General features: G+C 48.3%; 3 protein-coding genes across 3 annotated transcripts; all 3 read left to right on the top strand.

Annotated features, from left to right (window-relative positions):
* The first annotated feature begins 26655 nt into the window (after positions 1-26655).
* On the top strand, positions 26656-29449 carry LOC136996630 (olfactory receptor 14C36-like). Its single transcript, XM_067317518.1, has 2 exons — positions 26656-27197; positions 29134-29449. The coding sequence occupies exons 1-2, from the start codon at positions 26656-26658 to the stop codon at positions 29447-29449; spliced, it is 858 nt and encodes a 285-aa protein (XP_067173619.1).
* An 8347-nt stretch (positions 29450-37796) lies between these two features.
* On the top strand, positions 37797-38720 carry LOC136996652 (olfactory receptor 12D1-like; the record flags this gene model as incomplete). Its single annotated transcript, XM_067317541.1, has 1 exon — positions 37797-38720. A coding segment is annotated over exon 1 (924 nt), but the record flags the coding sequence as incomplete, so codon positions are not given.
* A 12829-nt stretch (positions 38721-51549) lies between these two features.
* LOC136996642 (olfactory receptor 4E1-like) lies at positions 51550-52485 on the top strand. The gene has a single exon (XM_067317530.1). The coding sequence runs from the start codon at positions 51550-51552 to the stop codon at positions 52483-52485; it is 936 nt and encodes a 311-aa protein (XP_067173631.1).
* Positions 52486-71598: the final 19113 nt, after the last annotated feature.

Genomic DNA, 71598 nt, shown 5'->3' with positions numbered 1-71598 from the left:
GCCAGCCTCTGCCTTGCAATGGGTTTCTCTGCAGGCAGGATGAAGGAAGATGTGTTAAAATCCCCATGTGCTATCCCACAGTTATTTGCGTGGACGTAACGGATGAACCTTTCTATCGAAAACACCATTCGTCTCTGTTAGGAAGCTCTGGTGTGAGCAGTGTTGGGGCACTCGTGTGGAGCTGCCTCATGACAGGCCTTGTGCATTGGGGACCTCTGCAAGAGAAATCTTTGCTTGAGGTTTTTTCAAGTCAATGCTTAGTGGAAAGTGGCCAAGCTCTGGAGTGCAACCACCTGGGCACAGAGACAGAGCAGCCAATGCAGCCAGAGCTCCTCTCACATCGCCCCATGTGTCAACCTCTGTGAGATGCTGTCAACCTCTGTGCAACGCCATCAACCCCTGTGAGATGTCCCCCATTGGAAAGGCTAAGGGAAGCCCTGTCCTGCAGGCCTGAGCTCAAGGTGGGTCTTGTACCCTCTTGCTGGAGCATCTGGGACTTTTTAAACTGAATCCAGCAGGATTTGCACAAAACCTGCTGAGCTTTCAGGGGCAGTCCTGGGACTATCACTCTGGTAGTGCACCTTGCCCAAAGCTCCTCATAGCCTGGCTACGCTCACAGCCTGCATCTAGCAGGCTAGATCTTCTCTCACTCTCATTCTCCTGTCCTCTTTTCTGAACACCTTTTATTACTGGCCCACCAGTGTCTCTTCTTCCAGTGCCTCCAGTCAATGCAATAGTAAGGGTCCGGCAGGGGAAACGCCTGGACTCCCGGCAGGAACAGATACACAAACACAAGGCACGCTAACGTCAATGCTGAGTGTTTATTACCTCTGTGTCTGAGCGGGGGTTCCCCAGTGATTTCCCGATCGAGGCAATAAAGGAGTGGGAGAGTCCCTGGCACTGCTGAGCATCGGTCCATGGCGAGGAACACCGGGGGGGCACTATACATGGTTTTTGTGTACTACACACATGTGCAGTGGGCACATTGAGCTCATCGCTAATCTCGAGTCAAAGCCCAGGTGCACACCACACTGGCATAGGCCCAGCTACATGGCTATGGGTCAACATGTCCTGTTGATGCTCCTGCCTGCAGCAAATCAGTCCACATCTGCCGCCTCGTTACCTTTCCACTCAATTTAGTAGTCCCTGCCAATTTTCTTCCTTTGGAATTCGGAACTGCTCTCGCTTGCTTAGTATCTGGTTCACCAATAAGTGTCAAATCCCTTATATTGTGTATTAAAGCCCCCACTGTTCCAGTTGCAGGCATTACTATGCTAAATAGTAAGGGCTTTAAGGCACTTGGAGCCCCCCTTAATAACTGGGTCTTCATCTGCCACGTTATTTCCACACTGTCCGGTCCTTCTCCATCTGCTAATCCGATTGCTACCCCTAGCTGCCGCAACACGTTGATCCCTTCCTCCAAAGTACGCCACGCTCCCACTGTGGCGGCTAACTCATCGGTGGACGGATAAGCACCTACCACAGCAGCACATAACCATTGATATAATGTTGGAGCTACGATAATATTTCCTGCCCCGTCCCGTGGAGCAGTTAATTGGGTAAGATAATACTGAACTTGAGCATCGGTTGATAAGGGGCTCATTAAATTCAGCTCCTCTCTTACGAGACTAAGCGATCCGGCACCTGCATCCCATGCTCTCACTACCCAGGCTAACAAAGACTCCCCATGCTGCTGCTGGAAAGCAGTTAAAAACTCACGCAATTCCTTTGGGGTATACGTCCTAGATTGCTCCACTCTATTGCCGTCTACTTGCCTCTCCCCCTTCAGTTGCACAAGAGGTCGGACCTGGGGAGTAGCCGATTCTCCTTCTAATCCAAATTCAATCTCTGAGTCAGATGAAGTACTCCAAATATTACCATCCCACTCCTCCGGGTCCCAGGAAGGTCTAGTTGTTATTGCTCTCACCTGTGCAACTGTAGCTGGGGCTTTACCATAGCGCACACGGTGCTTGTTAGCCATTCGTAAAGCTAATCGCTCTACCCTATGGGTTAATTCCTGACTCTTTTCAGCAATCGCAAGATCAATTTGCGTTTACATGGAATAATAAGCAATATACGTTTCAAGTCCTTCCTCAGGGCTATAAACATAGCCCCACTATTTGCCACCAGATGATCTCAGCTGATCTTCCCCCCCCCCCCCACTTACAGAGTGTACCATCCATCATTATATCGATGATATTTTGATAATGGGACCTTCTGAAGAACAAGTCCGTGAGCAGTTATCATTGCTGGTACAGACCCTACAGGAGCGGGGGTGGACTGTAAACCCTAAGAAGGTACAGGGGCCGGACATCAGTGTGCAATTCTTAGGGATAGCCTGGAGGGGGCAGACAAAAGCTATCCCTGAGAAAGTGCGCAATACCATTCAACAGTACCCTGTCCCCACTACTGTGAGACAACTACAAGCTTTTTGGGGCCTTCTGGGGTTCTGGAGGACCTTTATACCCCACTTAGCATATTTAATGCGGCTGCTACAGTGTTTGACCAAAAAAAGTAGCCAGTGGCAATGGACCAAAGAACAGCAGCAAGCCTTCGACCTGTGCAAGGAGGCGGTGGTCCAACATTGCGAACTATTCACTCCATATGAGGGACGACCTTTCGAGCTGGAGGTAACGGTCGTGGGGGATACGGTGTCTTGGGGGTTGTGGCAGCAATGTGCCCACGCAAGGCGGGAACCTATAGGTTTCTGGTCCCGTTCCCTGCAAGGGGCCAGAGCAAATTATACACCTCTAGAAAAACAGCTCTTGGCTGTGGTGTGGGCTTTGCAGGATACCGAACGAGTTACAGGACGTGACCCGGTGACCATACACACCCCCATCCCCATTCAGGCATGGGTGACAGATGATACCATTAGGGCCCATGTGGGGGTGGCCCAAGCTGCAACTCAGTGGAAATGGAAACACTATTTACAAGCCCGGTTTAAGGCAGGGAGAAAGGACATGAGCACCCCGCATGCAACCTTGTTAGGGGAGGTACGTTTTGAGCACATGCCTCTATTGTCAGAGCCAGAGGGGCTGCCCCCCCTTGCTCCCCCAATGGAGCCATCGCCTGTCCAAGAGGCCCCTCCTTTTGAGACGTTATCTCCTGAGCAACGAGAGTGGGCCTGGTTTTCTGATGGCAGTGCAGTGTATTCCTGGGCAGGAGAGCGAGTGTGGCACTCTGTAGCATATAATCCTGCCACGGATACTATCTGTTTTGCCTCAGGAACGGGATACTCAAGTCAGTGGGCTGAATTAAAGGCTGCAGCTATGGCTCTCAATGAGGGAGATGCACGCTACCTCTATACGGATAGCTGGGTAGTATACAAGGGTCTGCGAACCTGGTTACCAACATGGGCCGCTGCACAGTGGAAGATACATGATAAGGAACTCTGGGGGAGCCCCTTGTGGGAAAGGATTTGGGACATTGTGCAAACTAAAGCTGTGTCTGTGCGACATGTCGATGCCCATCAGAAGCAGGAGACCCTCGAAACTCAGCATAGTACAGCAGTCGACCAGATGGCAACTCCCTCAGAGTTAAAGCAAGCTTGGCAAGCGCATGAACGATCAGGGCATCGTGACCCCATCACAGCTCAGGCTTGGGATCTATCACGAGGCCATCCCATGTTAGCCCTACACTGGTATAAGACAGCCCGTGCTAACTGCCCCGTTTGTATGAAGATAACAAAAGTGCCTTTCACCAGCACATATGGTTTCATCAAGCGAGGCGAACAACCCTTTGCGACCTGGCAGGTAGATTATGTAGGCCCGTTACCCCCCTCACAGGGGCGAAAGTATATACTGACTGCTGCAGACACTTACACAGGCCTTATGTATGCATATCCTACCTCCCACGTGAATCAATCCTCTACTGTACGGGGCTTAGAGCAGCTCATGTATACTTATGGTGTACCAAAAGAAATACAGAGTGACCAAGGTACCCACTTTGCAGGCCATGTAGTACAAGAATGGGCAAAGGACTTGGGGATCACCTGGGTCTTGCATATACCATACCACCCTCAAGCTAGTGGATTAATAGAGAGAATGAATGGCCTGCTAAAAGAACAAATTCGAAAGCTTACCACCACGCAAACCTTAAGGGGGTGGATGAGCATGCTCCCACAAGCGCTGTTTATGCTTAACAACAGGCGTGTTGGAATGCTTACTCCCTATGAGCGAGTACAAGCCAAACCGACTCTAGCAACTCCTGCTCGGATATCTGTAATGGAAGGGGGAATTGCCCCCTGCATACTCGCCTCCGGGGAGGTGGAATTCTATACACCGGAGCAACTCACGATTACTGAACAAAGGGTTATAAGCTTACATTTAAGACTTGACTGCCCTTCACAGTGTGTATGGCTGTTTACACCTTTGATACCTGTCCAAATAGCCCCGCTTTTATTGACCTCTTCTCAAGATTTATCTTTCCAGGTATCCGTATCCACGCCAGTGAATATTGCACAGGGAGCACCAATACTGCGAGGAATTCTGATCCACAGTGACGGAGTGCCTCAAGTTCAGCAAACACCCTCAACACACTCTTTAGCCAGTGTGTGGATACTAACTCCTCAAAAGGAAAAGCAGCCTGGCACTGTTCTAGCAGATGGTCCAGGAGCCACTGCTCTAGTTCTTCCTGATGGTGATACTATGCCTTTCTATCTTCCCATCAACAGGTTATCACGCCGGCATCTGTAAGCTACTGTTGAGATGTTACCTCTTGTTGACCACGACAGATGCCGTTAATCTACAAGACCATCCAGCTTCCCATGTAAATACATGGATTTGACTCACACAAAGATCAGCTAACCTCTCTGCTTTCTGTATTGCAGGAGGACGATCAGTGGATGATGTCTTAACTACGTGTTACATAGGTGTACCAGCTCCACTCGTGGTACTACAGAGTTACATTAAAAAAAAAAAAAAAAGAGTATTTCTGTTACTCCCATGAATTTATACAATTTGGGTATTGTTTCCCAAAAGATGACACCTTGGGCTTACTCTTTTTGTATAGCTAACATATCTAAAGCATATATTTGCTTTCGCTTTGTAAATGCTACCTCTGTTCTGCGGTATGTAACCAATACACAGTTAATTTGTAATGACACTATAAATATTGCTTATGCATCTGCTCACATTATACTACCCTTAGGTTGGTTCCTTCTGTGTGTCACTACAGCATATATATATGTGCCAGCCAACGCCACAGGTGGCCCATGCACTGTAGACTGTGTTACTTTAAGCATCCTTCCCTTTATGATGGAGCGGCGAAGGACCCCGTGACGTATCCTAGATGCCATTTGTAACCCCCATGTAAGTTTATTTCCTTGTGCAGAAGCCCTAGGCCTATTGCTAAGCCTAGTTGGGATCCCGGGGGTGGTGGCGCATGATTGTAAACGGTTAGAGCATGTTGTCTGTGCTTTAGCTCAAGGCTTAAATTGGACATCTAGAGCCATTGCCTCTTTTAATAAAGAGTTGGTAGCAGTATGGCAAGAAACACTGCAAAACCATCTAGTGATCGACTGTCTCCTACTGTGATACAGCCATGGATGTCCTGACTTTGCCGGGATGTGCTGCTTTACCATCACTGAAGAATCAGCATCTACTGAGACTGATATCAGCCACTTACAGAACATTATCCAACATACCTGGCAGAATGGCGGAGATGCCTGGCTGGCTAATTGGTTTGGCTCCCTAAGGGGATGGCCAGGCCACCTCCTACAAGGAGAACTCTTGTTTATCTTTCACATTATATTAGGTTATGTTTTGATTTCATTACTTTGTAAATTCCCTTGCCCTCATACCCCACGCCCTTCTGAAGACTGGAATGGCCTGTAACTAGCCTTCCGTCGCGGGGGTGGATGTATGGGAAAGTGCGGAAGAATGTCGAGGAGATAGGCGATGGAAGCTAGCCAGACCGTTCCGTGGGAAAAGGAGCATCAACAGGACATGTTGACCCATAGCCATGTAGCTGGGCCTATGCCAGTGTGGTGTGCACCTGGGCTTTGACTCGAGATTAGCGATGAGCTCAGTGTGCCCACTGCGCATGTGTGTAGTACACAAAAACCATGTATAGTGCTCCCCGGCGTTCCTCGCCATGGACCGACGCTCAGCGGTGCCAGGGACTCTCCCGCTCCTTTATTGCCTCAATCGGGAAATCGCTGGGGAACCCCCGCTCAGACGCAGAGGTAATAAATGCTCAGCATTGACCTCAGTGTGCCTTGTGTTTGTGTATCTGTTCCTGCCGGGAGTCCAGGCGTTTCCCCCGCCGGACCCTTACAGAAGCAAAGGAGATGTATTATTACACTTTTTTTTCTTTTTCTTTTTGTGTTCTTATCCTCCTCCTTTTGTTCTCTTTTAATACATTGGACTTGGGGGTGGGGGGTGGGCTGTGATGTTTTTGTTTGCAAAGGAAGACAATTTTCAAAATTACGGTGGGTTTCAGTTACAGAAACACAGGCATCTTGGTGCCACTACAAACACCCTGTTGCCCTCTGCCAGCCTCCAGCATCAGCTCCAGAGGGGCTCTCGTCTCCCCCAGGTCCTGCATGATAGCTGTCAGTCCCAGGGAAACACCTCAGAAACACTGGCGCCTCTAAAATTGGCACTAGATGCTTCATGTTTAGGAAACTGAGCTCTGCCTGGAAAGTCGGAGAATATTCTTCAATGGTTAAAAAAAAAAAAAAAAAAAAAGGTACATTTCACCACCTGAAATCATTGAATCATTTTAATAAAAAGTTAATGTTTTCCTATAGTGCCAAACTGGAAATTTCCAGGAAGCGCATTAACCTTAGGAAAAGAAATATTCATCTTCCCCAGTACTTGCATTACTACTGCTCTGTCTATTATACAGTGTTTTTATTCTAACTAATCTTTCATGTATTTCTGCACGTCCTTATTAAGTCGACCATTTCTAAAGTCATCTGTTCAGAAGACTACCTGGACATACCCATTAGGCATTGTCCATTCAGTTTTCCTCCTCCTGTTATTCTTTGTTCATTCAGACACCTATCAGCTACCCAGCTGCTGCTCTGAACTACAGGGATTTTAAAGCTTGTCTCCTCTTTCAGTAGTTTGTCTAATTTTCTCATTAGGCAAGTCCTTAAACTGTGTTTCTAGCTATCATTTCCTATCTCTTTATCTGAAATACTTCCAGTAAGGTTATTCCCTGTGGAATAGTTATTCCCTGTGGCCAGTCTGTACACCAATGCACGCAACATGGGGAATAAACAGGAAGAACAAGAGATGTGTGTGTGGTTGCAGGGCCATGATCTCATTGCCATTACAGAGACATGGTGGGATAGCTCGCATGACTGGAATGCTGCAGTGGATGGTTACAGGCTGGTCAGGAAGGACAGGCCAGGAAGGCGAGGAGGAGGAGTCACCCTTTATGTGAGAGAGCAGCTGCAATGCATGGAGTTCTGCCTAGGGGTGGATGATGGGCTGGCTGAGATCTTGTGGGTAAGGATTAAGGGGCAGACTAACATGGCTGGCATGATTATGGGCAATTGCTAAAGGCCACCTGATCAGGAAGAAGCAGGTGAGGCCTTTAAGAGACAGCTGGAAGTAGCCTCGCAATCACAGGCCCTGGTTCTCATGGGTGACTTTAACCACCCTGATAGCTCCTGGAAGGAAAACGCAGCAAGGCACAGGCAATCCAGAAGTTCATAGGCCCTGATGGGATGCACCCACGAGTGCTGAGGGAGCTGGCAGATGTTATTGCTGGGCCACTCTCCATCATCTTTGAAAGGTCATGGAGAACAGGAGAGGTGCCTGAGGACTGGAAGAAAGCTAGCGTCACTTCAGTCTTCAAAAAGGGCAAGAGGGAGGACCCAGGCAACTACAGGCCAGTCAGCCTCACCTGCATCCCTGGAAAGGGGATGGAGCAGCTCATGCTGGAGGCCATCTCCAAGCATGTGGAGGACAAGAAGGTGATCAGGAGTAGTCAGCATGGCTTCACCAAGGGGAAATCATGCTTAACCAACCTGATAGCCTTCTCTGATGGAATGACTGGCTGGGTAGACGAGGGGAGAGCAGTGGATGTTGTCTGCCTTGACTTCAGCAAGGCTTTTGACACTGTCCCCCATAACATCCTCATAGGGAAGCTCAGGAAGTGCAGGTTAGATGAGTGGACAGTGAGGTGGATTGAGAACTGGCTGAATGGCAGAGCTCAGAGGGTTGTGATCAGCGGTGCAGAGTCTAGCTGGAGGGCTGTAGCTAGCAGTGTGCCCCAGGGGTCAGGGCTGGGTCCAGTCTTGTTCAGCTTCTTCATCAATGACCTGGATGAAGGGACAGAGTGCACCCCCAGCAAGTTTGCCGATGATACAAAACTGGGAGGAGTGGCTGATACACGAGAGGGCTGTGTTGCCATTCAGGGGGACCTGGACAGGCTGGAGAGCTGGGTGGAGAGGAACCTCATGAAGTTCAACAAAGGCAAGTGCAGGGTCCTGCACCTAGGGAGGAATAACCCATGCACCAGGACAGGTTGGGGGTTGACCTGCTGGAAAGCAGCTCTGCGGAGAAGGACCTGGGAGTGCTGGTGGACACCAAGTGAACCATGAGGCAGCAATGTGCCCTTGTGGCCAAGAAGGCCGATGGTATCCTGGGGTGCATGAGGAAGAGTGTTGCCAGCAGGTGGAGGGAGGGGATCCTCCCCCTCTCCTCAGCCCTGCTGAGGCCACAGCTGCAGTACTGCATCCAGTTCTGGGTTCCCCAGTACAAGAGGGATGTGGCACTACTGGAGGGAGTCCAGTGAAGGACTACAAAGATGATGAGGGGACTGGAGCATCTCTCTTATGAGGAAAGGCTGAGAGAGCTGGGCCTGTTCAGCCTGGAGAAGACTGAGAGGGGAATCTTATCAGTGTGTATTAGTATCTGAAGGGAAGGTGTTGAGAGGATGGGGCCAGACTCTTTTCAGTGATACCTGGCAACAGGACAAGAAGCAATGGGCACAAGCTGAAACACAGGAAGTTCCATCTGAACATGAGGAAAAACTTCTTGACTGTGAGGGTGGCCAAGCACTGGAACAGGTTGCCCAGAAAGGCTTTTGAGTCTCCATCCCTGGAGATACTGAAAAACCACCTGGACGCCATCCTGTGCAATGTGCTCTAGGTGACCCTGCTTAAGCAGGGGGATCGGACTAGTTGATCTCCAGAGGTCCCTTCCAACCTCAGCCATTCTGTGATTCTGCAGCTGTTACCTTTTATCACCAATTTGTTTCACTGATTTCAGGGGCAAACTTTTTTCCAATAAGTTTATTGCTATTTCAAGCATCTATGTATTTCTGCTGCAATTCTGTCAGTAGTCCCTTGAGTCTTAAGCTGTCAGGGAGCAGAAAGGGCCAGCTACTCCCTAAAGGATAGGGAGTAGAATGGCAAAGTGATAACACAGCCATCAGGACAGAGGCCTCACCAGTCAGGGCTGAATCCCACAGTACCAGAGCCAGGCAAACAGGGCAGACACAGAGATCACATCCAGGTTCAGCCAAGAGTCTAGACCATCAGGCAAGTTTGTGATGATGAGCCAGGTCCAAGGCCAAGCCAGGAAGTCAACGCACTGGTGAGGATCAGGTCCAGCGATCACCAGGTAGGTCTGTGGATCAACAGGGTCTAGTGTCTAGAATCTATGCCCAGGCCCAGCTCTGGCTGAGCTGGAAAACAGCACCTTTGCAATATAACTCAGGTAGAGACTGAAGGCCCAGGGCAGAGACTAAATGGGGCTCCTGGGGTCACAGGCAGAGGGTGTGGGTAGAGGCCCCCCGTGTGCCTGCTCAGGGCCATTAAGTCCTATTAGTGCTCACTGTACCTTGACACCACCCTCATTTATTTTGGGAGGGCCAGAGCAGGAGTTTTCTGATGCCTGGGAAAAGGTAGGTGTTGCACCCATCTGCAAGAAAAGCATGAAGAAGGATCTGGGGAATTACAGGCCTGTCACCCTTACCCCAGTCCCTGGGAAGGGATGGGAACAAATCCTCCTGGCAGCCATTCCTAAACACAGGGAGGACAAGAAGGAGATTGGTGAACCAGTATGGACTGACCAAGCGAACTGGTCAAGAGCATTGGACCATGAATGGCTTAATTCATTAATTCCCTGGATAATGGGATAGCATGCACTTTCAGCACACTTGCAGATGATACCTATTTGAAGGTGTGTGTGGGGGGGAGGGGGAATCCTTGAGCAATCTTACCTATTTCATCGTGCTTTGAGTGGGGTGTTTGGACTAGGTGATGTCCAGAGTTTCTGTGGTTCAATGAATCTTTCCTTTGTGAGCTGCATAAAGACAGAATAGGTAGAGGAAAAATAAAAGACAGAGAGGCAGAGCTACACATATATGTCAATACAAAAATAGAAGTTCCTCTGAACAGTGTTTCTCAACTCAACAGTTCTTCATTCTCCAATCAAGGTAGGAAGTTCATTTTGGTAAATGGCTATATATGTATATATATCTATATATGTTTGTGCGTGTATATATAGATCTCTCTATATATCATCATACAGAGAAGGTAATCAGCTTGCTAGTGCATGCTTATGGTGTTGTCAATAGAAACCTATGAAAAATTGATGAGAATTTACTTTAAAAACTCCCTTGAAATTCTGAAAATGAAGACTTTTTCAGCTATTAGACAGAGTTCCTTACTGAACAGATTTCAACTTTCTACTAAAATCTACGTTCTGTTGCACACACAGAGGTGGCTATTGCTGTCTGAGATACCCTGGGGAAGCTGCAGCACCCACCTGCGACTGGGAGATGTGACCCAGGACGTGCAGCAGGCCTTTGTGGCGCATTAGCTGATCTCTAGGAATGGTACTACAAGACATCTCGGTTGAGGCCACTTACTTCTCTCCGCTGACTAGAAAGGGAAGTCTAGTCAACTCAGTTTGACACAGACATCTGCATTGAAGATCTCTAACATTGAATGAGATCGGTCTCATCCCTGCCTCCACCTAAAATGGAGTCACATCTCATTTACCCTGCAGGGAAGGAGCAGGAGTGGGGCTTGGTATTCTAGAGACCACTTTAAGAAGTCACTGTAACAGATATGTTGAGATGACTGCAAATCTGGCTATTCAAAATAGAACTCTACCCCCCCACCCCCCCACCCTGGCCTCCAAGCTAGTCACCCTGCTTCTATCAGTTGAGAGAGTGCTTCCTCTCAGTCTGTGGAGGGTGACTCTCTCTGAACCAAAAGTGATGATTGGCATGCACAGTCCTGGGCAGGAAGTGCTTATGGGGACACTGGGCTCTGTGTATGATGCAAAAATAGGTTCTAATGGTGTAGGGCAGATGTACACAAAATGCCAACAAAAAATGAAACAACAAAGAAATTAAGAAAGAATATAGGAAGCAAAGGAGATGTTTTATTACACTTTTTTTTCTTTTTCTTTTTGTGTTCTTATCCTCCTCCTTTTGTTCTCTTTTAATACATTGGACTTGGGGGTGGGGGGTGGGCTGTGATGTTTTTGTTTGCAAAGGAAGACAATTTTCAAAATTACGGTGGGTTTCAGTTACAGAAACACAGGCATCTTGGTGCCACTATAGACACCCTTTTACCCTCTGCCAGCCTCCAGCATCAGCTCCAGAGGGGCTCTCGTCTCCCCCAGGTCCTGCATGATAGCTGTCAGTCCCAGGGAAACACCTCAGAAACACTGGCGCCTCTAAAATTGGCACTAGATGCTTCATGTTTAGGAAACTGAGCTCTGCCTGGAAAGTCGGAGAATATTCTTCAATGGTTAAAAAAAAAAAAAAAAAAAAAAGGTACATTTCACCACCTGAAATCATTGAATCATTTTAATAAAAAGTTAATGTTTTCCTATAGTGCCAAACTGGAAATTTCCAGGAAGCGCATTAACCTTAGGAAAAGAAATATTCATCTTCCCCAGTACTTGCATTACTACTGCTCTGTCTATTATACAGTGTTTTTATTCTAACTAATCTTTCATGTATTTCTGCACGTCCTTATTAAGTCGACCATTTCTAAAGTCATCTGTTCAGAAGACTACCTGGACATACCCATTAGGCATTGTCCATCCAGTTTTCCTCCTCCTGTTTTCTTTGTTCATTCAGACACATATCGGCTACCCAGCTGCTGCTTTGAATTACAGGGATTTTAAAGCTTGCCTCCTCTTTCAGTAGTTTGTCTAGTTTTCTCATTAGCCAACTCCTTAACTGTGTTTCTAACTATCATTTCCTATCTCTCTATCTAAAATACTTCCAGCAAGGTTATTCCCTGTGGAAAGTGGCCTTCAGTGGAGAAAATTTGCTCTTAATGTACAGCGGAGGGATGCATTTATTTTTTTTATTTTTTTTATTTTTCACAGCCAAGACAAATCTTTCTGCATCCGTTTGCAGGTAGTTCTCTAAATAAAGCAGGTGGGTATTGATTCATATGAGCTGTAACATTCAGCTACAGTCTTCAGTGGAGAAAGGCTAGAAATGAAAAAGGAGTTAGTTGAGTCCCAGGTGGCTGAGAAGAGAAATGGAGGACCTGGGAGTGAAGATTGCCCATGCAGTGTCTGACCACAAGTACCCTCCTTTTCCTACATGTCTGAACTTCATTAGGAGACACTCTGGAGCAATGCCAGTAGTAGAATGTTGATAACACTTATTCTTCAAGCTGAAAAATGAAGAAAACAACAAAAGAATAAAGGAAAAAAAGAAAGAAACAGGGATCCTGCTTATTAAGTGCTCATTGAAACCTTCCTTTTTCAGCCACATTCCTGAAAGCTCTCCAATTAGCCACATGACACCTGAAGACCTGAAAACAATTATGGGAAGAGACATGGCTCCTTAGGGGTTTGTGTGTATGTGTGTGTGTTTAATGAGCCCTCTGGTGCATTTGTGCAGACACTGAAAGGAGATTGAACAAACCTCTCAAGAATTTAAAGTCAGAAGTCAGAAGCAAACTCAAAGGTTTCTTAGCGCATTAATGGGTCCCACCAAGGGCCATTACCAATGCAGTTGTTAATGGGAACTACAGACTGAAGTGCCCTTCCCTGGAGGCTGGCTAGAGTAGAAAATTAGAGGCACCACTTACAGTTAGTGAAAGAAACTGTACAGGAGGCTTCAATGCCAAGTAAGCCCTTGATATGCTTTGTCAAGCACAAATGTCCATCACGTCGGAAGGGTGATCTTTTCCCTCGCATGTTGCTCAGGGCTCTTCCTCAGTTGGGGAGTGGGGGGGTGGGAGGGGCAATGCCAAGTGCAGGAAAATGGTACAACACCTCCTGGGCTCCCTAGCAGATGAGAAGGCAACAAGGCTTCTGGAGCCTTAAGGAAATGGTGTCTTCTCGTAGGCCATGTTGGCAGAGACAGCAGCCATAGCCAAGGTGAGAAAGACCTCAGTTCTGTCAGGGGCTTTCAGCCTTGCCACCAGCCTTGGCTGTCGCCATCGCAGACATCCTCCACTGTCCCATGCCTGCTCCTGTTCCCCTGCAGACCTTAGCCACCTTCTTCACACACACACACGCACTTCCCTTCTTTGTAAGGGATTACCATAACTATACCCAACTTAAAAATAAAGGGTGGACAGTGTGATAAAGTCATGGGAAAATGTCCTGGGGATAAAGAGCTGGGAGGAGAGGAGGCTGTAGAGGTTTGAGGTAGTCCTTTCAGGATCTAAGCAGGATGAACTTTGGAACTGAGGAAAAATGCAGCAGCTCTCAAAGATTTTGGAATTAGTGCTACTACCACTAATCACATTAACAGTACAATGTTCAGGTAGAATTTCTTCTTCTTCTTGATGATGATGATGTTGATAAACTAAAGCTCTTTAATTTTATTCCTGCCAGTCTCTTACTTCACAAATTAGCTGTAACTTTGTAATAGTAACCTCTTGCACTGAGTTTTCAGAACAGCACTTTCCCTCCCCATTGCTCACTCTTTGCTATCATTTGTATGGTTATATCTCTTAAACAGTATTACCCAAGGCTGTCACTGAGTGTCACATCTGCAGCCAGTTCTTCTGAGTTTGCAAGTACAGATCCAGGTGACTCCTAGTGGCAGCTGGGCTAAGAAATTGTCCTGCAACCCCTCCAGGGACCTCCTGGACTGTTTGTGCCCTGCTGTGTTGCCCTTCCAGTGAATGCCATGGAGATTAAAGTCCCCCATAAGAACCAGGGTCACTGCTACAGAGACTTGCTCAGGTTGCTTAAAGAACACTTTGTCCACTTCTTTACCCTGCTGTAGTGGTTTATAACTGCTACCACAATGTCACCCTTACTGGCCTCTCTTCTGATCCTCACCCATTAGCATTCACCCAGCCTGTCTTCCCTCTCATAGAGGAGCTCCACACATCTGAGCTGCTCCTTCACACAGAGGGCAATTCCCTTCCTCCTTTTTCCTGTCTGTCTTTCCTGAAGAGCTTCTGTCCATCCATTGAAGCACCCCAAGCTGTGTGAGTGTTCTTATCACAAATCAGTCATTCCCACAATGCCAGCACTTCTGTGACCACACACACAGCTGCAGCTCCTCCTGCCTGTGCCCCAGGCTGAGTGCAGCTGGGTACACGTGGGCTGCAGAACCTCAGCTGTGGCACCAGGGCTGAGCACAGAATTGCCAGTGAAACCTGTTGCCAACAGCCAAGGACCCCATGTATGCTAAGGCCCCATTTCAGAGCAGAGACTTGCTGGACTTAATGGCAGATCACCATGCCATGATGAAATGAGGTTCCCACTAAGAGAGCAAACCCTGCAGTCCCCAAAGCCAGGCTGAAACAGGGCTTGGCTGTGCAACCATGGCAGGAGAGGAGTTTTCTGCCTGAGCTGTCTCAGTGGCACTGGGAGGCCTGTGATGGAAGTGAAGCCAATCTCCAGGAAGGAGTAGGTCCTGCTGAGAACATCCCTGGGAGCGGACAGCCTGCAATCCAGCTACACTGTGATCATTGTTAGCATGTTCCCTGTTTCCGTCATCAGGTGAGTGAGTGAGGTTCAGGGAGAGAGAAGCATCAAAGTTTGAGAACACAGACACACGAGTGCAGACCCTGCTGTGAAGTGTCTCCCATTGCTGCAGCACCCTTGGATGGAGGTGGGATGGGTCTTGCCTCAGTACCATGGTGTTAGCATTCAGTTGTTGGCATACAGGCATCGAACCACTCTGAGATGTCCTGAGGTGTTTGTCCAATACCCATCCAAAAGAGCATGGCTATCCTGTAGCTCCTGTGCTGTATTTTCCTGTGGTTGTGCTGGTCACCCCAGCCCCCTGACACAGCACTAGAGGCCTTTTTTATTCATTCAAATGAGAGCCCTGAGTTCCCTTAGGACTCTTCAATGAGCAATGAGCACTTAGCTTTGTAGTAACTTGAGCTTTAATAAATATTGTTGATGAAGCCTAGAGAGAGACCTCGCTCTCCTTATGGTGAGCTCCTCTGCTTGGTCAGCTGAGTAGGTCTGCAGGCTGCCAGGGACTGGTTGATTAAGGCAGGCTCAGATGTCCTGAATGTACACCTCTGGTATCATTTCAGGTCACCAAGGATAGTTCCTTTCCAGTCCTCCTAGGCCATAGCTGATGCTCCAGAAGGATGTGGGTCTTTCAGAATTGCTCCATAGGAGCTTGAAGACATTTGAACATGTCTTGGATCACCTCTGGCACCTCAGATGTCACCAGCTGTTTGTGTGTGAGCAACTGATTCCTCCCCTCCATCTCCATGGATTAGAATGGGAGCTTAATCAAGGAGCTTCCACACAGACACAAATTTTGTGAGCGCCTGAATTGAGGGAAGAGGAATCCCACCTCCTCTGAGTCTGTGGCATGCACAGGAGGGAGATGAAAGACACCTGCATTGACTCATCTGAATCACTGCCCTACATGAGAAAACAACCCCCTCCCTATCACTTTCCGCATGTCCTGCCTGATAACTGGGGAGGAATAGGGATTTCCAGAGGGGGACAGTTTCATCTCTCTTAGACAATGACACCCTGATAGGAGAAATCATGCTGCTGGACTCCACTGCTCTCTCCACAGTTTAGAGAGAGAAGATAGGTGATTACTTTAATTTACTTCAAAGTACATTCTCCAGGAGGGACCCTGCTGCCTTTCAGGAGCTGTCAGCCCTGGAGCCTCAGGGACATCTCGAGAAAGCCCATGGGGCAGAGAAAGTCACTCCTTTGGTTGTGCCTCTGCTGCTGAGCTGGGCCAGGCTCCTAGGACTGAAGGAGCTCATGGAGACCTGGCAGGCTGTATAGTGAGAAAGGTCAGTCCAGGAGCAGCTCCTCTGCAAAGAGCAACAGGTCTCAGGGCCAAGATGAGACAAGACACAGCTGTGAGAAGTTAAAAGCAGCCTGGAGTGGGAGGAGGGCTCACTGGAGAACAAAACCTTCACAGCCCTTAACACAGTAAGTCTCTGGCCACAATGGGCAATGCAACTCTGGTTCCTAGAGGGTTTTTCTAAGCCTGGCACATTCCACAGCTTATGGGATCTGTCCGGATGGCTCTCCCGGTTTCTCCGGCGTGGAGGAGGAGGACATGCTCCAGAGCAGGGATTCCCTGCCACACCATCAGAGGGACAAGGCCTCACCATTACCTTCTCCCAGGGGTGGCTGCAGGGGCATGAAGCCAGGATGTGCACACATATCTGCACAGGGCTGCCATTCAGAGCAGTGTCCCTGTGCCCTGGGGTATGTGTGCCTGGAGCAGTGACAGCTGCATGCAAGGGTCAGCACTCAGCCTGCCCAGGGAACTCCCCACGGTGCAGCAGGGAGAGGTCTGGGTGGAAGGAGCGACCCCTGGCAGGGCAGGTTCATTCTCCTGTAGAGAGGGTACTGCATAGGTCAGGGCTGCTCACAGCTCACATGGAAATGAGACTCCTAAAATGTTACTCTGAAAGATCAAGAGGTCTGTGAGGAACCTCAGAAAGCCCATTCATTTCCTCCCTTCCCTCTCCATCCAGGCAGCACCAACATCTCCTTTGCAGTTATCATCATTCTCATCAGAGCTTTTCTGAACTGCCTCTTAGCAACTGCAAACACAGAGATGCTCCTGGAAACTGTCCTGCCTGGGAGGTTTCTGTAGGGCAGGATGGCATGCACAGAGGGTGGGATGAGGCCCATGAGCACTGACAGGGAGAAGACACAGGGACACAGCAACAGCTCCAAGCAGGAATAAGTCAAGGCAGTGGAGATGGAGTCAGGAAGTGAGGGGCAATGACTAACAGAGACTAACAGGCAACTCCCCTTGGCCTCTCCAATGCAGACACCTTCCTCTGAACAAGCACCCTTGTCTTCCCTCCCACCCAGGAGAGCCCTCTGCCCTCAAGGCCATGAGGTCTAGGGCATGAGTTGCCTCCTCTGCATCCACACCTGCAGCAGACCTGCAGCCTCTCTCCTGTGACATGCCCATTTCCTGCCGCAAGGCAAAGGTGCTGAGAGTGACTGGCCTGCAATGTCATTGTCTGGCACGTGGCATGTACACCTAGGAAAGGAGAAGGCTTTCCTTAGTGGCCATCTGTCTCTCTTTCCCCTTGCCTCCTTCTGTAGGAGGATCATGGTGACTCTCCTTGTTTCTCCACCTGTCTGGGCTGCTTGGGTTACTGTTTTCAGGATCTCTGGGGATAAAAGGAGTAGAATTCAGCTGCAGTTCAGATACTGACCCTGGGGATCCTTCCATGCAGGTATCTTCATGGTAGTGAGATGCCCGACTGCCTCTCTAATGAGTGGGGCTCTGGGCAATGCAGTGCATGGGGTTGGGGAACGAGCCCACTCCCGCTTAAGGAGATCCACCTTCAGGACACCCAACTTTCTCCCTGGACTGTCCTGGCAGGCTGTGAGCAGCACTCCAGAGCAGCACAGCTCTCCTGTAGGGTCCTTCTGGGAACTGGCAGTCTTTGGTTTGGTCATCTGAGCCAGGAGCTCTTTCAAACCCTCTCTAACTTTCTCTCCCCATTTTGACTGAGAAAGAGAGAGAACTTTAGAGATGTGCACTTTGAAACGGGACTTCTCTGTTCTCTGCACAGTCCAGATTCTTCTTCAGAGTAACATCTGAGTGCAATCATGCTATAATGAGAGAGCTGGCAAGCAGAGGGCATCTGGGAACAAGACTAATGGACAGACCAGTTCTCCTGAGTCTGCACTAGATTGCAGTCAGCCTTTTTGCCTCTAATGACTCCCTAGCGTTCACATGGAGAACAATGGAAAAGCCAAGGATTTCTGCCATTGAAAACATCATGTGATGTAGGCATCTGAAAACTGAGCGCACAGCTAGACTCATCTGCTCCCCCTCATCTTCTGGAGAACAGAGTGTGAAAATGCTGAACCTTCACCTATGGAAGAAGGTGTACATCAGAGCTTGTCACCCTCTGTTATCCAAATAGAGCCTGGAAAAATAGCACGCGTGGTAAATTGGTGTGAGGTCAGGGACAAAGCCCTCTGCAGTGGGCCGGGTCACTCCCACCTTCCCTTGCCTTGAGAGAGGGCTGATGGTGTCTTGGATATAATAGCATTTGCTTAGCACTAGTAGCTACATTTACTGAAGCCTAAGGCTGCACATGGCTGAACTTTTCCCAAAATTGTTTGAGCCAGTTCGAACAAGGAGGGAACAAGGAGATAAGAAAGTAACAAAGCAGCTTCAGCAATGACCACTGAGTACCATAGCTCCACCTGGACACAACGGGGAAACCAACCAAGAGACAAGAAGCTACTACTTGTCGAGCAACCATTGGTGCAACAAATCGGCGAATGGACAAAGAACTTAACCCGCAGGGGTATAAATACCCAGGGAATTTTCCGTTGGGGGTCCCTCGGAGGAGGCACCCAGCTCGAGCTGTGATACTAATCACATCATTTTATCAAGAATTATTTTGTATCTTTTGGATAAAGGGGAAACCTAGAGTCGAACCCTGTTAAGGACACTGGATGCAACAGTTTCCCTAACAGTTTGGCACCCCAGATGGGACTCTAGGCAACCACCATCTGATCCTCTTCTCTCCAAACTTCCAACAGCCGGCATTGGGTGAGTTCACCTAGGAGCTTTGGTGACGGGAGGTACTGACTGGCGTGTGTTAAAAGTCTGCATCTAAATTTTGGGGAGAGTGAGTTCGAGGCCCAGCTCTGGGATTTGAGTGGGTTCAAGTCCCACCTCCGGGATTTTAGATGGTTCGAGTCCCATCTCAATCTGGCCGGAAGGGGGAGTGTGCGGCCTGATCAGCGTAAGGCACGCCACAAGAGTCCGATATACATGGGAAACATACCTGGTGTAGAGAAGGGGATGCCCTTAGCTGAGGTACTGGAAAAATGGAGAAAGACTGATGGTTAGGAAAAAAGAAACTAGTGACCTTGTGCCAGGAAGACTGGCCCCTCCTTACCCAGGAAGGCAGCCCAGCTGAACGGTGGCCACCGCAAGGGACTTTTGACCAACAAGAACTGACCTTTTTTATGACATCATCTAGAAGACAAATTCCTGGGACAAATGGATATTGGTATGTATGGGATAATTGGGCATTCGCTAGAAAAATGGAGACATCTAAAAACAAGAGAAATGTTTCTTCTCAGAATACTCTAAGTAGTGCAGCTGCTAAAATACTTGTGGAAACCACTCCACCCTATGCGCTACCCTCTGCTTCAGCTTCTCTATAACCGCCCCCCCCCCCCTTGGCTTCCACCTCCGCCTTTCAAGCCCCTTTGTAAGTCGATCCTGTGCCAGGAGTGGCCCCGCCAGCTCTGGACGGGGTACCTCGGGTAGCTACTGCGTGAGTTTACCGACCCTGGGGGCCCCAAGATTTGATTGCATGGAGTCAACAAACTCCCAGGCTTAGGGAGGACCCAGAAAAAGTTTTGCAAGTAAGAAGGGGAATATTTCACACATATGACCACACCTGGGGGTGTGTGCAGATGCTTCTTGAAGCCCTATGCACTCCCGACGAGAAACATGTGATTCTAGACGCAAATTGTCGTTGGGCTGAACAGGGAGGAGTGGCGGCTGCCTGAACGGCATGACCGTCTGCGGATCCCGGATGGGATTATAACATAGAAGCAGATTATTGGCAGTTACAATTAGCTAAATAGGGTAGAGAGGAAGCCATACATTTGGCTGGACAGAGAACTGCCAGTTGGTCTAAGATCCGGGAGTGTCAACAACAAATTGACAAACACTCCTCGGCATTTCTGTGCAGAATGTTTAAGCAAATTAGAATGTTTGGGGGAGGGATTGACCCAGAGGTGGAGGCTAACAGACCCCCAGTAGCTTCTACTTACGTAGACCTAACATCCGCAGCTATAAAAGAAATATTTCTCCAAGCATGTTCCCAATTGGCCAGGAAAATCCACGGACAAAATAGTGCACTTGGCTACCTTTGTATACAATGGAAGGGAAGAGAATAAAACTAAGGAGAAACAGCAACAGAGAAAAGAGGGAGTGGGTATGCTAGCGGCAGTACTGAGAGAGGGAATTCCAGGGAACAGGGGTAGAGGCCGGGGAAGATCTGGGGGAGGAAGGTGGAGTCAGAATGTATGAGACAGGCAACCAGGACAGAGAGGACACTGCCATTACTGTGGGGAGCAAGGGCACTGGAAACGAGAATGTCCCCTAAGACCCCACGGAAGGGGCGGATTACAAGGAGGGACCAGGAGTGGAAACAGGCCACAACTTTCAGAAGCATGACAAGAGGCAGGGGACCTGGGGAGTCCTGTGGAAATGGGGATGAATGCATGGAATACAGCATTGGATTTTAAAGGTCGAGTGATGGGAAAAGTTGGAGGGCATGAAGTACCATTCTTAGTAGATACAGGGGCTACTCTTTCCATTTGAATTTTGAGCCCAAGGGACACAAATCATCAGACAGAATTATAATACAGCGGGTAAGTGGGAAAGGGGAACGACTATTGCCCAAGCCTATGCTATTCACGATTGGAGAGAAGGGAGTATGGGGTCATTTTGTAATTTCTACAGATTCGCCTTCTTGTCTCTCGGGAAGAGACTTACTAGAAACGATGGATACTCAAATCTCTCTCCAACAGGAAGGGGTAAAGTTAATCTTTATGGGATCATGTATTTTGGCTGAAATGGGGGACAAAAGGATAACAGAATTACCAATTCCACCTGAATTAAAATTAGTCCCACCCAAATTGTGGAGCCGCTCGGGGATGGACATAGACCTGTTAAAGTCAACCAGTCCAGTTTCAATTAGAACAAAGGAAGGACCTCCCCCTGTGGTTAAACAATACCCTATTCCACAGGAGGCGGAAAGGAGTATCCAAAACTAGATAGACTATTATCTAAAATCAGGTATTCTACAAACCTGTGAATCTCCGTATAATACCCCAGTTTTACCAGTTAGAAAGAATAGGTTAGATTCTGATGGTGACCCCGAGTGTCGATTTGTACAAGACTTAAGAGCTATTGATCAATATGTAATTGCTCCTCAGCCAGTGGTTCCTGACCCTTCAACTGTATTATTACGAACACCCCATTGGGCAGCGTGTTTCACTGTGATTCACCTAACAGCAGCCTTTTTCAGTATACCGACAGCTGAAGATAGTCAAGAACTCTTTGACTTTATCTGGAAAGGACAGCAGTTAACTTGGACACGACTGTCAGAGGGATTTACCGGTCTCCAACTATTTTTTCACGAATACTTAAAAATGACTTGGAAGACACTGGGCTTCCAAAAGAATCCGTGCTAATACAATATGTAGATGATATATTGTTAGCCAGTAGGAATTAGGAAACATGTTTGAGGGACACTGTTTTCTTATGTACTGCCTTAGCAGAAAAAGGGCATCGTGCATCCCTATCCAAGCTTCAGCTGTGTCAAGGAAGTAAAATATTTAGCTTTTATTTTGAAAAAAGGACAGAGACTAATTGATCCGAATCAAGTAAAAGCAATTCTTGAGTTGTCATGCCCAGTAACTAAGAGACAGTTAAGGGGATTTTTAGGGGCTGTAGGATTCTGCAGAGCATGAATTCCTGGACTAGGAGAAATTATTAAACCCCTAGTCCAGACAAGAAAGAAAGAAGAGGCGGAGCCACTGGCCTGGGATTCAGAACGAGAAAAAGCTTTTTTATCTGTGAAAAAGGCCTTGACTTTGGCTCCAGCATTAGGGTTACCAGATTACAGTAAAGACTTTGAACTGTTTGCCCCTGAAAGACAAGGAGTAGCAAGCGGACTGCTCACTCAGAGGTTAGGCCCTCATCGCAGACCGGTAGCCTATTACTCAACCCAGTTAGACCCAGGAGCTAAAGGCACCCCAGGGTGTATTACAGCGATAGCTGCAACTGCAGCCATTATCGAGAAGGCGCGGCCCATAGTTGTGGGCCATCTGATGACTGTGTACGTACCTCTTGAAGTAGAGTTATTGCTAACGCAAAATGCTACCCAGCCACTGTCACCACAGAGAGCCCACCGATATGAACTTATGATTCTACATGCAGATAACGTAACCTGTAAGGGTCCGGCGGGGACGATGCCTCGACTCCCGACAGGAACAGATACACAAACACAAGGCACACTAAGGTCAATGCTGAGCGTTTATTACCTCTGCGTCTGAGTGGGGGTTCCCCAGCGATTTCCCAATCGAGGCAATAAAGGAGTGGGAGAGTCCCTGGCACCGCTGAGCGTCGGTCCATGGCGAGGAACGCTGGGGGGGGCACTGTACGTGGGTTTTGTGTACTATACACATGCGCAGTGGGCACATTGAGCTCATCGCTAATCTCGAGTCAAAGCCCAGGTGCACACCACACTGGCATAGGCCCAGCTACATGGCTATGGGTCAACATGTCCTGTTGATGCTCCTTTTCCCATGGAACGGTCTGGCTAGCTTCCATCACCTATCTCCTCGACATTCTTCCGCGCTTTCCCATACATAACCCTAAAAAGGTGCAACGTTTTAAATCCAGTTACACTATTGCCTCTACCCGAAGACGAGGCACGACACCACTCCTGTGAACAGGTGATTATCAGCTCCAGTAAACCCCGAGAGGGCCTTAAAGAGGTACCCCTCGAAAATCCTGATCTAACCCTCTTCACTGATGGTTCATCTTACTGCCTGAATGGAAAATGACGTTCAGGGTATGCTGTTACCAGGCTCTTTGAAGTACTCGAAGCTGGTCCTTTGCCCCCATCCATTAGTGCTCAAGGGGCAGAACTAACAGCTCTTACACAAGCCATGAAGTTGGGAGAAAACCTGTGGATCAACGCGTATACTGACTCTAAATGAGCTTTTGGGGTATGTCATGCTACAGGAATGCTGTGGAAGGAGAGAGGATTCTTTACATCGTCTGGGAAGATGATTGCTAATGGACAAGAAGTGCAAGGGTTGTTCAAGGCAGCTGAACTCCCTAGAGAAACTGACGTTATATATTGCCCGGCCCATACAAGAGAAGTATCTGATGTGGCACGAGGGAATAATCTAGCAGACAGAGCAGCTAAAGCAGCCACCCGACAACCCTTTTCTATAATTAACATAGACTCACACAAGAATGGCCAAACATATTAAGCTCAGCAAAAAATCTATGAAGATATACCAAAGAAGGGAAAAGAAAATTGGAGAAAATGGGAACCAATTCAAATGAGGAAGGAATTTGGACCATAGGTAATAAACCCATCCTTCCAGCGAGGTATGTACTCCCCATAGCTAGGTGGCGCCATGAACATGGACACGGAGGACCATCAGCTATCGCCTCACAAATCTTACAAAACTGGGTGGCTCTGGAAGTTTATGCTGTTGCAAAATGCGTAACCACCACCTGCTTGATGCACCAGAGGTTTAATGATACTCGACCAAAAACTGAGGAAGGAAGTTGCCTGTGGGCATATTTCCCTTTCCAATGCCTACAAATCGATCGTGCTGATCTCCCACCTGCTGAAGGCTACAGACACCTTCTTGTGATCGTCAGCCAGCTAAGTGGTTGGGTAGAAGCCTTTCCTACTCGCAAGGCAGATACAGCCACAGCAAACAAGGCTCTATTAAGGGAAATTGTTCCTCGACATGGAGTACCAGGATCTATAAATTTGGACAAGGGTTCTCCTTTTTCAGCTGGAATCTTAGCAAAACTATATCAAATTATAGGAATCCATAGAGAATTACATACACCCTACCACCCTCAGTCCTCGGGGCAGGTAGAAAGGATGAACAGAACCATTAAGGCTAAATTAGCACGAGTACGTACACAAACCAATCTTAAATGGCCAATAGCTCTAAATTTAGTTTTGTGGGAAATTAGAACTACCCCAAGACAGCCGGTAGGGTTGTCCCCAGTGGAAGTTTTGTTTGGACGACGGTTAGTTGTACCTGGGACTTATATTCCAGCAAAGACCAGCCTCTTGGACGGGGATGAGCGGTTAACCAAATATGTGTTAACTTGCATGGAACCAAGCCCAGTGGGCTCAGGCCGTACCTACGGAAATCAAGATACATAATACGCAACCTGGTGATGAGGTTATGCTTAAGGTACACAGCGGAAAAAATAAACTTGAACCAAAAGGGGAGGGCCCCTATACAGTATTATTAACCTTTATTTTGCTGTAAAGGTTGTGGGGAAGGATCATTGGATCCATCATTCCCATGTCAAGAAATCACCACCTTCCCAGGAGAGTGGGACCTCTACCCTGGAAGATAAAGCCATTGCAGCTCCCCAAAACTGAAGGAATTCCCAGTATGTGCTGCTCTTGTTTCCTTTCCAGGGCCACATGGACACGTGAGTCGCCGGTTGCTTGGCCGAGCCAACTGTCTCAGAGCGTGAACAAAGAACATTGCCCTCACTGGTGTCTTCATCACCCTTACAGGAGTGCCCTCCTCCTGAAGGCTGCTCCAAGGGGGGGAGGACTGAGATTTTACCAACACGGGTGGCTCCGGGCGACATGTAATAATTGTGGTCCTTGTGGCCCTTGTTGGTGTGACCAGTGTTACCGAGGCCAGTGGATAAATACCTCTCAAGGTTGGAGCTGGAGAAGTGTAACTAGGCCGGGGTGGCGGGACATATTAACTGCTGTTGTTCCTGCCCATTACATCAACCATGGGCTATAGAGGCTAGAATACATGCATTAACAGTATCGGCTAACTGACAACTCCTTTCAAATTATCAAAATGATTAGGTTGCTAATAAGCTTACTTACTATTCGGATGGCCCACTCCAAATTATCCATAACAGAGCCTGAGATTATGCTAAAATTAGAACTAAAAGCCACCCGAGCCCCAGAACATGGTTGCACCAAAAGAGGTAGCTCAAACCCTAGTCAACCAAGGAACACAAGATCATACCCTAGAGGGTGAGTGGACAAGTAATGTGTCCACCAGTCAGGGACTCTCCTCGTGGTTGAGCAGCCTATAAGGTTCCCTAATTGAGATGTTACTACCAGTAACAATCATACTGTTATTGGCATGTTGGGTTACTACCTGTGTACGTGATTGCTTACAAAAGATGTTACTGCGTTCTATGCAAGGATACCAGAGAATGCTCGAACAGGAACAATTCTAAGAGGGCAGGGATGCCCACAGAAAACAAAAGGAGGGACTGTTGGATGTAATAACATTTGCTTAGTACTAGTAACTACATTATACTGAAGCCTATGGCTGCACATGGCTGAACTTTTCCCAAAATTGTTTGAGGCAGTTCGAACAAGGAGATAAGAAAGTAACAAAGCAGCTTCAGCAATGACCACTGAGTACCATAGCTCCACCTGGACACAACGGGGAAACCAGCCAAGAGACAAGAAGCTACTACTTGTTGAGCAACCATTGGTGCAACAAATCGGAGAATGGACAAAGAACTTAACCCGCAGGGGTATAAATACCCAGGGAATTTTCCGTTGGGGGTCCCTCGGAGGAGGCACCCAGCTCGAGCTGTGATACTAATCACATCATCTTATCAAGAATCATTTTGTATCATCTTTTGGATAAAGGGGAAACCTAGAGTCGAACCCTGTTAAGGACACTGGATGCAACAGTTTCCCTAACATGCTGATTGATTTAAACACAGATAAATCCTCCAAAGAGGGGAAAGTAGCGGATGAATCCCTTCCTCTTTCCTCTAAGAAGCAGCTGGATATGGTGTTTATTTCATCTTTTGCAATGGTAAATGAGATTATACCCATTGGGTCACTGGACTAACTCCCCTTCACTCAACTCAGGGCATCCATCCCCAGGAACTGTCACCACCATGTTCCCACTGCTGTAGAACAGGACTATCTCCTCTGTTGCCCACGGACAGAGGTCACTGAGCCTCATGGTGCACTCAGCCAACACAAACTGGAGTTCAAACTAGGGAACTGACACAAAGTCCTCCAGAGACATAGAAAGTGAATGTGGAGGGTTTCTACATGAAATAGAATGGGTTTTGCTCAAATCCTTTCCTCCTTGGACAGTCCCCAATGCCCAGAGGGAGGGAATGCCCAACAGCAGCTTCCTCATCAAGTTCCTCCTCCTGGCATTTGTGGACAAGCGGGAGCTGCAGCTCTTGCACTTCTTGCTCTTCCTGGGCATCCACCTGGCTGCTGTTCTGGGCAAAGGCCTCATCATCACAGCTGTAGCCTGCGACCACTGCCCTCACACCCTCATATACTTCTTCCTTCTCAGTCTCTCCCTCCTGGACCTTGGCTCCATCTCTACCACTGTCCCCAAATCCATAACCAATTCCCTGTGGAACATGAGGACTAATTTCCTTTTTTTTTTTTCCTTTTTCTTCTTCATTTCATCAGAATATTATCTTCTCACTGGCAAGGCCTATCGTTGATACATGGCCATCTGCAACCCCCTGCACTATGGGACACTCACAGGGAACAGAGCTTGTGCCAAAATGGCAGCAGCTGCCTGGGCCAGGGGTTTTCTCTATGAGGTGCTGCGCACTGGAAGCACATTTTCAATTCCACTCTACCAAGGCAATGCTGTGGACCAGTTCTTCTGTGAAGTTCCCCAGCTCCTCAAGCTCTCCTGCTCTGACTCCTACCTCAGGGAAGCTGGGGTTACTGTGGTTAGTTTTCATGTAGCTTGTGGGTGTTTTGGGTTCATTGTGCTGTCTTACGTGCAGATCTTCAGGGTCATGCTGAGGATCCCCTCTGAGCTGGGATGGCACAAAGCCTTCCCCATGTGCCTCCCTCACCTGGCTGTGGTCTCCCTGTTTGTCAGCACTGCAATATTTCTTTACCTCAAGCCACCGTCCAGCTCCTCCCCAGCTCTGGAGCTCGTGGTGGCCGTTCTGTACTCAGTCATACCTCCAAGAGTGAACCCGCTCATCTACAGCATGAGGAATCAAAGAGACACTGATGCAATTGATTCAATGTACAGTATTTTAACAGTGATAAGCCACCCTCCTCTCTTCACAAATGGTTCCCTGTTTCTTTCAGGCTGGTTTTTGCCTTTTTTTTTTTTTTTTTTTTTTTGGTTTGGTTGTTCTAGCTGTGAAAATCATCTCTCTACACAGATATTTGTATTTATCACATTTCTCCAGAGGCATGAACCTGGCCTGTCTGACCGGTGGCCTTCTGCAAATGTGTCTGTCACTGTGTCAGAGCTGGCTGCTGTAATAGCATGTCTGTGATAAAACAGGATCTTCTCAGCGCAGTGCCTGAAGGCCGGGCTCTTCTTACGCTGGGAAAGGAGGTTGGAGAGCAGGAGTTGCTTGCGGAGCCATAGCATCAGGACACTTGTGCTGGCCTGGGGAGTGGGGCTGGTAAGGAGGGGCTTGCAGGCAGCTGAGGTGGAGGTTGTTATCCTAGAGACAAGAGCAGGGGGGCAAGAGAGTTACTGGCCTCCATTTCCTCGTGCCATTGCTGGCCTCAGGCATCAGGGCTGATAGGGAGGCTGACACTCACTCTCTCCCACCCCAGGAGCTGCTGTGCCCATCAGAGGGGCTCAGGCTTGGTGCCAAGTGCCCAGATCCCTGCAGCGCTCCGTGGTGGGCACTGCTGTGGGGTAATTCCCAGACTCTCCTACTCTGCTGGGATGGGCTGGGGAGAGGCGAGAGGAGGTGGGGAGAGCTGGAGAGGGGGCTGAAGTGGGCTGGGAAGTGCCTGGGTGAGGGAAATACCAGTCTTCAGGTGACTTATATGAACAGGCACTGCAGGGGAACACACCAGTGCACTTGCAATCCCAAACCAGACTTCACAGCAAAGGAACTGAGACATAAAGAGTGCAGAAGAGTGTGGTCTGTGCCCTCTGCCTGCTTCTCCTGCAGACCTGTGTGGCACAACCAGAAGAGACTTTCAGATGTAGCTGAAGAATGGCTAGTGTTCTGCCCTCTGACTCCAGTCTCCCACTGACATCTTTTCTCCTGAAGGCTGGCTTCCACGGGGCATCTGAGTCCCTATGCCAGAGCTCAGTATGAAGAAAAAGCATCTTAGGAGCCGTGACACACCTTGATGCTTCCTGGAGACACCCAGTGCAATGCACAATTGCCTTTTCCCATCCTCCATGCAGGTGCATGCCACAGCAGGGCATCATTTCCTTGGTGCACAAGAAGTCTAGGTTGCTCTCTATGACTCTGTACTTGCTGTCCTAAGAAAACAATTCAGAAAAGTGCCATGGGTGGCATGGCCTGGCCACCCCCTGGTGGGGGCTGTGCTTTGCTGGAGTGGCTGGCAGTGCCCAAGGGCACGGGAGGAATCTGCTGGAAGTAGTTTGGGAAGTTGGTGTCCTGGTCACCCAACAAAACCCATTTTGTCCAGCTGCACGCATTGCTGCAAGGAGTGCAGTGGAGGGAAGGCCTTTATGGTGGTGGAAGGGCAGAGCTGGAGGTTTCAAAGTGCTGCTGCGTGCTTTAGTTGATGACGAAAGAGACCTTGCAATGAACAAAAGGGGGCAGAAGGGGGCCCACCCCAAGTGCGTGCCCACAAATGAGGAATGGTCAGAGGGCAGAACTGGGGGGCAAGTTCTGACCCTATTCCTGCAAAACCAGCATGCCTGCCAGAAGTGCGTGTACACTAGAGCACACAGCATGGGGAACAAATGGGGAGGGGTGGGGAATGGAAGTCGGTGCGCAGTTACAGGGCTGCAATCTCATTGGTTCCAGAGATATGGTGGGATAGCTCATATGACTGGAATGCTGCAGTGGATGGCTACAGGCTCTTTAGGAGGGACGGGCCAGGAAGGCAAGGAGGAGTAGTCACCCTTTACGTGAGAGAGCAGCAGGAATTCACAGAGCTCTGCCTAGGGACAGATGATGAGTCAGTTGAGAGCTTATGGGTCAAGATTAGAGGGCAGGGTGATGTGGTGGCAGTGTGGTGGAGTTGAACCTGCTGGAGGATGTGAAAGGCAACAAGAAAGGCTTCTGCAGGTATATCAGCAGCAAAGAGAAGACTAGGGAATACGTGAGCCTAGTGCTGAATGGGGCAGGGGACATGGTAACAAAGGACGTGGAAAAGGCAAAGGTTTACAGTGCCGCCTTTGCCTCAGACTTTCCTGATAAGACATGCCTTCAGGAATCTCAGGCCCCCGAGACCTGTGCTAACATGGTGGAAGAGGATCGGGTTAGGGAACATTTAAACAAACTGGACATACACCTGTCCATGGGACCTGATGGGATGTATCCATGAGTGCTGAGGGAGCTGGCCAATGTCATTGCGAGGTTACTCTCAATTATCTATTAAGGTCATGGCAGTCAGGGCATGTTCATGGAAAAAGCAAACGCCACTCCTGCCTTCAAGAAGGGCAAGAAGGAGGATCCGGGGAATTACAGGTCAGTCAGCCTCACCTCGATCCCTGGGAAGGTGATGGAACAAATCCTCTTGGAAACAATTCCCAAACATATGAAGGGCAAGAGGATGACTGGGAGCAATTGGCATGGATTTAGAAAGGAGAAATCATGCTTGACCAAGCTGTCAGCCTTCAACAGGCAGAAGACTGGCTGGGTGGATGAGGGGAGAGCAGTGGATGTTGTTTATCTTCACTCTAGCAAGGCTTTCAATACTGTCTTCCATAACAGCCTCATAGACAAACTGATGAACTGCAGACTAGATGAAGGGACAGTGAGGTGGACTCAAAACTCTCTGAACTGCTGGGCATAGGCGGTTGTGATCAGCAGCATAAAGTTCAGCTGGAGACCAGTCAGCAGCTGTTTACCTCAGGGTCAATACTGGGTCCAGTACTGTTTAACCTCATCTTTAATGACCTGGATGATGGGACAGAGTTCACCCTTCAGCAGGTTTGACAACAATACAAAACTGGGAGGAGTGGCTGATACACCAGATGGTGGTGGTGCCATTCAGAGGGATCTCAACAGGCCGCAGAAATGGACAAGCAGGAATGTCATGGAGCTCAGCAAAGGGCCCTGAAGAGTCCTGCACCTGGGGAGAAATAACCCCATACACCAGGACAGGCTGTGGACTGACTGTCTGGAAAACAGCTTTGCAGAGAAGGACCTGGGGGTCCTGGTGGACAACATATACAACTAACTGGCTCACATCCAACATGACCAGCTGGACATGAGCCAGCATTGCACCCTTGCGGCAAAGAAGGCCAACAGCATCCTGGGTTGCACTAGGAAGCGTCGCCAGCAGGTCAAGTGAAGCGATCCTTCCCCTCTACTCAGCACTGGTGAGACCACCTCTGCAATGCTGTGTCCAGTCCTCAGCTCACCAGTACAAGAAAATCAGAAGGTCCACCAGCCTAATGGCTGCTAGTAATCAAAGAACCAGAATGAGAGGGAGAGTGCCTGGGAAGAAGGGGTGTCCCACCAACCAGCATGGGCCCAGCCACAGACTGGTTCCACTACCCTGCAGACAGCCAGGATACCAGATAGAACGAGGGCTCTGACAGTCAAAGGCAGAGGTGAAGGATGCCAAGAGGGACTCCATCAGCCAGAAGACTTTACCCAGTTAGCTCTGCACTAGCCTCCTTCCCCACAGCCTCTGTCTCTTCCTGGCACACCAGTGCAGGCAATGAGAACACCTTGAGTCCTGCCACATGGCTGGGCCCTTGAGAGCTTCCACAAAGTGCTCTGTCGCCACAAAAGGAAGTCTCTACTTCTCCCACACCTTCTCCACATTGCCCCGCTCTTCAGTGTCCAGTAGCACCAGAGTGTGTCCAGGCCAGCAGGGCTGAGGCACGCACCACATCCAGATACCTTTGGTATGGGGCTGCATGGTGAAGCCCAGGGAGAAACCTGTGGAGAGGACACGAGGGGCTCAACAGTGTTAGATAGAGAGCAAGAAAACACAGGCACCCTGGCTATCCAGAGCTGGGACCTGCCTGGTTCACTACCTCTCTCACCCATCCTCTCACGAGCCAGCCTGTTCATGAGGTGGGACTCTCCAGTGCAATACAGCCCTGTGATGGCCACTACCACCACAGGCTGCAGGAATTCTGACAGCACTTGCTGAGTCTTCTGCTGCACCACCAGGCCCTCTCTCTGTGTGGTCTCAATCAAGCAAATGGGCAGTGCCATGCAGATTCCAGATGCCTTTGCTCATGGCAAACACAGCCAGCAGAGGGGACAGGGAGACAGGCTGGTTAACAGGGTGTGGATTCCCACAGTCCAAACAGGAACACTCATTTTCGTCCTACCTCATTTTTCCAAGCAAAACATTCTTTGCAACAACTTCCTTCTAACTCACCTCCTCCTCTTGCCCTCCTGCAAACGCTGCCATGGAAGCAATGCTGGCACTGAGCAGAGGGGCAGAGCCCCTTCCCATTTGTGTCACAACAGAAATGCTCAGCTCAGCTTCTAAAAGCCCAGGGCTTAAAGGCCCAATTCTGCTACATTCAGTCAGGTGATGGGGGCAGCACTCCACACTATGCCACAAACAGAGATGTGAACTTTGCTAGTTTGCTGAGTGGCTAAAGAAGGGTGCCAACAAGGGTGGGGAACAGAGCAATGGCTGCAGGCAGGGACCTAGGACAAGAGGGATGATGGGAGAGAGGCTCCCAGCACAGACACACCAGCAGGGAGCAAAGCATAGGTTAGGACACATGGTTGAAGCTTAGGGGAGCTTAGTTAGTTGAGAGCTGAGCTGCAAATCCACAAACAAATGGCTTACGGGGTAAGGGGGTCCAAACTCAGGGGCTGAGCACTTAGGAGAAGGGGTTTGCATGCAAAGACTAGGGGTGTTGAGCACAGGGTCCCAGCCATCTCTTCCCCTTGCTCCATCTCAGGGCAAACCCAGAGCAGCAACTTTGGACTTGTTTCTATCCCCACCTGCAGCTTGCTGGGATGAAAAAAAGTCATTCCCCAGCTTGAGTGCCCCTAACTGCTTGCATGGGGGGATGGAGGGAAGGAACTGGGGAAAGGGACTCACCTTCACCTCTCTGGGCTGCAGCAGCTTTGCTCTGCCCTGGCTCCTGTCCTGCCTTCTATGCTGTTGTGTGCTTGGCCAGCCTCTCTCCTCCTCTTCTGGGAGACAAGGCTCAGATAGAAAATGAAAGTGAAAGTCAGGCACTGGGAGGGAGGAGGGAAACCCAATCCAGGGGCAAGGTGTGCTGTGGTCCACGCCTTCCCTGTTGTATCCATCAAGACACATCCTTCTCCATGAGGCCCCTACATCCCTGTCGCACACAACTCCCTTCTCTGCTTCAACCCCGCCACATTCATGCAGTGAGAAGACACACGCGCATACATGAATACGCCCTCCTTCCCCTGTGACAATCCAGACCTATTCCATGCAGGGTACCCCTGTGTGCAGACTCCCACCCCACACATACACAAACATTCCTCTGCCACAACTCTGAAACATCCCCACACTGTGTGTGCACACGCCCCTCCCCAAACACACACCTTTTTCTGCTGTAGCCTCATGTGCCGCACAATGGTTCCCTCACCTCCCCGTCCCTACAGCCTCCCATATCAGGTCCTCCCATCTGCTCTTGGACCACCATTTACATGCTTCCTCTTCTCTTTCATTCACAACATACTGTATTCTCCACAGCAGGTCTCTCTCACACACCCCTACTGTCCTGACATGGCTCCCAACTGCTCCTCCATATACACATGCTCCCCAAATACTTCTCCCCATGTCCCTCATCAACATGCCAAAACCCTCATGCCCCTCTCACTTACAAGTGTGCCACAATCCCCAGATACACCACAGTTCACCCATAACCCCCTCTACCCAACCTGTCCCTGTATTCCCCCATGCAGACGCATACCATGTTCCCCTCAGTCATGTTCCCTCTCTCTCGCCTTGCACAAGGACATGCACCACTCACACACTGACATGCTCCTCATCCTCCCAACAAGAAAGCCCCACCCCATTCCCCATTCACACTTTGTCTCCTCAATCTTACCTCTCAGAAACACCCTGTCTCCCATTCCCCTCACATACCCATGTGCTGTCCCAGGTCCCCTCACACACAGACATGAACCGTTCCCCCAGCACACAGACATGCCCCACCCCCATTCACCCCACCACCATGGACATGCCTGGTCCCCTTTTCCCTCCACACAAGCATGCTCCCCTGGACATGCCTGATCCCCTCATACACAAGGACAAGATTTGTCCCCCCATTTCCCTCACACCCACGCACACCTCATCCTCCTTTTTGCCTCCAATAAATGGGGATGCCCTGCCCTGCTCTCATACAAGTTTGTGACAAAAATATTCAGACTTCAGTCCCTGGGAAAATCATGGAATGAGGCCTCTTGGAACACATTTCTAGGCACATTAAGAAAAGCAAGTTAGTTTGGAACAATCCACATGGATTTACCAAGCATAAATCATGCCTGACCAACCTGATAGCCTTCTATAATAACATGCTTAGATTTATGGATGCAGGAAGAGCAATAGATGTCATCCACCTTGACTTTAGCAAGGCTTTCAACACTGTCTCCCACAACATGGTCTCTTCTTGTATTCAAGGTAGGACGTTACAGTCTGGAGAGGTGGGCAACTTAACTGGTGAAAAAAAATGGTTGGATGATGGCACTCAGAGGGTCATGGTTAGTGGGTTGTACTCTACTTGGAAGCCAGTAATGAGTGGAGTACTGCGGGGAATTATCCGGGGACCTGTCCTCCTTTACATCCTTATCAGTGATCTGGAGGAGGTCATGGAATGCACTCTTCTCAAGGGCAGCCAGTCAATACGCTTAAGGGCAGAGCTGCCATTCTGAAGGACCAGGAGAAGCTAGAGGAATGGGCCAACAGGAACCTTATGAAATGCAACAAAGACAAGCACAGAGTCCTGTGCCTGGAAAGGCAGCACCCCTTGCAACGGCACAGGCTGGGGACTTACTCACTGAGCAGCAGCTCTTTGAGGAAGGACCTGGAGATCCTAGTGGAGAGCAAGCTTAACGAGAGCCAGCAGTGTGCCAGGAAGTGCAGAAGGCCAACAGCATGCTGTGCTGTGTGAAGAGGAGCATAGCCAGTAGATCAAGGAAGGTGATTATTTCCCTTTGTTCAACACCTGTTAGAGCACATGAAGGATACTGTGCCCAGTTTTGACCCCCCAATACAAGGAAGGCATTGATCAGCTGGAGCAAATTCAGCAGAGGGGCACTGAGATGGCCAGGGAGCTGCAATACTTGTCCCATGGGCAGAGGCTGAGGCAACTAGGCTTGTTCATCCTGGAGAACAGGCAGCTTGAGTGGGGGGACCTAATAATGGTCTTCCAGTGCTTTCAGGAAAGTCTTGAGAAGAACAGAGCCAGGCTTTCCACAGTGATGTGAGGTGGGAGGATGGTAGACAATGGTCATAGGTTGAAACCAGAGAGCTTCCAACTGGATATAAGGAGAAACTTTTTCAATGTGAGAACAGTCAGGTACTGGAACAAGTTTCTCAGAGAGGTTGTGAAGTCTCCATCCTCGGAGGTTTCCAAGACCATCACTGATGTTCTCTATGAGTGCTTCAGCAAAGTGCTCTAAGTTCCTGGAAAGGCTGTCTTGGCTGAGGCCAGCGGTAAATGCAGCCATGCTCTGGAAGGAGATGATAGTTGGGATGCTAAGCACAGTGCAGATTTACACCTTGAGGACAGCAGTAGTGGATCCTTTTGCTGCAAAACCCTAGAGTCCCAAGAGGCGTCTACTGGCAGGCAGTACCTGATGGCATAGAGGTCATCACTGACGTCCCTGTAGCTGGACCTGAGTCTTTATATACACAAGCCTAGAAGGATGGCTAGCCACTGCTCTGCATGGAGAAGGAGGTGTAGGGCTTTTTCTTGGGCTGGAACAAGCATGTCAGCATGTGTCCTGCTTTGTGTGGGTCCCTTCTGCTAATCTTCCTCCCTCATTCCTCTCACACCACCTCCCTGCTTCCTAGGTCTGGACCAGCCCTGTCTGTTCTTAGAAACCAGACTGCTTCAGCTTTCCTTACCAATGTTTGGTCTCTCCCATAATTCTCCCTCTTACTTCGGCTTCCTTCCCAGCCCCTTGATACACAACACAACAACGGCTTCTTCATTGACACGGTTCATCTGTAAATCCTACTGGTGACTTTTCTACCTGACACTACTCCTTTAACTACTCACTCTGTCTCTCTCTTTTCTCTTCTCTCTCTCTCTCTTCTCTAAGACAAGAAAGGGCATACAAGTCATGGGGAGGATTCTTGTGTGTAGTGAGAACGCCTGCGGAAGATCTGGCGAGGAGTCAGTGACTGGCAGTGTGTGTGGTAGCAGGCCCAAGTGTGGAACCACACACTGACCAAATTCCCATCAGGGCCAGGCATGCATATTCCATTTTGTCAACAACGTCTAGCTGCTTCCCAGGCAGGAGCTACTCAAGGTTAGCACGGCTGAGCTAAGGAAATAGTTCCAGTAGATTTAAGGAGCCCTTAGGAACGAGTCGAGTCCCGCCTGGACATCTGACTCCTGCATCCGACTCATGACTCCAGCAGCCTCCCATTGGCAACCCCTCCTCACAGTTCCTGGGGCTCCCCATGCAGCTTGTAGTGTAAGTAAGTCCTTTATTAAACCTATCCTGTTTAACCCCTTATGAACCTTGAGTGTCTCTTTCCACTAGTATCCGACCCTCTCTTGCCTGCCTTGCAGTCACATTGTGATATCCAGGAAGCCTTAATGCAGTCTCAGTGGATATGGATGCCCATATCACTGTAACAGCACTGTTGTCCATGGAAGCATTCACAGGTGACTGGCAGGATGGTATTCCAGGCACTGAGATCTTGTTGCACTGTGCCATTGTGAGAATGGAAAAACTTCACCACGTGAAGATGCTCGCTTACAGGCACTTATGTGCAGTAGGAGTCAGGGGCTGTAAACATCTTTGGCATCCTGAAGGCATTGATGGTTGTCAAGCTGAATTACACTCAGGTGCTAGGACCTCTGAAACAACACTGCATTCCTACTTCTAGAGCTGATTTGAGTTTCTGAATGATTCTAATAAATTCCCGTTTGCCTTCACGCGTATCATATCCATTCGTACCACAGACTAGCAACAAGTGCCTGTCTTATAACTAAAATATTCACACATAAATAGTCTCATGTATGTTATCAGAGGTTGCATGCTAAAGTTTTGAATGAGAAACTACAGAGAAATGCTTAGATATCACCAGAGTAATCCTAAAACCTTTTTGTAGCCTTAATCATCTTAGCAACCCTGTGCACAGAACAGCACTGAGAACAATGGTTCCAGTACAAGTGTTCAGGTAATGGACTGAGTCGTGGGTACGAGATCTTATATCAGCTTCATCTCTGAAGCATACATATTCTGAAAACACTCCCTGAATGCATGTGTCTACCATTGCATTATCGGGTGCTATTTTAGGTATTTGAGGTCTTAAAAAAAAAAATCATAGTTTGTTATCTCCATCTTTAGAAGTTAAAAATACATAAATAAATAAATACATAAAATAAGGACTATAAAGGGGGCAAAAGTTGTTAAGTCAGAGACAGAGGTGAACTGTGCAGTTGTGTCAGGTCCGATGAAGCCATGATACCTACTCAACTTATTATACTTGGGAATTTCAAAAAGATGTAACAAACTTGTTGGAAAATTCCCCATTAAAACTGTTACTCTTTCTGAGAATTAGGTGTTATAACCTTTCATATTTCAAAAAAAAAATTTTTTTTTGATTCTACACCTTCCTCGTGCTTATGAGAGCTTGCTGTACAAATAATCGTTACCAATATTAACAGGATGTGGCTAGAAGGGTAAAACTAACTATTATTTTATCAGTGATCAGTTCAACTCCCCACAGCATCATTAGATTTCTGTGTCCCTAAAACACTATGCCTTGATGTTTTCTGAACTGAAGTCCCATAAGATTCAGAGGCTTGATCCCAAGAGGAGTTATCAGAGAGACAGAAATTTTCCTTTGCTGGAAATAAATGTGATTGTTTCAGTGGCAGAGAGTACTCTATAAAGGTTTTCTGACTCCACTGAACAGCTCTTCAGAATTAATCCTCTTTGAAAGCAGTGTATTATATGTGAGCCACTATACTACTATAGTTCTTTCAGCTTCGGGAGAGATACAGTTTGTTCAGCTAGGAATTGGAATGAAGAAACCATATTAGAGGACCCTTCTTTGATATAGAAAAGGAAAACCTGCAGGATTTCAGAGTAATCTTCATGTAAACATTAGGTAACCAACCTTCCTTCCTTCCTTCCTCCCTTTCTTCCTTCCTCTGTTCCTCCCTCCCTTCTTCCTTTCCCTTCTTCCTGCCTGCCTGCCTGCCTTTCTTTCTTCCTCATAATTTTCTTTGCTTGCTATTCTCAAACATGCCATTCCTTTCAGTGAGCTGGTACACAGGTGGCAGTTCCAGCATCAGTATTGACCACATAGGTTACAACAGTTCCAGTATTTGTTGAAACAGCTGGGGTGGGAAATCAAGGAATTCTTTCATGTCCCTTTCCAGACTCAGTATCTGATCTCTTCCATTCTTGAGGCAGCATCAGCTGATGATGCATCTTATGGAAGAGGAGGCTGGGAAATGGATATAGCAGCTCAGGACAGAAAGATAGGAAGTTACTGCTAAGTGATTCTCTCTTTCCCTGCAGGGATGGATAACCAGACAGAGGTGAGGAAGTTCATCCTCCTTGGCCTGACCAGCCTTCAAGGGCTACAGAAATTCCTCTTCATGCTGTTCTTACTGCTGTACCTGTCTACCCTGCTGGGGAATATGGCAATCATGATTGTAGTGGCATGTGAACCCCGGCTACACACCCCCATGTACTTTTTCCTCTACAACCTCTCCTGCCTAGATATTTTCTTCTCCACAGTTACCATGCCCAAGATGCTGGCTGGTCTCCTCTCGGGGCACCAGGGCATTTCTTACACTGGCTGCCTAAGCCAGCTCCACTTCTTCTACTTCCTGGGAAGCAGTGAAGATATGCTTCTGGCTGTCATGGCCTATGACCGCTTTGTGGCCATCTGCAACCCCCTGCGCTACACCCTGATCATGAGGCCACAGGCCTGCCTGCAGCTGGCTGTAGGCACTTGGACTGCTGGCTTCCTTCATGCTCTGATGCACACAGTCATGACCTCCCGGCTCCATTTCTGTGGCCCCAACCACATCCAGCACTACTTCTGTGAAATTAAGCCCCTGGTGAAACTGGCCTGCAATAGCAGCCAGCTCAACCTGAACCTTCTCAGCATCATCACAGGGAGTATTGTGATAGGCCCCTTTGTCTTCACACTCTTTTCTTACCTATACATTTTTTCCTTCCTCCGGCTGAAAGTCCAGTCCAAGGAGGGAAGGAAGAAAGCCTTCTCCACTTGCATCTCCCATCTCACAGTAGTGGCCTTATTCTATGTCCCTGTTATTTTTAACTATGTGCCACCTTCTTCAGGGAATTCACCCAGCTGGACAATGATAGCCACACTTATGTATAATGTTGTCACACCAGTCCTCAATCCTTTGATCTACACCCTGAGGAATGTGGAGGTGAAGCGTGCCCTAAAGAGAAGACTTTTCTCCAGAGAGTTACTAGCACAGAAAATGTTCTGCCTTGCAGCTTGTGTGAGGTAGTAGGCAATGGACAATGCAATGAGAGGAGCTTTTGGCTCAAGACTGTGTTGTGCAGAAATCTGCTTTTCACTGTCAATGGCCTGGGTCCCTTCAGAAATACCCTACATACTGGATATGGTCTCATCTCTCCTATCTTGGGCAGTAGCAGTGCTAAAAGATGAACACATATCGGTGGAACAGCCACTCCCATTCATCCAACTGGAAAAGAGAAGCAGCTCCAGAGAGTGATACTCAATAAAAACACCTTTATTAGAGTGATTTACCTACAAAGTCACTTCATTTTTCATTTTTTTTCTTTTTCTTTTCGGCAGCTGAATCCCACCCCCAGTCAGAGCTGTCAAGAGAAGTCAAGGCATGATTCATCTTATCCTAAAGCCGATAGACAGGGAGGGATTCACTTCTTTCCATGGGATTCAGTTGGCCACATACAGACGTGTATGTCATGCCACTTGAAATACTCTGGGTATCTCAGCTGGTGTCTCTCTGCTGCTCCAGAAAGGCATAAGTCTCCCATAGGCGCTATGCCGGATCTACCAGCCCTGTATGGATGTCAGATATCTTAGGGCCTCTGAGATGGTACTAGACACCTTTGCGTAGGCAACTTCATTTGCCAGTAACTCACATAATACATTGTGTCTCTTAATATGGGCATTCTGTACAGCAGGGCAACAATATGGGAGCAGGTTTTGCTCTCCACCAAACAATGCCTGCTGATCTCTTTTAGGGTCTCCTCTCTTCCTCTAGCCAGGAATTCCCTGGTAGCATTTACACTGGCTCAGAGTTGCAACACAGTTACAAGCTTCCTATGGGGAATGCCTCTATGACTTTGCTGCCCAGCATTACTGAGAGTGTCATTTCCAAAGTTTGAAATACACAACCTTGACAATGTAGCTTGGTCCATTTCACAAATTCCTCCTTCCTCCAATTCTGTAGACTTGGGAAGATAACTTTTGGAGAGGGATCTCCCATTCGAAGAACACCTCGTCCTCTTCATGTGTGACTGGGATCACTTTGATCACTTTTTTATCCAAAACTGCTGGTCTCTCATGTTTGCTACACTCAGCTGCCACCCACAGTCTCTCAAAATCTTTATCAATACCTTCCTTTAGCTCTGCAGATCAAATAATGCTATATTGGGAGTGGGTAATTCTATGCAGCCTACCAGCCTGCACATCTGGGATCAAACCAGCCAGCTGAGTGATCCCCAAGCCACTGTCTTTAGTATTTGGGTAGAACATGGAATCACAGGTACAGGCAGGAAGATGTAACCAGCCTTTAGCTGCTGACTGAACACTCAGGTCAAGCCTGTGGAGGTACACCATGGTGCATTAGATAGATTGACTTTGTGACTGTTTAACCCTTCAAGATATTGACCTTCTGCAGTGGTTTTAATGGTGCCTTTCCAATCCACCTTAACCAGGACTCAAGTTTTTTCTTGCAGCTCGAGGCTTCATATCCCATTTGTGAGTGCTGTAAGATCTAGGTGAAGAGACAAGGGTGAGCGGATTGGGCCCAGAAACTGGAGTCAGACCTCAGGTGATACTGGCTCCTGTGTCTGTGGTGCCAGTAACTGGGGCAAGAGGGGGTCCTAGCATCAGTCACCGGAGCAGGACCATAGGTTGTTGGGCCAGTGTACTCAAATATCAGCTACTGAGGGTGGCCAGGGTGAGTGGAGTGAGGGTCTCAGTGTCAGCAGCTGGAGCAGGGATCACAGTTCATAGTGCCCGTGTACCTTGGCAATAGCTGCGTGGGGAGGGGGACAGAGTGTTTGTATTTCCCCTAAATCTGGTATGCGGGGGGGGGAAGGGATATAAACTCAGCCTCACTACTGGTTGAATTTGCAAGCAGGAGAGCAGCAGCTGTGCTTGGGATGGAGAGGCATCCCCTCGGTGCACCAGGCTGGGCTCCAGTGCCCAGACAGGAATCCTTGCATCCCAAAGCCCGCTGGAGGCAGCGGCTTTATAACATCTCGCAACAAAATTACAATTTTTTAAGGGGGTGGGGCACAGAAAGTTGACTTTTGCATTGGAGATACAATTATGTCAATCAGATATCATTACGTCAATATCTAAAGAACCACATGGCCAAGACACAGTTACTAGTCAAAGCAGCATTGTTCACTCATGCAAGCTTCATAATAAAATCCTTTGCCTATTTGCTAATCCTAATCACAAAGACCTTGCCAACAGGCAATAAGATTTTGCACCCGGTAGAAAACTAAACAATATAATTCTGAGTAATACAGCCAAAAACATTGATTTTTTTCTTCTCCACTCAGGAAACTGGCCAGCGTCTTGGGCATGACAGTGGAACATCGGCAGATTTCCCAAGCAGAAGTACATGGGTTATGAAAGTGCTAAGCAGCCACAAACAGCACAATGATGAGGCTGTTCCCAGACATGGTCACAATGTAAATCATGAGGAAGACTAGAAAGAGCGGTATTGACTTTTGTAAAGGTTTCCAAGTGCCAGTAGGATGATTTTCCTGACCTGGTTTTAATGTCCTCATTCATTTTTTGTCATGAATTGCACCAAGAAAAATGAATAACAGATTAAAAGTCAGGAAAAAAGCATTAATGGGAGCAGTTCTACATGTATTCTGTGTTTGAAACACACTGTAGTGTGTTCCATTCAGTGAAGATCAAAACAAAAGAGGACTCATTTTAAAAGAGGTATTTGATGGGGGTGACGGAAGAGTGTGAATTGTCCTCAAGGTGTTTCTCCTTTTGCACTTACTGCAGGAAGGGTTTTTATGATTTAGGTTCAGAAGAGCAGACCCTCACTCCAGCAGGAGTCAGGAGACTGACTCCTGAAGGATCCATCTCCCTTACCTTCAGACATCTCCAATACGGACATCCACAGCTGGTGTTGTTGTTTCAGGTTCATTTTACGAATGAAAGAGGACTTGCCGCCTGCCTAGACCCACTTTTCTTGTGACACCTGAGAAGCCATACAGTATCTCCAGGGGCTGGTAAGTACAACACAAGGCAGACCCTTGGCTTGTGGAGCAGAAAGTGGAGGTCAGACAGAAAACCTGGGGGCCTCCCTGATGGTGCAAGATTCCTATGTGTGGACAAATAGATTGAGCCATAGATTTCCATGTACTGTAACAGGAGCTTTGGAGGAATAGCTCACATGTGCACACATATCCTGTAGACACATAAATGCAGATAGGTGAATCTGGTTGTAAAGCCCACCCTTACCTCAGGAGATGAATCACACCTGAGATATGACCAATTCTATCCATTACCTGCACAAAGGCAATGCAAGTTTTGGTATAGATATCTATACGTTAGAAATCTGATTTGGTGTATGGGAAAGTGCGGAAGAATGTCGAGGAGATAGGCGATGGAAGCTAGCCAGACCGTTCCGTGGGAAAAGGAGCATCAACAGGACATGTTGACCCATAGCCATGTAGCTGGGCCTATGCCAGTGTGGTGTGCACCTGGGCTTTGACTCGAGATTAGCGATGAGCTCAATGTGCCCACTGCGCATGTGTATAGTACACAAAACCCACGTACAGTGCCCCCCCCAGCGTTCCTCGCCATGGACCGACGCTCAGCGGTGCCAGGGACTCTCCCACTCCTTTATTGCCTCGATTGGGAAATCGCTGGGGAACCCCCGCTCAGACGCAGAGGTAATAAACGCTCAGCATTGACCTCAGTGTGCCTTGTGTTTGTGTATCTGTTCCTGCCGGGAGTCGAGGCATCGCCCCCGCCAGACCCTTACATTTGGGATGGATGAATCTCCCATCTATGACTGGAGAAAATAAATACCGTCTTCTTTTTGAGCATTTAGCTACCATGTAATTTACATTACAGCAGTGTTAACACTTTGGTGTTCTACACACAAAATAGTAGAAGGTATTATTGATTCAAAGCATTTGCAATCTTAGAGTCATAGGATATTTGGAAGAGACCCCCAGAGGTCATCTGGTCTAAACCCCTCCTCCAAGCAGGTCTAAGCAGATGAAATTGTTAGGGATTTGTCTGGTTAAGTCTTGAACACCTCCGAGGGTGGAGATTCCATGACCTTTCTGGGGAACTTCTTCCAGTACTTGACCACTCTCATTGTAGATAATAAGAACAATAATAAATTAAATAGAAACATATATCTAATAAGAATTTCCCATGTTCCATCTTGCGTCCCTTACCTCTTGTGCTATCACTGTGCAGATCTGAGATGAGCCTGGCTTTGTCTTCTCTGTTTCCGCTGATCAGGTAGTTGTAGATAGCAAAAAGGTGTCGCATTAGCCTTCTCCTCCTAAGGCTGACCAAGCCCAGTTTCCTCACCATCTCCTTGTACATCATGTGCTCAAGTCCCCTGAGCATCTTGATAACCTCCACTGGACTTGCTCCAGTATGTCAACATCCTTCATGTACTGGGGAGTCCAAAACTGGACACAATGCTCTAGAGGTATCCTCACAAGCACTAAAGAGAGGGTAAGGATCACTTCCCTCTGGGCCTGCTGGTTGCACTCTTACTAATACACCCAAGGTGTGGTTGGCCTTCATTTGCTGCAGTGACACACTGCAGACTCGTTTTCAAGCTCTTGTCTTTCAGAATCCCCAGATCTTTCTGTGCAGACCTGCTTGCTAGATAGTTGGACACAGCCTGCACTGTTGCATGGGGTTATTCCACCCAGATTTGAGCCATAGTATTTGCTTTTCCTTCATTTCAGGAGGTTCCTGTTAGCCCTTTTCTCCAGCCTGTCAAGGCCCTCTGAATAGCAGCCATGCCCTCCAGTGTATCAGGTCCAACAAAGCATCTCTCCTAGTCAGTTCATCAATCAGCTTCACCAAGAAATTATCTTCTGTGAATTCCAGAAATCTGCTCAGTTCCTTGTGCCCAGCTGCGCTGCCCTTCCAGCAGACATCGGGGTGGTTTGAGTCACCTGTGAGTACCAGGGGCTGTAACTGTGAGGCTTTCTCCTGCTACAGGATCATCTTATGTCTGTGTCCCCCACCGCAGCACCTTTGTGAGTTGGTCCAGAGATTCCCACGTCCCTGGCTCTGCACTCTATGAGCAGTTGCCTGGCTGCATGGCTGCCATGGACTTGATTGGTGCCAAGAGCCCTACAGCACTCCCCTGGAAGGCAAAAAACAAGGAACATAATTGCACGCTAACTGGGCCAAGTATGACACCTACAGACCATGGCTCTGTTCTCACCACAGACAGCCTCAGAACCAAGATCCCTGCACCACCAGAGTTCTGCCAAGCCCCACAGCCTGCCACCCTGAATCACCCAGGCCCCAGGACTGTAACTCTGCCTCTGCCTCAGTCACTGCCCTACTCCCTCCAAAACACTATGAGTGACTTTACAGATGTCTTTGAGAAGAAGGTGGAAGAAATGCTACCACTCTATGACACATATGACTGCCACATTGACCTGATCCCAAGAAAGGAGATGCCTTGCCACTCTGAATTAGCAGCCCATCAAAGGATACCTTGAGGACAATCTGGCACAGTGATTTATCTACCTCTCCTAGTGGCTCCTCATGCCAGAGGAGGGGAGGAAGACTATGGCCCTATATAGATTACAAGAGGCTTAACAATATCATGGCGAAGAACTGGCACCCCCTGCTCCTCACCCCAGAGCTATTAACAATCCTCAGAGGTCTCTGCTTGCTTTTGAACTTCGTTCAGTTTCTGCCACTTAGCAGCTGCTCAGGTCTCGTCCCATCTAGGGTCAGGAAAAGTGAGTGGCCTTTTCTAATCATTCCATAGATAAAGCCTATTCAATCAGTGTATCCATTGCTAAGTCTGTATCGTTCTGTCTATGGCAATTAATGTGATAATGTAGCTCAAGCAAATGGCCCAGACCAGCTGAGCTGTGGTTCAGTCTCAGGATATGGGAAGCAATACACAAACTCCTCAACTTGTAAATTACACATCTACAGTTTAATTGTAAAAAATAAAAAATAAAAATCCTACTATGTAACTTAAATGACTACCACAGTATAAGCACTTTTTAAGATACACTCAACATATGGCAGTAATTGTGAAGCTACAAACATTTATACATTCAACACACAATAGCAGTTTGACAGTACTGATCAGCCTGTTCCTACTGTCTAGGTAATAAGAGCATCTGACCTGAGAGTATTCACACATTGCAGCTTTCTGGCATGGGTGTGGAAGCTCCTCTGCAATGTCTTGCAGCAGTTTGGAAGTCAACCAGGAGGGCTGAGCAGCAGTCAACTACCTTCCAATCCTCTCCCACATAGATTTTGCAGTTGGAGGCTTTATTATGAGTGAGTCATTCTGGAGCATTTGTTCCTTTGTCACAGGTGGGATGTCTCCAGCTGCAGCTACTCTGTTTCTGGCTGGCTGTCATTCTCACTGTGGCTCTTTTGGACACTGCTGAGTGCTTATGTTTCCACTTGTGCACAAATCACCAACCACAGGCAATATGCTCTTGCATGTATTGAAATTCAAGGTCATCTCCCACAGCTTCCTGTGCTGAGCTTAGACCTGACTCATCACCTTGCCTGGTCTGATGATTATCGGACTGCTGACAGAACCCACTGCTATCCCCAACTGAGATCTGCTTGGGTGTTGCGGGTCTGTGCTCTATTGGTGCAGGTGCTGCCCATGCTATGGCCACCCTGGGCTCCCAGCTCACCTTTGCTTGTGGAGCAGCCCCGCTTGCTGCTTTCTGACATCTTCTTAGAAAAGAGCCCGTGACTTTAGTAACTCTCCCAAGCAGTCACTCAGGTGTTGGAGGGACTGTCACAGGATGTTTGCCTGTGTCTGTAAGAACTTGAATATCTCAGTAATGGTCTCTGTGCTTCACTTTAAAAGTCCCGGTTCCCAAAAGTTGAGAGGAACTGTTCTGAGTGATTGCACTTAGGCTGAAACAAGAACTTATGCATTTGGGGAGGAACACAGGACTGCAACTCTAAAAGAAAGAAAGACAGCCAAGATTTTTCTTTTGCTTCTCTATGGGGGGAAGTCTGGCTTAATTACTTGCGAGAAGAATATCTGGCTGAATTCACTACTCGTAACACCGCTTACACAACATCTTGAGTTTGCATTTGCTACAGTCTGGCCTGAAAGCTCTGTATTGACAGTCTCTTAATCCAGGTCAACAATCGCTCACTGCACAAGAAGTAACAAAGAGAAGAGATTCCAGAACTCCAAAGCAGGGTAGAATTAGTCAGAGTACTGAATTATTTTTCACACTCTTCCCAGAGAAGACTCATATGTAGCTAGATGCATTTGTAGAGAGAATTTCAAATATTCTTTGGGTGCTGTTTTCACAGGTATTTTTATAAAGGAAATATGATGCAGTGTATTTTTTCAATTTTACTATTCCGCCTGTCAGCCCAATGTAATTCAGCCTAACACCACCAACAAGATTGCAAATATCCCACTTTATTAATAGAATACTGACTCTTAGCTGGTTTCATTATAAATGTATCACCTACTCTGATCTTCTAGTGAACACAGGGCTGAATTCAACTTGTATTGCAAATCAAGCAGGTTTTTCAAGAAGAATATTCAGTCCTGTCATTTGGGTTTCTTTATTATTATTAATAACAATAATAATAATAATAATAATTTTCTTGTGCCATTTCTCAGCGATGGATTATCCATCGCTGCCTTTTGTAAACTACTCCAGCTGACAATTAGTCTATTGAAAATACTCTGTAACCACTGCTGCCTCACTGACCAGGTGAATACCTTTGCTACATCAAAAAGCCTCCTGGTCTCCCTGAAGGCAATTAGAGGCTTTGATCAACCTATTCCTATACTTTTTTTTTGGTAAATAAATAAATAAATAAATAAATGAATAAATAAATGAAAATAACTAGATTGATTTCCTTAAGTCTTACTAGCAGGTATGTCCTATCAAAAAGGAAAGTTTACTATAAGAAATGTAACTCTTTATTTTATAACTTCGGGCTTTTATGTGGAAAAGAGTAAGGGTTTCTTATGTAGTAGGCTACAAAACAACACTGACAACTAAACCTGGCTCCTGAATTAATAGCCTTTGCTATAGAGTTATGGAGTTCACTAACACAAGACAGCTCTATGACCAAAAATGTAGCAGGGTTCCAAGAAGGACTCAGCATGTCCAGGGTAAAGGAAAGTAAAAAGGCTGGGCTTTAAGAGCCAATATAAATGTGCTGGTTACTTCAGCTGATGATCTCAGTGTCTTTTCACAGTTAGTGAGTCTACAGAGAGGTATAAATTGGGAGGCATAAATCCCACTCAGCAGGTCTCTCCATCCCTTTATTTTCTAATTTCTGGTAGCAATATGGGAGGATCAAAATAGATCTCAAGGACTAACACCCTCACCCCACCCCCTGGGGGAAAAAAAAAAAAGAAAGAAAAAAGAAAAGATGTTTCTGTGAAAAATTTCCTTCCCTCTGTCATGACCAAAAACATGGCAGAAATGACACTGAAGCAGACCACAGTGAGAGAGTTCATCCTTCGGGGACTGCCCTCCAGCTTAGAGGCACAAATGATCCTCTCTGTGGTGTTTCTGCCCCTCCACCTCATGACTCTGCCTGCCAACCTCCTTGTAATGCTGTCTGTTGATCACGACTGATACTTTCTCATAGCCACATGCCTCTTCCTCAGCAACCCTTTTTTCCCCCAGATCCACCATTTGTCTGTTACAGAGCCTGAAATGTTGGGTGACCTCTTCTGTGCAGAGAAGATCATCTCTTTGGAAAGATGTGTGGCCCAGATGTTCTTCCTTCATCTCTGTCTGTACAGAGATCTGCCTCCTCACTGCAACAGCCTATGACTGCTACAGGGCCATCTGCAACCCCATGCACTAGCATCTCACACTCATGCAAGAGTATGCCTACAGCTGGCTGGGGCTGTGTGCGTGGGGACAGGGATCCCCTGTGGCCTGACTGGAATTATGATCAAGCTGCCCTACTTCACAAAATTTGACAGCTTGGTCTGTGATGTGCTGCCGGTGATCAAGGCGGCTTGCACGAATGCCTACATTATTGAGATGCTGAAAATCTCCAGCTCTGGGCTCGTCTAGGCTTGCTTCACGGTCCCACTGGCCTCTTATGGCATCCTCCCAGTCTTGCTAAAGAAACATCTGTGCAAAGGTGTGCACAAGGCCCTCAGTGCTTCTGCCATCGGGCTCATGGTTGTAATGCTCTTCCTGGGATACTGCATCTTCATTTACTCCTGTCCTTGCACCAGCTTCGCTGAGGGCACTGTGATATCAGCCTTCTTAAAACAGCCTTCACCTCCTGCTAAATCGCATAATCTGCATCCTGGGAAATGAGTACATGAGGTGGGCACTCCCCAAGCTATTTGGGAGAAAAGTAGCCACAGAGGAGAAATAAAAGCTAGAGCAAAAGCAGCTGCACTTTCCAGGGTCAGCTGCTGTTTTTTTCAGCTTTATCAGCAGTAGGTAAATTTCATTGTGACAAATCAGCTTCTAACCTCTTTCTGTGCAGATAATCCTGGCACTTCACTTTGTAACTTTTAGGCCATGCTTATCAGCCTGTGTTTGAACTCTCTTGCCTCACCGGGAAACGTAAAAAAAGGGGGGTTTCTTCCAAGATTAAGTTACCATACAAAAGACATCACTTTCTACCTTTTTTTTTTTTTTTTTTTTGAAGTGTATTCAAAGCAATGTGCAAGTTTTCATTTTGAGATAAGATTTTAGAAAGCTGAGGCTTGGTTAATTCCTTTGCTTGATTTTCCCCTTTTTCCCCACACTGTTCTCAAGCTGTTCTAAACATCCATAGCTCTTACTGACAGAGCAGCTAAAGATGCAAATGAAGAACCGGAGAAAATAATCCTGCCCATACTTGACTTTTTGTCACTGTTGCAAGGAGATAAGAAACATAATGCTTGAATGCCATTCATTAGGCATATTGTTTATTAATATTTCTCTCTTTTTAAGGAAAATCCCTTAAGATGAACGCCTGAAGCTGCAATCCTTTGTCAGTTCTCCATCGCCACTTTTGATCACTCAGTTTGCACTAGTTGCAGTGTGCAGATTTTCAGCATGGCAGCTCTTATTCAGAGGCCTTCTTCCACACTGAGTTTGTGATCCCTTTCCTAAGTCCAAGTCATTTGGGCAGAGCTCATGGGCTGTATTCTGCTCTCCCAGTGCGTAAACTTGGTGTTAGTTCACCAAGAACACCTTTAAGAAGGCAAAGCGAGTTATGTGGCATGGGTGAACATTTGTTCTTTGTCTCCAGAGGCCATTGAAATGGACTTTGAACAATTGTGTGAGCTACTATAGCCACACAGGTTTTCTGGGTGACTAACTGGACCCACAGCTCTACTCCCAAGGGACTTATTAAATCTCTGCCAAAGCTTATACTGTCAACAACCTAGGATGATTTAACAAATCCCTTTGTGACTCTCTAGTAAGGCATGAATTTAACATTTCTTGAGTCCCAAATCTGTCTTTCAGACAAGCACACAGCCCAAGCTTTATCAGTTCTCTATGACTTCATCACAGCACAAAAGGTTCTGTATTTGGTGTTCAGAGTAATTGAGTACCACACGCTCTTGCTCTCCAGAACTAGCTGTTACGGGGAAGGGTTGAAGGTGTAAGTCACCTCTGCATCCCTGTTTATCCTGTCACTGTTGAGCTTCAACTTCTGATTTGGGGGCAGGTCTTCTTCGTATTGGCAGGAATGCTTTGTAAGTAGGCAGGAAGTTCAGTTTCTATTTTGATTTTTGCATTGTTCATGAAGTAACCAATCAAGATTTATTTTATTTTATTTTATTTATTTGCTTCTTTCTTTGTTTGTTTGTTTATTAAGTAAAGGCTTGAACTAGTTAAATATCAGGACGATCTTCCAGTATGAGGGGACCATCTGCACAAGATAACTTGGGTATATTAGAGGGATCCCCCCCCCTCAAAAAAAAAAAAAAAAAAAATCCAAACCAAAGCAAACCCTGCCTGTTCAGTTGCAGGAATTATCAATTCCTCTGGCTAGAGGAATTTACGGATGCCAATCAAAAGGAAGAAATTTGTTTATCCATCTCCATTTTTTAGACCAAAAATTGCTTTTTCTTTTATGGAGAAAAAACACTGGAATTCAACTCACAATCATTCTTTTTCCGGACACCGCTGGAAACTACATAAGTAAGCTCGGTTTTTCCTCCCTACTCTGTTTGCTTTTGGGTTTGTTGCAGGGAGAAGGGGCTGAGACATTGACTGGAAGGAGAACAACACTTCTGTTTGGTTGCTTTTCAGTCCTTTTTGCAAGACCTTGAGTACAGGAGGAAATCAGGCATCTGATTCTACCAGGTGTCTTTGGAGACATCAGTATCTGTCTCTCAGCAGACTCCAAATGAAGACAGGAGCCTCTGTGCAGGTCCTTGGCAACTTTAGAGCCCTATGAAAATGTTAGTCGTGGGAGCTGTAACAGGCGAAAATACTAATGTAAATGTACATTTTACAGGCTTGTGGCTCCACTTGTAACAGCTGCAGACCACTTTGGGGGTATTCAGCCACTTCTGGAGCGTCCACATGCTGTTAGAAATGTAGCTATCGTTCAGGTGCTTGGTTAGCCCTGTTCTCAGAAGCTCAGTGTATCAGCAGCAAGGAAACCACAGAGACATTGATTTCCAAATACAAGAACCCTGGGTTCATACTCAGAGATGGCTTCATTTTCGCAAAGTGGGGAACTTTGAGAAGTCCTGCCGTTTCCCACATCATTATTTCTGTTGTATGACCGCCTTGAACCATGCGCTGTAAACAAGCTTTCTCCTTTGTTGGACAGGGTTCGTATTCGATGTCCTCTCGTCTCACTCCTGTTCCAAAGACAAGATTTTGTGTTTGTGTATGTGTTCCTTTGATTATTTTGCCAAAATTTTTAGATTTTCATTTCAAAATGAAAATAAAATCACAGGAACACTGGAATATGGAATGGGCAGAGCTATTCAAGGTCACTGAATTTGTGACTGCAGGTGTTGCATTGCTTGATCCCTCATAAATACATCAGCTATCAAGCAGCTGAGGTTTCTGACTGGCTCCTGACTGAAAAGCAGGTGAATCTGTTCTCCCCAAGCAAGGTTGCAGCTGGGAAAGAGAACTCCGCACTCAAATGAATTTGCAGAAAGCTACCTAGCAGGAAAAGGTGGTGTCATACCACATTTGGAGACTGTGCTGGGTGTTCTTACTTTTGGGAGGAGGTTGGAAAACCAGGCAAGACTTAGCAAACAGCAGCAACAAGTATCTAAGGTCGTAAAAATGATCTTTTAGTGAAAGCCTAAATCCCCAGTCTATGAGATCTATGAAGAAGTTAGCAGTGACTTCCCTGAAGTCTATTCAGATGTCATCTCACTAAACTGCAATGCCCAACACAGAAGTCTTCCACTAATCATTTGGTTTCCTCTACAGTGAAGGAAGAGGAATAACTGCAGGCACAGATTCATCCCTTTTATGTCTGACAATTGCAGACAGGTAGCTTAAACTAGACACCTGGAATCAGGAAAGATGGATCCTAGGTACATTCTGCCAGGAGGTAAATCTTCCTGCAACTTGATAGCTCCTGAGTAAGTCAGAGAAGTAAGTCAGCTTGCATTGCATTGTCTGGAAACTGAAGAAAGCCCACAGTCTCCTTTGGAAACCTGTTCCAGTACTCGCTTGTCCTTCAAGCTTGAATACTTCTGTTAATATTAGGCATCACCTTTTGGGTGAAACTGTTAGGCTGTTCTGTCTTTATTCCTCCATATAGCTCAAGTTTGTATGATTGTCATCATGTTCTGTCCTCTCATACCATAAATTTAATTCTCCTTTCACCGTGTCCTTTCTCCTAGGTGCAACGCAGCAGTAAACATGGTGTGGCAGAATCACACTAGAGTGAGTGAGTTCTTCCTCTCGGGCCTCACCACCAACCATGCTGTAGAGCTGGCCCTCTTCACCTTCTTCGTGGTCATCTACATGCTGATTATTTTGGGCAACATGCTCATCATCTTCACGATTGCACATGACCAGCGTCTGCACAGTCCCATGTACTTCTTCCTCAGCAACCTCTCTGTCATTGACGTCTGCCACTCCTCAGTGGTGATGCCCAAGATGCTGGCTGACTTCCTGGTAGACAAGAAGAGCATCTCCTTTGAGGAGTGTGTGGCACAGATGTTCTTCCTCCACCTCTTTGCCTGCACAGAGATCTTTCTCCTCACCATCATGGCCTATGATCGCTACCTAGCCATCTGCAACCCCATGCATTATGGCACCATCATGAGCCGGAAGATGTGCCTCCAGCTGGCCACAGTCATGTGGATGGGAGGGCTGATACATTCTGTGTCCCTCACTGCCCTGACCCTCAATCTCCCATACTGTGGTCCCAGTGCCATTGACAACTTCTTTTGCGATGTCCCTTTGGTCATTAAGTTGGCCTGCACAAACACCCATATCTTAGAAATGCTCATTGTCTCCAACTCAGGCCTCATCTCTGTGGTCTGCTTCCTGGTGCTGGTGACTTCCTATGTGGTCATTTTGGTCTCACTAAGGAACCATCTCTCGGAAGGGCAACACAAGGCATTATCTACCTGTGCTGCTCACCTGACAGTGGTGACACTTTTCCTGGGACACTGCATTTTCATCTATCTCAGGCCAGCCAAGAGTTTAGCTGCAGACAAAGTCGTGTCAGTTTTCTTCACGGCCATTACCCCTCTGATGAACCCCATTATCTATACCTTTAGGAATGAGGACATGAAAAATGCTTTGAGAAAGCTATGCAGGCGGCAGATTGATTCCCAAGACAAGTGACACTGTTGGGAGTGAACAGAAGGCTGCCAATCCCTGTGTACTGTCTGTCCCTATCCCCTCCCTCCAGGGTATTTTCTGGGCATGTATCTTCAGATTTTGACTTCTCTGCACCCTTAGCACTGAGGTGAAATCAAACAATGGCACTGGCTCTCATCCACAACAAGTTCTTTGAGGGATGCTTTAAGCTCATTTATCAGAGGGAAAGTTTTGAAATAGAAATGCCAAGGATATTCTAGATTGCTATGCTCTAAGGACCCAGCTCCTTTGGGCTCTTCATCTAAGCAGCCTAAGTGTATTTTGCAGGAACACTTCTTCCATTCTAAGGAAAATTATCCCTTCACCCTACGTACTCCTAGAAGAAGTTAATGCTTTAGCAAACACAAGACTACTCATTTGGTTTCCTCCTCTGGCCTGTGTAGTTAGGCTGAATTTGAGAGTTTCAAACTTGTCCTCATTCAGATAAGGATTTCATGGATGTACAGGTTTTGTGCAGACAGATATTTTTAGCCCAAACCCTACTGCCTCTCTTTCCCTGCATGCAGCAGGACAGATCTTTTCTTTCCTCAGGATGTTGCTAAATAAGCAGGTGAAGGCAGATCGGAGCTCTTTGCCCTTTTTCAGCAGGGTGTCTGAATCAAATGATACTTTTAGCTTAGATACATCTACTTATCTATTTTCCATATGGCTGCGCAAATGTGTTAGCACAACTTTGGGTGCAGCTTATGATTTGGAACAAGGAGCGAGGAGAGATAGAAACTCCCAAGTCTCCACTGCCATCAGGGAAAGGAGCAGATAGACACATGCTATGCAGACAGATGATGGTACTGTAGCATCAGCTGAGGAAGCTCATAGTCCTTGTCCTCTGGCCCACAGGCATACTCCTCTCTGGGGCAAAAGCATTGCACATATTCCTCCCGTGACAAATTGCCAAGGACCATAGTGGGGTTTTGCTTGCATGCTTTTAGACTGAGGTAGCTGACCAATGTTAATGCTTAGCTCTTGCAAAACAGCCTCCTTCATCAAGAGACATAAGAAAACAAAGAATACTGCCCTCACAGCCAGTGGCTTTCCTTTGCTAGCCAGAGGAAATCAGCGGGAAGAGAACCTGTCTGATGGGCAAATGACTAAAGTTCAGCAGTCTCCCACTGTTCCCCACTGCTCCTAATCTGTGGAATTTCATCTTAGGCTAAAGAAAATACTGAGAGAGAATGGGGCATTATATCCTCCCGCAGCCAGATCTTTATGCAGTGCTGCACATTTAGAGGGCTCCTGAGAACCTCTTGGGTTATGCTGAAGGAGGTAAGGGGTTTTTTGGTCTCTTGATCAAGAACAAAGCTCCAGCACAGATGCTTTTTACAGTGTCCAAAGGTACTTTGGAGGCCAGACTAGCTTCTGCCTGCTCCCAGCCCTTCTCAGCTGTATTTCTTGTAGCACATTAAAGCACTTTGCATGTGAGTGAGAGATTTCCCTTGCTCTGGTGCTGCTGTAAGTCTACACCACCTCACCCGAGAGCTGGAGCAATTCATGAGCCAGCTGTGCTGACCCCATACTTTCAAAGAGCTCACAGTCTACTTCTACGGGGTAGGGATTGGTCCCTGCCCTGCCACCATTTAATTCCCACTCTTGCTCTGCCTCCATCATATGAATTACGACTGGTTAGAATAGCTAGTTCCTCTAAGTCCTGCTGTAAATCTTTCACTAAGGTTTTTTTCTGCTTCATGAACAGGCAGTGTACATCCAAATTAACAACGGTCTGATGGGGGGATGCAAGCCTCAGTGTCTGCCTCTGCTGTCAGGAGGGCACATGTAATGATCTCGTTGCCAGCAGGAGGGCAGGTACAAAGTCTGCACATGCTGCGGGTGGCTGCGTCCCTACCATGTCCATTACGGACACAACTGGCCTTTGAAAGCCAGCATGACCCAAGGAGGAGAAGCAATCTAGGAACTCATCACGAGGTCAGCTCATGTTCATGGGCCCAAATCAGTCAGTGAAGCAGGCAAGCTCTAGGCCCAGGAGGGTAGGAGGGGTTCACAGGTGTCTGGGGATGGTGCTTGTTGTGGGAAGAGGTGTGTGCTCCATGCCTGCCCCATCTCCCCCAACTCCTTCCTCTGCCCTTTGGATCCCTGCCCAGGGGGTTCTGGGATGGGGAGGAGAGTGCCACACACTGTCTCATTCTCCATGCAGTGGGGCTACACCGCAGGCATCCCAGCAGCAGGGAGGGTGGGGACGGGCACAGCTCCAACCATCTATTCCACCATTGCCAAGCAATGGGGAACAGAGATGGCCCCCATGATGCCATATTCCTACAGTGGTCCTTTGCCTTTTTCAAAGCACGGTCTTTGGTCGCCAGTGCACAGGTTTTGATTTTCTCCAGGATCACCACACTGAAAGTGTTAAGTGCTCATCTGAGTGGTGGCAAACAAAGCACTACAGCAGATGAGGGCCCTTGCGGTTAAGGCACATTTCCACATTTAAGGTTAATTCCTTCTCATTTCTGCAATTCAGAGGTTTCAGGTTTGTGAACCAGAGAAGAGGACCAGGTTCACCTCATTATCATTGTTAATTTGATCCAGCACTGATTTCCAATTGTTTATGTACAGGTTCTGTGTGTCAGCGTTAGTGGCTAAGATGCCAGTTCTACATGTCCCCAGTGATTCTTTCCTTCTGCTCCAAGGACAGCTGTGGCAGAAACCTCCAGTGGCTCCTTCTAGCTGTGAAATGTGGCTGTGTTTAGAACCTTTTGATAGGAATGGAAAACATTTGATTTCCCATGTACTAAGAAGGCGGCATTAAGCTTGAGCTCTGCAAGAAAGAGGTGTTTTAATCTGGAGTGCATATTTATGACAAAGTCCTGCTTTCTGGGAACACGCTTTCCTTCCTCTTTCTTTCCTTCCCATATATTTCATTCCTTTGTCCATGTAAGATTCCCAGGCCATCCAGAACATCCACTGAAATACCAGAAAGAGCGGTCTTGGGAAACTGTGCTTTAAAAAGCCAAATGCCCCTACCTTGCTTCAGATGGAGAAGGGGGCCAAACCTCAACAAGATGAAAAGTCCTCTGAGCTTGTCACGCAGCCTGCATACCTGTTTTCAAGCTTGGGACAATTCATTTTCTGGAAACAGTTTCAATGAAGCGGTGTTGGCTTCCAATAGCTCATTGGGCCAGATGTTCAACACCCACAATCCCATGGGCTCTGATGAGAGATATCAATGACCCCTTATGGGCATAGCTCCAAAACATCTTCTGGTCCTTGCTTCCTTTGGCACTGATGGCCTTTGGGGTGGCTCTGAGCTAGTGCTGTCAGGGTTGGCTGTGTCCAGCTGCAGCCCTGCAGCAGGTGCACTGGGATGTCACAGCTGTCATTGTTGTCATATTCAGCAGGGACACATCGGTTCACTGCTGAAAGGCTGCTGAAAGGCTGCTGAAGGAGCTAGAGTGGGGTGCTGTGAGGTGGAGGAGGGAGCAGTGGGTCTTGGGGAGAGAATGTAATGATGCTGCAAGTGGCCTGGGAGAAGTTTGCTTTGCAGTCCTGCCACACACACACGCCTTTATTTTCCTTCAGGTAGAAAAGGAATTCCCACAAGAAAATCCCTCCAGGACCCCATCAGGAGTCCTCATGGTTGAGACCACAGACCAGACAGGATGCGTATGAGTATGGAAATTGAGTATGACAAGAAGGGAAGAAAGCCTTCCAAATGAAGCCTCACGTTCAATCACAGAATGGTAACTTGACCATTGCCTCTCTGTTTTTTTTTTCTGTGGAAGCCAGTGAGAGTAGGATGCTGAATGAAGACTCTGTGCCAACGTCTGGAAGGCCACAGAAGGAGGAAAGTCCCCAAGCCTTTCCCTTTCTGGCTTGGTGTTTCTTCTCTACTGACCACTGTCCAGGGTCAGTGCAGCTGGCTGTGTGTGGGTGGATATGGGCACTGGGGAGCTCCAAACTCCTTATGGTATGGGGGAGGAAGCAGGGGAGGCAGCTGGGAGAGCATGAAAGGGAGGGCTGTGCAGATGGATGAAGTTAGCTGCTTGTTAGTGACTTGATCTGGGAATCTGTTGCATAACTCTCTGTTTGTCTATCTTCTTTCCCCTTGATGTAGCATCCTGGGACAATGAAGGAGCCAAGGGGATTATGAAAGGAGGCATATGTGCCAATCCCATGGCACCAGACTTGATGGCTCTGCATGTGCTGGACAGCTGGCTGATGTCATTGCAAGCCCACCCTCAATCATCTTGGAAAGACAAGAGTGATCAGGAAGGTTCCTGATGCTTGCTAAAAGGCCCATGTCATCCCCATTTGAAAGAAGGGCATCAAGGGAGATCCAGGGAACTAGAGGCCTGCCAGCCTTACCTCAGTTCCTGGGAAGGTTTTGGAGCAAATGTTCATGGAAGTCATTCCTAAACACAGGAGGGACAAGAATGAGATTAGTGAGCCAGTATGGATGACCAAGGCGATGATTGTCCCAGTTGCTCACCTTACTTTGACTTTTTTCACTCCAGGTCTCCCTCACTTTACAGCACCGTCTCCATGCCCATTGGGTGTTGCCTGAAAAACAAAGCTATGGGCTTCTGCAATTTGCTGGTGTCTGAGCTCCCCAACAAGCCATTTGGCTTCTTTCCAAGCCCTGCTAATGCTCCTCAGTCACCTAAGATGTTCCAGTCCCAAACTTGCTTGTGTCCTCAAATTCATACTATATCCCAGCAGTGAACTGCACATCCTTCTTCTTAAACATGACCACCGCATGCTCTGTGTTCTCCATCCTGCCTGTACCAGCCACATTCCTACATGCACACAGCTCTTTTCCTGCACTCCTATCCCAGCCCTACACAGTGGCAAACACTGCCTCTCAGCTGTGACCCATTGGCCCCTCAGAAGAAGCCTTGGACTTCCTGGCATTTTCTGGTGCTTATTACAACTTCTCTGGCTTCCTCCAGAGATCTTAGGAGGGGACAGTTTGCTGTTGGTTCTACTAAGGTTCTTTATGACAATCTTTTATGAAATGTTTGCATTTTTATGATTTCTGTGCATGCATGTGTGTGTGTGTGTGTGTGTGTGTGCAGGGACTGGGGGGGTGGTGCACAAGGGGAAGGGTAGTCACAGAAAAGCACCAAGTAAACTACATCAGGCACTGACTGGGCTGCCAAGAAGAACCATCTGAGATATCCACAGGCCTGAGGCTTCAGGGCAAGACTTCTCTCCATAGAAGCGGACCCAGCCTCTGACACTCTCTAGAGAGGGAAATCAGCAGTGTCCATGCCATCTGAACACTCAAGGGGTGGGTTTTGAGTTCTGAGATCACCCTTCTTCTGACCCATTTTAGATATGTACTTCAGGATGGGGAACCATGCCTCGTATTGGTCATGCTGATAACATTGGCATTGCCTACTCAAGGTGCCGCACTACCATTCAGAGGGACCTCGACAGGCTGGAGAGGTGGGCGGAGAGGAACCTCGTGAAGTTCAACAAAGGCAAGGGCAGGGTCCTGCCCCTGGGGAGGAATAACCCCATGCACTAGGACAGGTTGGGGGTTGACCTGCTGGAAAGCATCTCAGCAGAGAAGGACCTGGGAGTGCTGGTGGACCGTGAACCAGCAATGTGCCTGGTGGCAAAGGTGGCAATGGTATCCTGAGCATCATAGCAGCAGGTAACGTTGCCAGCAGGCGGAGGGAGGTGATCCTCCCCCTCTACTCAGCCCTGCTGAGGCCACAGCTGCAGTACTGTATCCAGTTCTGGGCTCCCCCATACAAGAGAGACATAGGGCAACTGGAACAACTCCAGCAAAGGGCTACTAAGATGATTAGGGGACTGGAGCATTTCTCATATGAGGAAAGACTGAGAGAGCTGAGCCTGTTCAGCCTGGAGAAGAGAAGACTGAGAGGGGAATCTTATCAGTGTGTATTAGTATCTGAAGGTAGGGTGTCAAGAGGATGGGGCCAGACTCTTTTCAGTGGTGCCCAGAGACAGGACGCGAGGCAACAGGCACAAACTGAAACACAGACAGTTCCATCTGAACATGAGGAAAAAATCTTTTATTGTTAGGGTGACAGAGCACTGGAAGAGGTTGCCCAGAGAGGCTGTGGAGTCTCCTTCTCTGGAGATATTCAAAACACGCCTGGACAGGATCCAGTGCAACGTGCTGTAGGTGACCCTGCTTGAGCAGGGGGGTTGGACTAGATGATCTCCAGAGGTCCCTTCCAACCTCAACCATTCTGTGATTCTGGGAAGCTTTACACATTTTCTCGACCAAGAATGGAAGAATCACACCCGGCACTTGGAAAGGGGTGAAGTTGTGGGATACATGGTTTACTTTAGAAGGCATTCAGTATGCTTGCAATACAAAAAAGGTTGTGAAGGCGAATGGGCATGAAAGAAACATCCAATGGAGCTGCACAGAAGGAGGATGGAGCTGTACATAATATGAGGTGATACAAATCAGATCAGCACGTAGAGAAGACTTCTGCAGGAAAGGCTTTGTGAGGGATTACTGTAACTTTACTCAACTTAAAAATAAAGGGTAGACAGTGTGATAAAGTGATGAGGAAGTGTCCTAGAGAAAAAAGAGCTGGGCGGAGAGGAGGTTGTAGAGGTTTGAGGTAGTCCTTTCAGGATCTAAGCAGGGTGTAGTTTGGAGTCAAAGAAAAATTCAGAAGCTCTCAAGGAAGTCTTGGAATTAGTGCTACTAACCACTACAAGAACAGCACAACGCTCTAATAGAATTCTTCTTTTTCTTCTTCTTTTTCTTCTTCTTCTTCTTCTTCTTCTTCTTCTTCTTCTTGACGATGATAAACTAAAATTCTTTAATTTTATTCCTGACAGTCTCTTATTTCACAAATTAGCTACAACTTCTCAATATTTAACCTCTTTCTTACATAAGGTTTCAGAACAGCACTTCCCCTCCCCCCCCCAAATCTTTGTTTGATGTACACTGGCATAACGCTATGGCACTCCAAGTGCCTTACCCCCACCACCACACAGAGGCACAAGTCACAGGCATATTCCTACAATGCTTCTACAGGCAGGGCTCTGAGGGCTCAGACTTTCTGAGGATAACCATGCCAAGAGAAGGTGAGGTAGCTCAGAGTGGCTTCCCATTGGCTTATTTTAGATCTTTTCCGTGGTTGGAATTCATCCTGCCTAATTTTAAGAGTGGGATTAGGTCAACCAAATTTAATGATTTCTATTTATGTGGCTATTTATCAAACACCCCCTCCATGTGTCACTCTTTTGAGACACTGCATCTGTGAGCTGCAACTCCCTCCAGCAGAACATTTCCTGGAACCAAATCTCTCACTTCCTGCTTGATGATGGCATTAGCCAACTGTCTATAATACAAATGTGGGCTCCAGATGAACTCCACCCCAAGCCTTACAGAAACATTTGGATTCAGAGAGTGCAGAGGTGCCTAAGGGAGGTCTTCACATCACTCAAATGTGCTTCCTAGCCTGGGATTTTCAGCTTTATATATGTTGAATAGAGGGACACGGTCATCTGCTGAGGGGGAAGTGGAAAGCCCTGCTTAGAAACCTGGCTACTGCCTGGTGCAGGTTCAGTGGATCTCCCTCCAGAATCAGAAAGCTTGATTCAGTGACAAAGCCCAAGGAAAGTGGGAGGGCACATGCCTGCCCACCCTTGCTCCAGTGGGTAGCACCTCGAATATGACAGGAATCCAACTGGAGAGGACACCACCCTACCTGAACACTCTACAGCCCCAAGCCCTCTATGACAGTGAGCAAAGAAGAGCTGACCTGCTGGCAGCCCTCTCTGACACAACCCAAGTGGCCTCATCGGTTGGGGAAAACAAACGTTCAAGTCGTGAGCCAGCTCAGGTGGCCAGCATAGCTCCTGAGGAGGGACCAGCAGCAGGCACTGCATATGGGTGTGAATCAGCATCTCCAAGAGAGTGTCCACTACAGCATGAACATTGGCACCCCTACACTCCCACGATGGGGAGCAGAGAAGCACTGACCTGCCAGAGGGCTCCCGGAACGCCTCAGCAGACTGTGTGGGTGGGTATAGATCGGCATGCAGGAGAGGTTACGTCTCTGGCCTCAGCACCTGCACTGCCACATTCCCTGTGACAGGGAACCAGTCAAGGTCTTTGAAGCCTGTGGTGGCTGGTGGAGGTGCACAGGGCACCACCAGCCATCTGCATTCAAATGGCATGAACTGGAACTGGCATTGGGCCTTCCCATGCTGCAGTGTCCAGCTTAACCCTCTTGCAAGTGGGCAACAGCTGCTGGAACCTGCCACTGGCTCGGGATCTCCATGGTTCCTGATACCTGGCAGAGACTTGTGGAGCTGCCAGAGAGCTACTGGGAGACTCCTGCACCAAACGGGAAAGAAAAAAGGTTTTCTAAAGAACCAGTTTAGGAGCTGCCCCTACCTGCCCTTGGGAGCTGCCCTACCCTTTTCTCATGAGCCAGCCACATGTGCTGGAGGTGCCCGGGAGTGCTGCTTTGGAACACAGCAGTTGATCACCCTCTGGCCTATGGACGTACAGCTACGTCCAAGGAGTCTGGAGAGCTGAAGAACAGCGGCCCCTCCCACCAGCAAGGAGCTCAACAGTGGCTTCTACCCATTGTATCTCATCCTCCACCATGCACCGTGACAAAGAGTGTGGCTCTGTCTTCTTGGTGACCTCTTGGTAAGCATCCAAAGGCTGCTGTCAGGTCCCCCTGAAGCCTTCCCTTCTCCAGGCTGAACAATCCCAGCCTCCTCAGCCTCTCCTCATAGGATAAGTGCTTCAGCCCTAGACCATCTGGGTAGCCCTCCACTGAACTCGTCCAAGTTTCTCCACATCTCCCCCTGTATGGAGGGGTGTGTGTGTGTGTGTGTGTGTGTGAGAGAGAGAGAGAGAGAGAGAGCAAAACTGGATGCAGTATCTAGATACAGACTAGCAAGTACTGAATAGAGGTGGATAATCACTTCCCTTGGTCTCCTGGCTGTGCTTCTGTTAATACAGCCCTGCATGCTGTTGGCCTTCTTTGCTGCCAGAGTACGCTGCAGGCTCACGTTCAGCTCACACTCGGCCAGGATCCCCCCGTCCCTTTTCTGCAGAGCAGCTCCCCAGACAGGCAGTCGCATGCCTGTATTGTGGGAGGGATTCTTCCTTCCCAAGGTCAGGACTTTGCATTTGTCCTTGCTGAAGTATGCTTTAACACACCTAACACCAGACTCAGCACTACATTCAGCAGAAAATGTAAGCACCTCTAGGCACACAGCATTTTTCAGGTGCCAAAGAGAAGTACTTCTTCCTGTAAATCTCCATTCATCTTTCTTTTATTGATTTCAGTAAGGAAAAAAAAATCATGTATAGTGATGTAATTAACCCACTTAACCCTTAATGGTCTTTAAATACTTCTGGATTTTATTGGATCTGCAAAGGATCTTAGGCATACTAGAATGTACGGATATGTTTAATTTGTCACTATGGATCATTCCCTGTTTTGCTCTGGAGTCCAGTTTTCCTGACCATCCACACTGCAAGGGTTCTAGACTGTGCTGGGAATGATTTTGTCACTTCACTACTTCTCTCTCCAGAGATGATTTGGTGTTAGGTGAGTGCAGAGACCAAGCAGCTGGCCAGATGGGATTTTGTTTCGTCTCTTTATCCAACTCAGTCCTCCACCAATGCTCCAGAAGGTATCATAACTCAATTACGCTCATGCCGTGACTTACTGAGCCTGAACATTCAACCATTTTTTTTCAGCCTACTTATCCACCCATTTAGATGGTAAGGACCTTCTGTGGGTACAAGAATATTGTGGCAGATGGTGTTAAAAGCCTTACTAAAGTCAAGGTAGTTGACATCTACTGTTCTTCTCTCATCCAGAAATCCAGTCATTTCGTCATAGAAGGCAATCACAGAATCACAGAATCACAGAATGGTTGAGGCTGGAAGCAGGGTCACCTAGAACACATTGTGCAGGATTGAGTCCAGATGAGTTTGGAATATCTCCACAGAAGGAGACTCCACAAGCTCTCTGGGAAACCTGGTCCAGTGCTCTGCTCTGTTGCCCTCACAGTGAGGAAGTTTCTCCTCATATTGAGATGGAACTGTCTGTGTTTCAGTTTGTGCCCGTTGCCTCATGTCCTGTCTCTGGGCACTACTGAAAAGAGTCTGGTCCCATCCTCTTGACACCCTCCCTTTAGATACCTGTATACATTGATAAGATACCCTCTCAGCCTTCTCTTCTCCAGGCTGAACAGGCCCAGCTCTCTCAGCCTTTCCTCATGAGAGATGCTCCAGTCCCCTAATCATCTTTGGAGCCCTTCACTGGACTCTCTCCAGTAGTGCCATGTCTCTCTTGTATTGGGCAGCCCAGAACTGGACACAGTACTCCAGATGTGAATGAGGTTGGCTGAGCATGATCTACCCCAGGTAAATCCATGCTGTCTGTTCCCAGTCACTTTCTCCTTTGTGTACTCTCAAATGTGATTCAACAGGACACGCTCTATGACAAACCCCTCACCAAAGTGTGGTTAAACAGCCTTTAGTTCCCTTGATCATTCTTTTGGGCCTTTTTGAAGATGAATGACACATGCTCTTTTGGCCACTTGTCAGGTACCCCCCCCCAATCTCCATGACCTTTCAAAGGTGATACAGAGCATCCTCACTATGTCTTCGGCCTATTCTCTCAGCACCCTTGGAAGCAACCTCTTGTTCCCATGGACTCTTCAGGGCTAAGTTCACTCAGTCAGCCTCTGACTTGATCATCATCCACTGCTGGTTATTTTCTTCCTCTCTTCCTTGCTTGCCTCTGCACCAAACCTCTAACAAACACCCCAAATGCGACTAAGTCCCATTAGAACTGAGTAGACCTCATGACCGTTCCAAAGGTGGACCCGTGCACTGTGACTTCCCACAGCCTTCTGGAGTCAGGTAGGCCAGCTTACCATTCAAAATCCTGAAGCTGCGTAGACCAGCAGGCTGCTATGAAGATGGCCTCCTGGACCTGGGTAGACCTGCTCACCACTCTGAGGAAAGTCTCCCAGAGCTGGGGAGATCTGCTCACTACACTGAAATCCTGGAGCCAGGTGTGACATGCCACTAGAGGGGCATCCGGGTTTCACTTGGATTCCAGGGTTAGTTGTGCTGAACTCGAGAGATCATCATTTGTCAAGTGTGAGAATTTATTAAAGATAAGAGGCTATAACAAAGATAAAAGTATAGTAAAGCTGAAACTATAACAGAACTGAATATATATACACATATGAGCTTTACAGTTCAATCATGGATGCATGATACAATGATGACTCTCACCATTTCCTCGAGGGCCACCCCTCTGGTATAGTTTTCCCCAGATTCTCTAACAATGGGTGCACAGTACAGTGACTGCTCTCACACCTTTTGGGCACCCTTCTGGTCTAATTTTCCCCGGTTTCTCCTCACCACGCTGTTGACATCAGGGGTATTCCCATTGATGGGTGGGTCCTAGGTCCACAGGCCAGCTGAGAGTGGGTTCCAGTCCACAACAAACATATGTGGCTTCCTCTCTTTTATAGCCAGTGTCGCAGGCAGGGGAGGTTATTAGTATTCTATTCTTACCACTCCAACGGTTTCTTGTCAGAGGTTCTCTTAACTCCAGAAGAGTAACCTTGAGAGACATCCCAACTCAAGAGGAGATTCACCGCCGTGCAGCCTGCTGCCGTGCAGGAGAGCTCAACGGGCTTTAGCCTGCAGCGCTATTTATGGGCATAGAGTTTGACTAATGGTCATACAATATTTGGTGTGGAGATGTACTTTTTTTGCTGACCTCATGCCGTGTTGGGGAAAATATACCCTTTTTTGCTGATCTCATGCCCATTTCTGGCCTCATCAGTTGCAACCAGTATCACCTAGTTCCTCCTGGTCAGCCCTGGGTGCTGTCAGTTATTTGCGGTCAGCTGGGGCCTGAGATGGATGGGGTGGGGGGGCAGAGTAGTTGTGCTCCACCACACTTTGGGCCCCAGATGGGGCGGGGGGAGGTAGTTGCGCTCCACCACAGCCAGTCAAAACAATGCCAGCCCACAGGTATACAAAAGCAGTATGTCAATAACAGTGTGCATCTCAACAGGTAGCCTCCTGCTCAGCCCACAGCACTGCTCAGTGGGTAACAATGCGCCCATTAACAGGTCGTTCTGAGGGGAATGGCTCCACAGCACTGAGATGTTTTTGGTGTGGGTCTGCCCTGTCACTTCTCCTTTGTCTGGACTTGTCAATCATGGGGTCGCGAGAAGGTGTGCATCCAGGCTGCAGCAACCCCACAGTGTCGTGGCTCCAGTCATGGTGCACCTGGGGTTCATTGACTCTTGGGGAACACCCCAGAGCAAACCCCTCTTCTAGGGGCTGCACCATCCAGAGTCCCATGCTTGCTTGTGTGGCGCCTGTCACCCGGTAGATTTGATGACTATTTCTAATTGCCAGAGCTCTGTAGACTAGCTGACTGCTCCAGAAAACCAAGCTGGGTAGACTTTCTGGCTGCCCTGAAGATGGCCTCCTGAAGCTGGGTAGATCAGCTGACCGTTCCAAAGTCCTGGAGCTGGATAGACCAATTGGCTGCTCTGCAGGCAGCCTCCCAGAGCCACTTAGACTGCCTGCCTGCTCCAACGAAAGCCTCCTGGACCTGGATAGAGTGTCTGGCTGCTGCAAGGCAAATGCAGCAGGCTGGCCACTCCCAGGGAGTTCCCCAACCATTTTTTGTTTCCTTGGAGGATTTTATTTTCTCTCTCTTCCCTTTTTCTTGCTTTCTTTGCTTTGCTTTCTATTTTGTTTTCTTTTCCTTTTTTTTTTCCCTGTTTTCTCCTTGGTTTCATTTTGCCTCCCCCCAGCCCTCCCCTTTCTCCTGCCCCAAGCTCCCTGGGAGACCCACTTACTGCTTCACAAACAAAACAACACACTGTCCTACAGAAGGGAAAGGTGCTGTTTATTAATCTACACTCTTTCTCTAATTGCTCACTGTTTTCTTTTTCTTTTCTTTTCTTTTATTATTATTTTTTTTATTTTTCTCTGTTGCTGTTCCTTCACTTTGGGGCCCAGATGTCACTTAGGGCTGAGGAAGAATCCCTGACCTCAGGCTGCCTGGCACCCCGAGGCAGCAGGGGGCCCAGGCAAGCCCTCACCACCCCGCAGCCCTTCTCTCACTGCACAGGAGGAAGGCAGCTGTGGCTGCATGGGGCTGATCAGGCGTGGCTCACCAGGATCTGTGAGCTTTCCAGGGAAGGAGATTCCATGCACGTCATCTGCCTCTGTCTCCCCTATACACCGTCCAGCCATCAAGCACTTTGGGAGACGCACTTATTACCAAGCCCAGAATGTGTGGGAAGGAAAGAAAAGATAAAAGAGACTGGTACTTGACCCCAATGCCTCCCCCTTGCTCAGCATTCTCCCAAACCACCACAGGAGTAGGGTAGCACCAGGCCCAGGGGTGGGGCAGGCGGTTTGCCATCAAGACAAGTTCTACCCAGCTCATGAGTCTTAAGCATCAGGGGCCAGGCCTGCCCACCTGCTGAAACTGTGTGGAAATGGCTGGCTGGCTGCCACCCATGCTCGCCCATCTGCCATGGCAGAGTCAGCAGAGTGATGCCAGGTCTACCCCACAACCTGCAGAGGGTGAGGGGCATGCTAGAGCTGGACCCAGTGACCATCACACTAGGGGAGGCTGAGGGTTGCAGCTGACTTTTCAAGCTCTCAGGTCAACTAGCTCCTGAGCAGGGGAGGTAAAGAATAAAAACAAGATGGGAGCTGGACCCCTCCTGATGCAAGAAAGGGCCTCCTGCTTGCACCCTCCCCCTCCACCGCTGCAGCCCTCACCACTGTTATAGGTAAACGCGACAAATTGACAGCCACTTGGGCCGGGTTGCATAAATTCCAATTTAATAGAATAATTGAGCAAGTCACAAGTAAGCAAAACAGCACTGGGCGGCCGGGGAGTCTCCTGCTCCACCAACGGCGCGCGCAATCCCCCGCTCACAGTCCCCTTATATGCCTGTAACTTCTGTGGTTGCGCTGGCTGTTGCTGGGGGGGTCGGGATGAAAGCTGGCGTCTTCCTCTGCATTGTACGTGGTGCCCTTCAGGTTGCGCGCATACATTTCACAATGCAATATCGCTCTGCTGTCTCAGTACAATCATTGTGGTGATAGCCGGTACTTAGCGCCTAGTTTCATGATAAAATCACTTCGCGAGTTGATGTAACAAATTATCACCTATCACACCACCAGTGGTGGCAGGGAGGATTGGCTGTGCAGGAACTGAAGGGAAGGCCACCCAGCTACCCAGCATGTGCTGGGGGCCAAACCCCCACCCTGCCTCAGATGACCAGCAAAATCTTGTGTCAAGGACCACCTCCGCTATGTACAAAACCCTGACCCAGAATCAGGTCATCTATGAATGATTTAGAAGCAGATTCCCCACTAACATATGGATCACAATGAGTGAAAGGTCATGCCACATCTGTCTGCACTCCGGTCCCAACAATGAGCAGCACGTCACACTGAGAAGTGACTATCCTTTGCTCAGCACTCATTAGACCACACCCAGATACAGCATCCAGTTTTGTGCCTTCAATAAAAGAAAGACATCAATACACCAGAGTGAGTTCAGCAGAGGACCATCAAGACAGTAAGGAACTGGAGCACCTGCCCTCTGAGAAGAGGTTAGGAAGATGGGCTTATTGAGCCTGGAGAAGGGAAGGCTTCAGGGGCATGTCATAGCATTCCTCCATTGCAAACTTACCATGAATAAAGAGCCAGGCTCCTCACAGTGATGCATGGCAGAAGAATGAGAGAGAATGGATATGAGCTCAACCAAAAGCAATTCCAGCTATGCATAAGGAAAAAGAAAAATCACTGAGGCACCTCTACTCTGTGGTATCACTATGTGTAGGGGGATTCTGACTTGGAGGTATATCCCACACTCCAGTGGCTACTCGGCCAAGCACATACAGCAACTGTCTGAAGAACTGTGAGGACCCACATTCATGGTCTGTACGCATACTGAAAATCAAGATCAAGTGAGCTTTTGCCCTTCTGCTCCACGGGAGATTTCTGTCCTCCCTGAGCTCACCTTAGGATACCTGCATTATGGTTTGACGCCCCAGTCAAACTCGCCACCTGACACTGTCCCACAAGCACGTAACACCACTCGCAGGCATCAGCGGCAGGAGTTGGGCACTATGTGCCAGAAGTGAGAGCACCCTGCCTCACTGCGTAAGCAAAAAGTGATAGGAGTAGTGGTGTTTCACTGATGGCCAGGGCGTGGTTCTCACATGCAGAGCTCCCACTGTTCTACACCTCTCATGTCTCTTCACAGTGCCAGACTAGAGACAAGCTTAACGGAGTCTTCTTTCCCCACTGCTTTCACCAAGCCAGTTCCCTTGGCTGTGGTGCCACCTAAGAATGTCAAGGCCCTGAGTGCACTAACAGACCTTAGGTGCCCTGACTAGGCTCACCTGCGACATCCACCAATTCCCTCTGACCAGGGGCTCAATTTCACTTCAGGCTGGGGTTCTGCGATTGTGCCTGAGCTAGGTATTAAGTATGTCTGCTCCTGTATGTGGTGCTACAGGACTTGGCAGTGTTGGTGAGGCCATTGCCTGGCCTGTGCTGTGGCCCTCCTTGACTCCTGGCTTGCCTTCCCTTAGGGTAAAGCCCCACTCTTGCTGCTCCCTGAGAGTTAGCTCAGGCCACCTCAGCCCTAAGCCGAGCACCGTGATGCCTGGCCCTAGAGTTGCATTGGGACCGGTCCCCCACAGTGGTCCTGCAGTCCCACAGTGACTTCTGAGTCCTCCAGGAGGCTGTGCTCAGCATGCAGAGGCAGATAACAGCCCTCCAGGCTGCATTAGCTTCCCCTGTGCCCAGAGCATCCCCTGCTCCTCAGCTCCCTGCTTCCTCTAATGATGCTTGAGCAAGGGAATGGGGGTTCACCAGTAAGACCTTCCTAATGCTCCCTGCTTCCTCAGAGCCCTTCCCAACACATATCAGCTGCTCGGCTGCCCTCATCTCCTGGCTCTTCAGGACGGCTCTAGACTGGGTTTCCCCCTGTATGGAGTGCAATAACCCTATAGTACCCTGAGAACCTGCTTGTGTCTCTGGGCTGGTCTTTGAGGACAGCAATTGTGCAGCTGTGGCTGAGCTTGCCTTGCTGGAGCTCTGGCAGGGGACTCACTCAGCTGCTGACTATCCACTACAAATGAGGAAGCTGTCTGTGGCAGCTGGGTGGGGAGAATGGCCAGGATGGATCCTCCCCAGAGCCTGAGGCAGCTCTCAGACCTGCCTCTTTCTGTGGACAGGCACCTCATGGAATGCCTGCGAGTGCGGTGGGACCCTTGGGGGAGCCCAGCCATGCTTTTCCTCACCTCCTCCCCCTCACCACTCCTTACTGCACCAGCAAATCTCCTGCTCCTACTGGTGCCAAGGGAGTGTGGTTGCAGGTGTACACCCTAGAGCTGCACCTCACCGTACCCCTTATCATTGCCCTCCCTCATGGGCACACAATCCAAACCACTGCTCTGGTGGACTCGGGGGGTTGCCACACTCCTGTGGCCTCTGAGTTTGTCCAGAGTGCCCACATCCTTATCCAGCTCCTGCTGACCCCAACCACAGTCACTCTAGTAGATGGGAGGAGTACCCAAGAGGGCAGGGGGAAGTGTGGGAGGTGGGGCAATTACCCATGATTCTGTTCCCTCGACCACAGCTATGACACCTGGACACTCTGAGATTGTTGTCCTTCCCCATCCTGCATACACCCATCTCTCCAGTCATCTTTGGGTTGCCCTGGTTACAGAAGCACAACCCTAGAATTGACTGGAAATTGGCATCCTTGTACTTCCCTGCAGGAGAGCATTACTCAGAAGGTGAGGGTAGGAGCCAGCCTGGAGATCCTCATGGAACTGTTCTCCAGATACAGCATCCCACAGGGGTGTTTCTAGAAAGTCTCATGTTCCTGGTGCCACACCACACCGACAGTTGTCTTGCTGCTTGGCTGCTGTGACTGTGTTTGAAGGGAGCTGTTTCTGGTGACCTCCTGTCATGCAGGAACCAAGCAGTGGAACTGCACAAGAGTGGTACCCAGTACAGCAACCCTGCATCCTAGTGGTGCCCTCATCACAGCACAGCCTCAGCACCAAGGTGTCCGCCTCGCTGCAGCTGCCACCGGTGTGACAGCCTGCAGCTCTGACTCCCCCAGCTCTCAAGACTATACCTCTGCTGGATCTCCCTGACAATGCTTCTAGGGGAGTGCAACAACTGTGTGGACATCTTCAGAAAGAATGCTGCAGAAACTCTACCACCTCACTTCCTCTGTGACTGTCCTCATGCCAGGGAAGGAAGTGCCCTTCAGATGCATCTATACCTCATCATGCCCTGGGTTAACAGTCCTTGAGGCGAACCATCTGGAGTACAGGTTCACCTATCCTTCCAGCTCCCCAGGGGGGAGAGGGGGAAGGGGGACAGGGACTATATACGTGTGTGTATATATATATATATATATATACAGTAGGCGGCCCGTCTGCCCTGGTGTGTGTGTATATATACACACATATATATATATATATAAAGAACTGGCACCCCCTGTCTCTCTTCACAGAGCTCTCTGAACACCTACAGGGGACTCACCGATTCGTAAAGCTGGACCTGCAAAAGAGGAAAGACTTTGCTCCAAATCCAGAAGGCAGAGGAATGGAGAAGGGCCTTCTGCACCACATAAGGCCACGAGGAGTATCTAGTGATGCCATTAGCCTCCACAATGTGCCATTCACTTCCCAGTAGGTTGTTGGAAAATCACAGAATCACAGAATCGCTGAGGTTGGAAGGGACCTCTGGAGATCATCTAGTCCAACCCCCTGCTCAAGCAGGGTCACCTAGAGCACATTGCACAGGATTGCATCCAGGCACGTTTTGAATATCTCCAGAGAAGGAGACTCCACAGCCTCTCGGGGCAACCTGTTCCAGTGCTCTGTCACCCTCACAGTGAAAAAGTTTTTCCTCATGTTCAGATGGAAGTGTCTGTGTTTCAGTTTGTGCCCATTGCCTCGCGTCCTGTCGCTCGGCACCACTGAAAAGAGTCTGGTCCCATCCTCTTGACACCCTCCCTTCAGATACTTGTACACGTTGATAAGATCTCCTCTCAGCCTTCTCTTCTCCAAGCTAAACAGGCCAAGCTCTCTCAGCCTTTCCTCATAAGAGAGATGCTCCAGTCCCCTAATCATCTTTGTGGCCCTTCGCTGGACTTGCTCCAGTAGTGCCACATCCCTCTTGTACTGGGGAGCCCAGAACTGGACGCAGTACTCCAGATGTGGCCTCAGCAGGGCTGAGTAGAGGAGGAGAATCACCTTCCTCGACCTGCTGGCAACACTCTTCCTGATGCACCCCAGCATACCATTGGCCTTCTTGGCCACAAGGGCACATTGCTGCCTCATGCTTAACTTGGTGTCCACCAGCACTCCCAGGTCCTTCTCCGCGGAGCTGCTTTCCAGCAGGTCAACCCCCAACCTGTACTGCTGCATGGGGTTATTCCTCCCCAGGTGCAGGACCCTGCACTTCCCTTTGTTGAACTTCATGAGGTTCCTCTCTGCCCACCTCTCCAGCCTGTCCAGGTCTCTCTGAATGGCAGCACAGCCCTCTGGCGTATCAGCCACTCCTCCCAGTTTGGTATCGTCAGCAAACTTGCTGAGGGTGCACTCTGTCCCTTCATCCAGGTCATTGATGAAGAAGTTGAACAAGACTGGACCCAGTACTGACCCCTGGGGGACACCGCTAGCTACAGGCCTCCAACTAGACTCTGTGCCACTGATCACAACTCTCTGAGCTCTGCCATTCAGCCAGTTCTCAATCCACCTCACTGTCCACTCATCTAACCCACACTTCCTGAGCTTGTCTGTGAGGATGCTATGGGAGACAGTGTCAAAAGCCTTGCTGAAGTCTAGGTAGACAACATCCACTGCTCTCCCCTCATCTACCCAGCCAGTCATTCCATCAGAGAAGGCTATCAGATTGGTTAGGTATGATTTCCCCTTGGTGAAGCCATGCTGACTACTCCTGATCACCTTCTTGTCCTCCACATGCGTGGAGATGGCCCCCAGCATGAGCTGCTCCATCACCTTTGCAGGGATGGAGGTGAGGCTGACTGGCCTGTA

The sequence above is a fragment of the Apteryx mantelli genome, unplaced genomic scaffold, assembly GCF_036417845.1.
Source record: "Apteryx mantelli isolate bAptMan1 unplaced genomic scaffold, bAptMan1.hap1 HAP1_SCAFFOLD_63, whole genome shotgun sequence".
Classification (NCBI taxonomy): Eukaryota; Metazoa; Chordata; class Aves; order Apterygiformes; family Apterygidae; genus Apteryx; species Apteryx mantelli.
This window is presented reverse-complemented; position numbering and strand designations above follow the sequence as displayed.

What these genes read in the sequence shown, in the direction of transcription:
- LOC136996630 (XM_067317518.1), top strand. Translation starts at nt 26,656, where the DNA reads ATGGCCATCTGCAACCCCCTGCACTATGGGACACTCACAGGGAACAGA. An exon ending in ACTGATGCAATTGATTCAAT is followed by an intron (nt 27,198 to 29,133) that starts GTACAGTATTTT and finishes ATGTGGTGGCAG; the next exon opens with TGTGGTGGAGTTGAACCTGC.
- LOC136996642 (XM_067317530.1), top strand. Translation starts at nt 51,550, where the DNA reads ATGGTGTGGCAGAATCACACTAGAGTGAGTGAGTTCTTCCTCTCGGGC.